The 72,089-nt window shown below is 39.0% G+C and overlaps 2 protein-coding genes and 1 pseudogene across 2 annotated transcripts; all 3 read right to left on the bottom strand.

The window, feature by feature from the left end:
- Positions 1 to 12,948: 12,948 nt before the first annotated feature.
- Positions 12,949 to 24,203, bottom strand: LOC113306655 (annotated as a pseudogene).
- Positions 24,204 to 24,311: 108 nt separating this feature from the next.
- LOC113306636 (endonuclease MutS2) lies at positions 24,312 to 28,008 on the bottom strand. The gene is made up of 5 exons (XM_026555552.1): positions 27,409 to 28,008; positions 26,205 to 27,075; positions 25,578 to 26,102; positions 24,988 to 25,443; positions 24,312 to 24,657 (listed from the first exon to the last, which is right to left on the bottom strand). The coding sequence occupies exons 1-5, from the start codon at positions 27,888 to 27,890 to the stop codon at positions 24,349 to 24,351; spliced, it is 2,643 nt and encodes an 880-aa protein (XP_026411337.1). The 5' UTR covers positions 27,891 to 28,008; the 3' UTR covers positions 24,312 to 24,348.
- Positions 28,009 to 29,392: 1,384 nt separating this feature from the next.
- On the bottom strand, positions 29,393 to 34,493 carry LOC113306645 (allantoinase). Its single transcript, XM_026555562.1, has 16 exons — positions 34,174 to 34,493; positions 33,781 to 33,874; positions 33,549 to 33,666; positions 33,211 to 33,284; positions 32,914 to 32,990; positions 32,708 to 32,744; positions 32,539 to 32,624; positions 32,232 to 32,291; positions 31,876 to 32,024; positions 31,401 to 31,527; positions 31,088 to 31,243; positions 30,897 to 31,007; positions 30,644 to 30,754; positions 30,283 to 30,381; positions 29,890 to 30,034; positions 29,393 to 29,769 (listed from the first exon to the last, which is right to left on the bottom strand). The coding sequence occupies exons 1-15, from the start codon at positions 34,261 to 34,263 to the stop codon at positions 29,906 to 29,908; spliced, it is 1,518 nt and encodes a 505-aa protein (XP_026411347.1). The 5' UTR covers positions 34,264 to 34,493; the 3' UTR covers positions 29,393 to 29,769; positions 29,890 to 29,905.
- Between the last annotated feature and the right edge of the window lie 37,596 nt (positions 34,494 to 72,089).

Below are 72,089 nucleotides of genomic sequence, written 5' to 3'. Positions count from 1 at the left end.
ACGATGAAGCTGACAATTCGGATGAGTCCGACGAGTAGTTTTACTTCCATCTTCTTTAGACGTTAGAGCATTCCCTTTTAGTCTTCATAGTGGATATCTTTCTTTTGACTGTTTAAACGACTTTACTTCAATTAGACTTTTCTTCTGAATGATGAACATTTTGTTAACGTCGATTTCTTCTAATCCATGACATGGACCAATGTCCATATATCCAAATTCATCATGACTTGTCGATTTTCATGAGAAGTAACAACACGGCTGAGAATTCATGACGTGTACAAGGCCGCGTGGCCTATCCTTTGACCCGTGATGTTCAGTCCCCAGTGTGTTATTTTCCTCCGCGTCTTCGTATCGATCTTTGAAGCCTAGGGTTTCAGTGAAACTCGTAACTGAGTTGACTATATGACTATCGCCTGATATATATATCTTCAAGACTCCAAATCTATGATCCACGCAAATATTTCTTCCATTCCTGAGTCAGTTTCATCGTGCAGAGAAGTTTTGATCCTACCCCTTGCCGTCATGTCGAGCAATAGCATTTCTTCTCAAGATGATCTTCAGTCGAAGCGTGAAATAGCAACGTCTATCTCAGTAAGTTGTACACTTCTTCTTCTTCCTCTTTTTCTTGTTCAATCGAGATTGTTGATCACAAGAGAATGATTTGTCGTAGGACTGTAAGAAGAATGCTACTCCTCATAATGCAAGGCCTAAGCGGACTGTTAGAGCTCCTGCCCGGTATGGATCGGCTCGTGCTGAAGCTGGATCGTCTGTAAGTAAACCTATGACTCTTGAGATTGTACTGAGTCCCGGGATTAACACTTTCGTTTCATCGTAGGCGGATGTCCGTGTCGTCGTCGATGCTAGACGAAGAAAGAGTGGAAAGTCCGTGACCGTGGTTGAGGTTGAGGAAAGCAGTAACCAGGCATGTGAAGATTCTGCAGGATCCGTGGAGACTGGAGACGGTGTCCATGCTCGTGAATACCCAACCGCTGGACTTTTATTCGAAGCCCCATTGATTAATACCTTCCCAGACAATGAAATGGTCGGCGGATTCGTGATTCCCAAATGTCATGCTCTCTGTACACCAAGATCTGGAAGAAGTATGGTCACATTGCTACCACAGAAGTGTGGAAAGGTTTTCTTCCAACCCTTTTAACCACGGTAGCGGGGCTATTGCCGATCATCGAGGAAATGAATCAGATGCACTTGCGAGACGTCAAAAACCATGAACTGCACAATGGGATGAAATGATCTCGAATTGTGAGATATTGCGATTCAATGTAAGCTGGCTCCGTCGTCGTCTTGAGATAATCAAGGTTCATAAGGCGGCAGAGGCTGCTGATGCAATTTCCATGAATGCAGCTTTACTGGAGATGAGAGGATACTGGCTCTGGAGTCAGCAAGGGTTGAGAAAGCGGTCGAAGACTTGAAGGCAAAGACCAAGATTTTTCAGAAGAAGCTTGACGAGGCTTCTTACAGGGATTATCCGTTGCTGGATGGTTTGCTCTGAGTGAGCATTTGTGGTTGTTTTTTTTGTAAATCTGAGTTTCTAGTTAGGTGAAACAGTTGATCATGGTATGAACGAATTTTGCTCATTTATGAAATGTTTAATGAACAAAGGAGCATTCGCATGCTCTTTGGAGGAATGAAATTACATTTTGAAAATGCTTGAAATGATGAAGAGGTAGTTTGTTTCATGGATCAGGCATAATAAGCTTTGAGCCATTTGCCATTGATGATGTTTCCTTCCTTTCCTCCATTGATTGCTAAAATTTTGTAGTATCCGCTAGACACTGCTTTGATAACAACATATGGCCCTTCCCATTTAGGAGAGAACTTAGGAGCAGACATGTCTTGTTGAATGTGCTTTGCCGTCTTTAATACCAAATCTCCTACTTGAAATGTTCGAGGTCTTACCATTTTGTTGTAGGCTCTGGAGATCCTCTGTTTGTAAGCTTCCACATATTTTTCCACCTTGGTTCTCCTTGATTCAGCATATCTAGCTCAGCGATTCTTGATCTGGAGATTTCGGCCTCATCCCATTGTACACCACTGGATGCTGCAATCCTGGCTGAGGGAACTTTGATTTCTGCTGGAAGTATGGCGTCGCTCCATAGACAAGGGAATATGGCGAAGTACCGATCGAGCTCCTTGGTGCAGTTCTGTAAGCCCATAGAGCCATGGGTAATTGCTCATGCCATGATCGAGGATTGTCATGAATCGTCCGACTGATAATCCTGACCAAAGTCTTGTTGGTACTTTCTGCTTGACCATTTCCTTGTGGATAGTAAGGCGTGGAGAAGATTTGTTTGATCCCATATTTATTGAGCAGCTTCTCAACATCTTGATTGGCAAAAGGAGTTCCGTTATCTGTGATGATATGCTTAGGAACTCCGAATCTGCATATTATGTGCTCTTTGATGAAGGCGGCAATCGAAACTCCAGTGGTGCTTCGAAGAGGAATAGCTTCGACCCACTTGGTGAAGTACTCTGTCGCAGTGATGATGTATTCATGTTGTTTTGAAGATGCTGGATTGATCTTCCCAATGATATCTAGTCCCCAGCTGTAGAAAGGCCACGGACTATTCACAGAATTCAATGGGAGACAAGGAGTGTGGATGAGATTACCATGGTTTGGCATTGGTGACACCTCTGAACGTGTGCGGCTGCATCATCTTCCATGGTTGGCCAATAATATTTCTCATGAATTTGAAGAAATAGTTTCCTCTTTCCTTGATGTTCTCCATCATGTACTTCCTTCAGGATTGTAGGGATTTCATGTTCGGCTAAGCACCTCAGTAAATTTCCACCAAAGCTTTTGCGGTATAAGATCCCATCGAGATAGACGAATCTCTTAGCTTTCTGAATGAGTTTGACTGCTTGCTTCTTTTCCAGTGGTAGTTCGTTGTCCCGGAGGTATTTGATGTAAGGCTCCCTCCAGTCCCCAGTGTGGTGGACCGTCAAAACCTCAAGTGATGAGGAGGTGTTTGGCAATCAGGACAAGATCCTTGTAAAGCTCTTGACTGAGTCTCCATGGATGGCCAGTAGTACCCCATTCTTTGAAGCTTTCTGTAAAGTGTTACCACTAACGTTTGCCCACAGACTTCCTCATGTATGCGCTTGAGCTGTTCTTCCGCTTCGTCGCTCCCAAGACATCGTGATAGAGATCCATCAGGGTTTCGATAGTATAGCCCTCCATGAAGCAAGAAGTAGTTCTTCAATTCCTTGAGGCTGACTTGGCCTTCTGAAATAGAGCTGCTCAATTCATGAATGATGGGTGCTCGCCAATCGTTCGCTGGAATGTCTTCGATCTGAGTGAGCCAAGTTGAGATACGTACGCCTCTGTACAGTGATCGTTTTCTGTGCTCCTTCGAATTGCAGCTTGGAGGCGAGAGTTGCTAGGCAATCAGCATGCCTATTGTTAGTCCGTCCAGTATGGACGATCGTTGCGTCAGCAAAATAGGTCAACAGTCGCTGAGCTTCGGTTCTGAATGGAGCAAGTGTGATTTCTTTGAGAGAATACGTTCCATTCATCTGGTTGACCAATAATTTTGAATCTCCCCTTATCTCGAGGTGTGTTGCTCCTGCTTGCTTGGCCAAGGATAATCCTAATAGGAAGGCTTCATATTCCGCTGAGTTGTTGGTGCAGTGGAAATCCAACTTGAACGAATGTGAGAAAACTTCACCAGATGGAGACACCAGCACTATGCCCGCTCCTCCGGTGTCACTACTAGGGGTGGCAGATCCATCAAAGTATAGAAGCCATGTTTCTTCCTTGATGACCAAGATGTCTGGGAATTCGCCGGGCACTTCTTCATGTAGTGTTGTTGTGTCTTCCCCTGGAAAAGCGGCGAGCAAGTCTGCGACCGCTTGACCTTTGATGGCTTTAGGTGGCGTGCAAGCTATGTCAAATTCTGACATCTGGAGTAGCCACTTCGCTGGTCTCCTATCAAGGCTGGCTTTGATAGCAAGAACTTTATGGGATCAGCTTTGGAGATGAGTACGACCCTGTTAGATAGTAAGTAATGTCTGAACTTCTGGATTGCATGTACCAATGCCAGGCATGCCCTTTCGGCCTTTGGATATCGGAGTTGAGCATCTCTCATTGTGCGGCTGAAGTAGTAAATCGGTCGTTCGACGCCTTCGTCGTCTTCCTGAGCGAGGAGTGCGCCGATGGCGACGTCACTGGAGGCTGTGTAAAGAATCAGAGTCGTCCCTGCACTGGAGACCTCATGACGGCCGGTGACAATAATATCTGTTGTATTTTATGGAAAGCTTCTTGTTGAACAGCTGTCCAGGTGAAGCTTGCTCCTTTCTTCAGCAGAGGTGTGAACGAAGCAATGAGTTGAGCTAATCCAGGAATGAAGCGTCGAATATAATTTACCTTGCCCATAAAGCTCTGTAGTTCCTTCACGGTACGTGGAGGAGGCATGGTGGTAATAGCTTTTGCCTTGTCTGGGTCGACTTTGATCCCTTCAGCCGTGACCAGGAATCCTAAGAATTTTCCGGAAGAAACTCCGAATGCGCACTTTAAAGGATTCATTTTTAATTTGTATTCTCTGCACCTTTCAAACACCTGCCTTAGAACTTCGAGATGAGATGCTCGAGTCTTCGATTTTACCACCACATCATCAACATAGTCTTCTACTTGCTTGTGCATCATGTCGTGGAATATGGCAGTCATGGCTCGTTGATAGGTGGCACCAGCATTCTTTAATCCAAAGGGCATCACAGTGTAGTGAAAATTCCCAATGGGAGTACGGAACGCAGTCTTGTTGGCGTCATGTTCATACATCTTGATCTGGTTGTACCCACTATAGCCGTCCATGAATGAGAACATACCGTGACCACTGGTTGCATCGACGAGCATGTCAATGTTGGGTAGAGGAAAATCATCCTTTGGACAACATTTATTCAAGTTCCTGAAGTCGACACAACATCTGATTTGACCATTTTTCTTCTTAACAGGTACCACATTTGCTAGCCACGTTGGATGAAGAATAGGTTTGATGAACCCTGCTGCCAACAGTTTCTGGATTTCGACCTTGATTTGCTCCTCGACTTCGTGTCTAAATTGTCTGGGGTTGTTTGACAGCTTTGGAACCAGGGACGATGTGCAGGTGATGGGTGACGAGTTTGTCATCCAGACCCGGCATTTCTTCGTACGTCCAGGCGAAGACATCTTGATATTCTTTCAATAATTTTACCAGCTCGGTCCGCTCCTCTGGTGATAGCGCTGAACTGATCAGGATTGGCCTTGGATCGTCTTCAGTCCCAATGTTGATTGTTTTCAGTGGTAGAGTCAGTGCCGTCCTGTAGTTGTCGTGGGGCATCTTGGACTTCTTCTTCAAGTGATTGCTCACTCTGACACGATTCTTCATGGTGGGGAGACTTTTCATCGTTCTCCCCGATTAATTGCTAATCTTTCCGTCGGCGATAAATGACTCTCCCTTCTACGTCTCGATCGGTCGTGAAGTTTGTCCCTGGAGTTGAGACTTGATCATTATGGCGTTTAGTCGGTAGTAGTGTAGTAGGTGACTTGATCATTTTAGCAGCTGAGGATGACGGATCGTTATCAGCCTTCTCGATAGTCTTCCAGCTTGGAAGTGGAGTACTGTGAATCCTGCTTGGAGGTTCCGGGACGCCTTTTTGAGATTCAAGGAACTCAGTATCATAGACGGGAGCATAAGGAGATGATGAAGCCGGAATGCGAACGATCTTGTTGTCGAGCAGGGCCTTCATGCATTGATGGTATGTTGAAGGAACCACCTTGTTATCATGGAGCCATGGGCGTCCCAGTATTATATGGTAGTCAGGTTCTTGCTCGATCACATGAAACTTTGCTTTCGATCGAATCGGCCCCACCCTCAAATCTATGTATGCATATCCATATGTATGGCTTTGACTTCCTTCAAATCCTGTCATTAGGATGGGATAGCGAACGATTTTACCTTGTGGGAACTGGCCATCCTGAGAGTCTTCATAGTGACAATGTTGGTAGAAGCACCGGTGTCAACAAGATCTTCTAAATTCGGTGCCTTTGATGAAACCAGTGACATACAATGCTCGGTTGTGTCCTTCATCCTTCATGCGATCTTCTTCTCCAAAAGAGATGTTTTCAATCGAATGCCCAGGAACTAGGGAGACTTCTTCAACTGATGGTGTTGGTGGCGTTATTTGCACGCTGGATGATATCTTGTTGAGTGTTGAAAATGTGTCTGTGCGCTGATCCATGGAGAAGTGCAGGAGTTCACATAGATTTTCAATCAAATGTGTGACCTCTTGTTCCACCGGCTTCTCGTATATGGTGAAGCTGTTGATTTGAGGGTCAGATGACGTCTCAGTCCCCGGTGTTGGGGCTTCCGGAGCGGAGATACTTCCTAACTCGGATGTTAATCTGATGACAAAGTCGAGGATGTGGTTTATCGTCTCCTTCATCAAGTCCATATTCCTGGTATGGACCTCTAGGATTTGAGCCAACTCTGCCAAAGTCGGGATCCCTCTGCCCTCCATGCCGCCAGGTGTAACATGAGGAATGTTCCGGTTTGAAATATTCTGATCTGAATTAGTTGAATTAGTCCTAAGACCAACCATCTTGTGAGATTGTTAGATTGCAACCGAGATAATGATCTCCCACTGTGGTCGCCAATCTGTAGATGGGGAAAAACGATTTGCTGGTTTTTAAGGAATTGAGGAGACGACCGTACGGAGGAGACTCCTCGAACCGAGCGAAATGTTAAACCTCACACAGATGCACCGCTGCAAAGGGGGTGCTTTAGATTCGAGAGATCAATCTGTAGTACTCCGGCCTAAATCAAGACAATGACCGTTCCAGAGTAAATTCGGTCACAAGAGAGGATGGGTTGATCTGTAGGAGGGAAGCTGAGAAATGTGTGGAATCAATGGTAATCAAAGATTGTGGGTGTGTGAATTCTGAATACGATAAGCTCTGAGTGATTGAAATTGCTCAATTGAGAGTAGTTGCTCAATTGATGAGTTGATGATCTCGTGTTGTCGATGACGTGAGATTGATGATACTGATGATGATTCAATCATGATTCAGAGACTTATTTATATTGCTGGAATTGTAGACACCATGATTCCATGAAGTGTGACAGTTGATGGAATCAAGGAGTGGGGAAGTGGAGATCGTGTTTGAAACCAGTTGCTCAACGTGTGGAGACTTGGTCGATTTTCCACCCACTACCTCGTGAATTCCTTCAACTGATTGCACGACTTGCTCACATTCCATCATGTGTTTGAACACACGTGTCGTAGACCGCCAGACCAAAACCCTAAGTGATACCCCCCCAAGTGACACGATTGACATCTCGTGGTTTGTTAGTCAATTGATGACTTCGTGGTTTGATGGGACGATGAGTCCATGTAGTCGTTGAGTTGAACATGATTTTCTGAAACTCGTGAATTGAACATGTCATGAGACAGAGGTATAGATCTTACGATGAAGTGAGCAAGTATTGCTCATTCGATGGATCGTTGAATATTGATTGTTGAACCAATATTCCTTGGTTTGAACAAATATTTACATCTGAGCAAGTGTTGCTCATGTGATGAATTGTTGAATATTTGATCGTCTGAGCATGTGTTGCTCGTCTGATGAATTATTGGCAGCGTACCAAAAATATTAATTAGAATACTGGTCGTTGAACCGAGCATAATTAATAAAATTAACGACCATGAGGTCGTCATAAATTTAGTAAGGTTAGAATCTGGAATGATGATCCTTGGATTCAGAAACCCTAATTTGATCAATTGATGATCAATTCATGGTTCGTCAGAATTTCAACCATGGGACGAAGGAGGGAGATTACATGGGACCGTGGATCAACCATGTAGTGTCCATATGCTCGCGTGAGCAAATACGAAGAACTCCTGAAGAGTTGACGATTTGTTGGTGAAAGAATGATTAAATGCTGGTTTAATCATTTATTCGAAAATGCTCGTCTGAGCCTTAGGTGAGAAAACCTAATTAATTATGACGAGGCGAGGGCCCGACCATGGAGTCATGAAACCGGCCATGTGTTGTCCCGTGACCGCCTGACGATCACTTCATGAAAATCCAAAGTGTTTGGGAGAGTTTTGGACCTAATACGAGCAATTGTGCAAATTAGGTCAGAACTGTGAAAATTGATGGGACCGGCTTCCGTGAGCCAAAGAGCCAATCTTGGTCGGTCAAGATAGTGTTCTCGTGTCCCCAAGGCGTCTGCGTCTCAGTCCTGAGAATTTTGATATTTTCTGGCGTGCAATTGAGCATCCATTCGAGAAAATGTGCCAAAATTAGGGTTTCAACGAAACTGAGGAAAACACCATGAGATGATGAAAAATAATTATAAAATAAGGAATGAGGAGGCATGGGACCGCCATGGTCAAGGCATGGTCGTCTGGTTGTGACCACGGTCCCGTGGTGCCTTTTCCTTAATTTTATGATATTTTGATGATTTTATGAAAAATTCATGAATTTTGAGAAATTTGATGAATTTTGGGAGTTTCCATGAATTGAAGGAGTTTTCATGAGTTCAAGGAAGCAAAAAATATTAAAATAATAAAACAAGGGCGTGCGGGACCGTGGAAGGCATGGCCGGCCGGCTAGGGCCCGGTCCCACGAGTTTCCCTATTTTTTAATATTTTTAAGTATTTTGATGATTTGAGGGAATTTTTCCTAATTTGAGAGAAATACCATGAAATCAAGGAATTTGATGAATTCAAAGAAAACTAATAATAATAAAATAATAAAACAAAGGGGCATGTGGGACCGGCTAGGGCATGGCCGGCCGGCCAAGGCCTGGTCCCACAAGTTTTCATAATTTATTTTATTTTATTATTATTTGATGATTTGTGCAAAAATACCATGAAATCAAGGAGTTTTTTCATGAAATTAGAGAAATAATAATAATAATAATAATAAAATAATAAGGAATCGTGGGTGTGGGGCCGGTTGGCCAATGGTCACGCCCCACACTCCTTTCCTTAATTTTATATTATTTTTTATGGATTTATGGAAGTACCATGAAACCGAGGAGTTTCCTCGAGACGAAGGAAATTTGATAAAATGAGAGAATTTTCATCAAATCATGAAAAATAATAAAAATGCATTAAAAATATAAAAATGGCGTGGGATTGACCATGACACGGGTCGGTTGTTCGTGTGTCCGTGCTCCCAGCATCCTGGTCAATATTTTTAATTATTTATTATTTTCTTCTCTATTTTGCATAGGTTCATCGTTTCATTGTATTTTTGAAATACTCGTTCGTGCAGTGACTGTTAGTGTATCGTCATTGGATACACCTTCACCATTTGAATCGGGGCTACTTAGAGGTAGCTCAGACGCCCGGTTGTTGATTATTTATTACTAATTGTGGAATCCAGTGGAGAATAATTCATAAAACTGAGTAATAAAATGTTTATTATTGATTGATAGGATCAGCTGATGATTCGACTATGAATTCAGAATAATAAAGTGAGCATTACCATTCCATGGGATCGTAGATTCGACCATAGAATCGGAGTAATTAAGATTTATCTATTACCATTTATGAGACCAGTTGCGGATTCGATCATGAAATCAGAGTAATGAGATAATATAGTTATTGTTATTCTATGAGATCAAGTCGTGGATTCGATCATAGAATCAGAACAATTGTTATTGTCATTCCATGGGACCAGTCGTGGATTCGACCATGGAATAGGAGCGATTGTAATTAGGAATAATTAACTTTGTGGCTCTATACTAGCAGAGCAAGTTGTCTAGGAGCATTAATTATCCTGATACGAGCTTGCTGGTAAGTCATATCCTTTATATAGTCAGGATAAACTTGTTGTTTGTTCCTGAAGACGTTATCGCTCTATACTAGCAGAGCAAGCTGTCTAGGAGCCGTCCATCTCGTGATGCTATATAGAAATAATCACTGAAAGTATTCAGTATTCATGAGATATGCCGTTGTCCAGTCGTGAGACTACATATCTACATGTCCTCTGAGAGAAAGTACTCTCCGTTGAGAATTCGATGAGAGACCCGTGTCTCGATACTCACGTCTGATTGCTGAATCATACCTTCGTATAATTATGAGTTTACGAATTTATCCTTTGTCGAAAATCCACCATCTACACTAATCCACTTGATAGGAACTTGTTCAACACGGGCTTTTCCATCACCTGTTTTCATAAATATAAGCATGACCATCTCAATTAGAGAGAGGCTTGATCTACAACACTGGAAAAAGTCAACCGTATATGAAATCGACTAACCTGGGTGTCAATCAATGTGTCTGCAAGATATGGATTGAGCACAACAAACAAGAGGAGAACCCCAAAACCTAAAAATCTTGCATAAATCCTGTTCCTCTCAGATAATTTGGAGATTTGGAATATGTACACAAGCTTATCGTCTGCTTTCATAGTGTACTTCAACAACGCTAAAACTCTAAACAGAGCTAAAATCTCGATAACTAGTACTGACAGCACCTAAAGGCCTTGCACATGAAGATAGAATTCAAGGAAAAAAATCTCTAGAGGTATCAAAAAGGATCTGAAAAAAATAAGTTTGTGTACCTTAGTCTGTGGATCCAGCTCCAGTTGATGTATAATATGAGGAACAATAGATAATCCTCCCATGATTAGAGAAATGTGTGAACTTACATACAGACCTATGGTGATCCATATACATTTCCATCCCATGGAGTTTTTTATGACAACGCTGAGAACTCCTGTTTGATTCCCTATATTTTCAAAAAATAAATAAAATGAAATCGGATAAGCAGATTGATCATCTAGCTGAATAACCAAATGGATTGCATACAAATAGAAGAGTGCATGTATACAAGTATTCTTTTACTTGTAACCGCTAAAAACCCAGGTGATGGATTTAGCAGGGTTTGCAGTATGCATCATCGAAATCGATACACAAGATTAATCTAACCTAACGGTGTTGTCGAATTCTAATAGTAAATCATGTTATCATAACTAACGTAAATGTGCAGGAAATGTAAGTGCGATATAAATAAATGACACAAGGGATTTTTAAGTGGTTCAGCCGTAGCCTACATCCACGGAGGTAAATGAGTTTGAGATCTTACTATGTATGTTTGAATATTACAAGGTTCTATGAACCGATGAGTATGGGAAAATACAAGTATTGGATATCTTCCTCACTCTATGCCTACCTCTCCTCCGAAAAGTCCAACCCTTTCTCAAGCAACTGAGTTTGCTATTTATAGACAAATGATGAGTCCCCACCAGACTCTTCATTGGTCGCTCATTGCTTATCGCTGTCATCGTATTTTGTAGTGTGCGACGACTCGCGATTTTCTGGGTTATCGTCCTCCATCCTTATCTTGACACGTCGCAGATAAGGTTAGGCGGGGTGGTTGAATGCTTTAAATGCTGAGTAGACTGCTCTTGGACGCGTGTAACGACTCTTTACAGCTGGCTCGCCACCTCGATGATACGTGGAAGCTCCCTGACCGTTCATTCGAACTCGCCTCGTGATATGTGAAAGTAACTTTTAAGGATGATCTCATACTTCTGTTATAGCGTAACCATCATGCTCCTGTCCTGAAATCATGCCACATGTATGGTGGATATTTTGCAGATACATTACTTTTTCACCGAGACCCTCGAGTATTGTTAAAGTAAGCTGAAGGGTTTGCGTGAGTGATAGGAACAAATGAACAATAGTTAAATGGGAACATTATTTAAATGCCAACAACTAGTATAAGTTGCTTCCAAAAAAGTGAAAGCAACTTTCTCAAGTTGGCTCCAAAATTGGAAGCAACTTTCTCAAATTGACTTCAAAAAATATTATTTTTTATCCCTCAATAGGATTTCTGTAAAGTCGACCAAAATGGAGGGTATTTATAACATTCTCACTAGTTAAATAGTATAAACTTACCGATTCATTAAAAAAGTCAAACACAAAACTAATAGTAAAGTTGATGAAATAGTCGATGACTCTTTTTCCATGTCTTTGGAAAATTTTGAGGGGAGAAGAAATTTTGCTGCTTTTCACCCATTTTTAACACAAGAAAAAAAAAAAAAATTCCTATCGTGTTCAAGGTGGATGTACCTATGCAGCTATGCTCATTCCTGGCATCTAATTCCCATATGATCCCATCAAGGCGTGTAATTCAATGTTTCGAGCAACAATAATCAAACGTATAAAAAGGCAACTCCGAATTAACTAATGGTGGGTTTGGTTGTAGAAGGGAGGAATTTATGGGTCCAGGAGATTTGATAGAATTATGTTTCCCTCTGTATGTTTGGTTGTCCGAATCCTTAGAATCACGTTTCCTACGGGATTTAGTTTTCCAGCAAATCCTCCATATGGAGTCCGGCCCCTTCCCCTAAGATTTGCTGGGAAACTTGTCAAAGGGATTTATGGACCCACTTTTTTTTAACTCTAAATCCCATGTATAGACAATTTTAAGATTTGGGGATAATGCCAAACCGTACAAAGACTTTAATACAAGAAAACTCTATAAATCCTAGGAATTTTAATTGAGTTACCAAACACATAAGAAATTTATATGAATCCCAGAATTTATAATCCCATGAAATTATAAATTCCGGAAAACGGTAAATTCCGCAAACAAACCCACCATAAGGTTTTCAAGAACCCATTAGCACTCACTGCTGGTATAAGAGAGAGGCCAACTTTTATTTTATTGATGAGCTAAGAAAAGAAAAACGATTCAAAAACCTGTCCATTCAAAACTTGCTTAATTTTTTTGCTTTTGTTTTGGGAATCCTGCTGTTGAGTGTTGATGTCCGAACTCCGGATGATTTAATGGCATCAAAAATCTTATAATATTCAGTTTTCCCTGCTGTACGTACTGATCTGTGAATAGTTTATTTTTGATTCTCTATAGCCACTTAAAACTTGAAGGCATCATACAACAATTACTTTGAATTATTGAATATCTACTGCACCTATGAACTAACGATGATAGTACTATCGGATTTTTCCGCAATTAACTCTCTAGAATCTAGGCAGAACAACTCAACAAAATTGAAATATCCTACTGAAATGCTGTCTGTTACACTGATCCTCTTCTTTGATGTGGCATTGACGGGGACCTTGAAATTTCTTCATTTGGCATCTCAGAGTAAGATGGAGAACAAATAGATGTTGAGGTTCTAAGAAGAGGTGTACCAACTCTGCTTGAACCTTCATCAACAAATGCAGAATGCTTGATTCTAACAGTAGTAGAGATAGGTTTTAACTCGATAGTGTGATGTCTTCCAGGGGAAGGACTCTGAAACTCACTATCAACATCGTCAATGGAAATTACTGTGCTAGTATCTGCGTGCACAGTACTGTCATCGTTGAGGATACCACGCCGCCTTCTCTTCTTTGTTTCCTTGTTCCATCCATGTATTGTCTCTCTTACTTTATCCGGAATCAATGCTGCCCCTTGTAATTTGTTCCCATCTGGGAAAAAAAAAAAAAAAAAAAAGGACAAATAGAAATAACGAACGTGACTGAAGATATCACTTTTGCATAAATTTTGAAGGACGCAAATGGTTAAAATAACATGTTGAAAAGAAAGGATACCTGAGTTACTAGTGCATATAGTGGCAAAGTGCTGTAGCTACAAAAGATCTGTCCAACGAACCTAACCAGATGCCAACGAGAAGAGTAAGTGAACAATACGTTCCAGTAAATTCTTACAAAATAAAAGACCTATAAAAGCAAGGTTATAACAGTGGTAAATGCATACCCCAAAACGAGGCGTGTGTATACAAACCCTTGATTTTCAGTGAAGCATGAGTGATATCCAAATTGCCACTGTACAATCAATCAGGCAACAAAAATATCAGCACAAATCACTCCTACATTATGTTTGTTTACTCCTGACTCATCTGAGTTATCTAGATCTGAGTGAAATCACCTGACTCATCTGGATCTGTCTCATCTGACTCAAAAAACGTGAGTCAGTGGTTTGGTCCCGTTAGTCAGGGGTATTTTGTTACCTGACTCAAATGGGTCCGAGTCAGGGGTTATGTCTGAGTCATAGGTCGAGTCAGATCTGACTCAAAATGCAAAACAAACGGTCTGACTGCTGACTCGGTCCGAGTCAGAAATTGACTCAGATCCAGACGCCGAGTCAGCTGCAAACAAACAAGATGCTAGTCTCACACAGGAATGTAACTCACTTAACAGCGAAAAGAAAGTACCCAGAACCACAAAAATGTAGCCAGGTCAAACGCATTCTGCGTTTAAAAAGAGAAGGATCGAGCCAGTCAAATTTTGCCAATTTATTATATTTGAATGACTTATAATAATAAAGTCAAGTTGTGGATTCTGAAAAAGCCAACCTGGAATAGAACAAAATGGATCAAGGACAAGATAAACCTTGGTTTCTTAAACCAAAAAAGTTCATCCCCAGGCCTCAACCGTGTTTCTGAGAAGAATCCAGTTACACCAGCATTTTCCCATACCAAGGTTGCAATAATCTGCTGAAGCTTTGTACCCAACACCAGAACAAGCTGCACAAGACTAAACCTTCAGTACTGTGTATTTAGTTACATGTAGTGTATGTTGCCGTACACCGCCAAGCTTTGGAGGGGAATAAGTTCTTACAGCTATGGGTATGATGGCTAACCAGAAATAAAGATCAGCCCCTGCATAGAAGATGTAAAAATAGATGGATTGTTCGTCAACTATAACTTTTATCTATCTTGGAATACATAAAAGCCACTAACAAATCAGCCAAGGTTTGTAATAGTGGTAGTAAGAAAACCACAAAAAACTGCCGTACCATCGACATCAAAAAGCATGAAATCAACAACAAATCCCCATAGCGGTACACTGCCATAAAATCAAGAAGAGGTTAGCTAGCTAGAAGTTTATAAGGACTACAAATGGGCATGAAGTACAAGTGCCCTGTACGTTGGACTTAAAGCGGCTATGGATCTTGCACCCAAACTGGCAGGTTGCAGGTGCATTAGGGTTTTGTTGTATTTGGGTGGCTCAACCTGTGTGGTCCAGCGTTATCAGAAGAACAAACTACTAGCTTTGACCTGACAGGAAAACGAATAACCGATACTACTCCAAAATACAATGTTGAATCATCCAACTGGAGCAGAACAGTTTCTACAATTTTTCCAAGTGAGTTCATATCCCATCATGTCATACGGATGCACTTGAGTTATTGTCAGATACTTCCAAGAAATAGTATGGAATTGTAGCTCACCTTACACCAACTATCCTTTGGAATTCTTCTTCCATGGAACGAACCATATAGCTGTGAAAGTCATATCTCGATGCAAGATTGTGATTCTGCAATTACAGAAACCAGAGTAAATGAGAAAAGGATACAGTCTATTGCATTAAATAATATAGTAATAGAAATGCGCTAGGGTGGAATGAAATTCTACCCATCCGACTACCTAAAAAGTGCTTAACATGCAACCAAGTCATCTGCAAAGAACCCATGGTCTAGATAGGTGACATAAATCTACCAGCAAAAAGGTATTTCGTACCACGATGAATCCTGAACGAAGAGTAAGGTAATCAGTCCGACGAACGGATTGGCCAAATAGTCGGAAAAAACAAACCTGCACCATAATCAACGACAAATAAGAAGTTGTAGAACACTATAACTTTAATTATGACATACTACTGCCATCTCTAAAGGTTGTGCTTACAGGTGGGACTGAAATGAGCAAAATCAGAATCAACAGGCCCTAGCTGAACTTGGAAATGTGAACACTAGCGCAGCTAAATATCAGGATTGAAGTATTCAACTAAAGGCTTACTCACCAACCAAACAAGAAGTCCATTTATACTCCAAGGGTTTGACGAATGAAATTTCACAAGATTTGATTGCCTTCTCATTGTTGATTCTGTAGCAGTTTCTGTAAAGAAACAGGAACAGAAAATGCTTGTCATTTATAACCCCACTCACCAATGAAGCCTAATTTATGGATTCCCCATTCACTTTATGCGCATAAACATAAATTGGAAGAAAACAAAAACTACTAGCTAACAGAGTGCTGCAAATTCGCAATGTTATCAAACTATAGAAACAGAAGGAAATATTAACCAGTAATTATATATAAATTAAAACAAGATATATTGAATTGTATGATTCACCAAATTTCACATTAATTTTCCTAATTAAAGTTTGCATAACTGGAAAGTGCATTGTAATATCACATGATCTTCATTATTTCTGTATAAATAAAGCATGAAGTAGACAAGAGATTGTGGGATTAGCTGAGTTAATGAGTTTCGGGCGATAATCTACGCCAGCTATGTACAATAAGTAGTTATGCTTTACCGAAGCAATTGTTTTACTCTTAACATACCTAAAGAGCTTACCAGGAAATGCATCAGTGTCTAACTGATGAGCCTCATCCTCCCATGTCCTCCAGCTATGTATCTGGTACAGATTACAAAAGCAAAACCGTATATTATTAATCAGATAACCATTTTATCAGTATAATGCACTTGACCACATTGAAAATATTCATATCTGTTAAGTGCAGGACCCAAGTACTCTAAGCCAAGCAAAACATAAAAACAGTTCCTATAAATCCAAAGCAGGGTTATGAAGTAGATAGCTTTACTTGACGTTAAGAGTTCACCTTTACAATTGCTAACAACATCGTTAAGCAACTATATAATATATGCATTACTGCCATGATAAAGATAAAGCGGTGCAGCTGCTCCAAACCTTCGTATGAAACAAAGGGCTCATAGTTCTGGACAGAAGATGACATTCCAAAATAGTAAACAAAGGTTAAAGAAGAACTGAGAAGAAAGCTTACTGAGAGAAATAGTTTTCAACAAGTCGAAATACACTGAGATGACCAAAGAATTTCAATAAAATAACTTTTAAGGGGCCTAATGACATGCCTTTTCACAGGTATTTCCATTCGACTCACTCAACCCTCTCCGAAGGGAGTGGTGAAGAACAGAACCCATAAATAGCTTATGGCCTTCATGAGAATCTCCATCCGCTTTTTCAATTTCAGCTCTGCTGCATGGAGAGAAGGTGCCCTCATAGTACTTAGTATGAATGCAAATACTTGAAATCAATCTCGAGGTCGCTGTAAGGAGGAGTGACATAAATCCGAGCAACATCAACTCTGTAGGGAAGAACCTGAAAAAATGAGGCTAGCAGAAAGCTAGGATGAAAAGCACCCCTATCTACAGAAATTACACATGAATGGTATCTATTTGCACTTGTAATACATAAAACAGCATCACTGAGGGATGCCTCAAGATAAAGTGTCTCGAGAATGATGCATTTCCACACTGGATAACTTACCTTCTTTCATTTTCTCTAAAGCCTCGTATAAAGGTTTCCTGTTGGTTTTCTGCAGCCACTGAAATCATGAACATTGGTTAAGGATGGCAAATACTAAAAAAGCATCCTAGAGTTTCAAAGATGAAAACATTAAGGATCAATGACATTGAACTCAGAAAACCTAAGAAAGTGCAGCAGTAGAGGTTCATTACAACTAAATGTTGTTGGAAAACGATTAATAAAAAAATAATTTTTTAAAGTTTTAATAAAAAATTATAATTTATTGTTTTATTTTGTGAATGAAACTTTTTAGTCCCACATCGTGGAGTTTCCAATTTTTAGTAGTTTTAAGAAACTATATAAACCTTTTAGTCCCACATCGGGGAATTTTTCTTCTTAAGTTGTATTTGTCAATTATATAAAGAAATCCACTACTTTTGTAAAATCTATGGGAAAGGGGTTGCTCTATATTTTAGAGGGACCCCTAAGGGAAAATATTTTATAGCGGTTTTTAAGCATTCGCGATTTTCCTTAACGGTTTTTTCGGAGTTGCCAAGTTCAAGTTGAGCATCTACTACATATGCTAGTAGTGGGTGTATTAGGGTGTTTTATCTTGGAGATATCCGTCCTGTGAGGGCTATAGCATCACTCTTGAGTGTAGCCGGGCGCTAATGTCTTAAGGACAGCGTGTTGAACACGTGACTCACTCTATTTTCCAAAGTTTTGCCTTGTTGCTGTTGCGGAGATACGGGGAGCTTGTTCGTTTCGTCAAAGCAATCACTTCCATTATAAAGGAGCTAAGTATCAATAACTTTTGCTTATTTGATTTTTCTTTGTTTTTGATTATTGCACCCAACAATCTTAAGACATTAGCATTTGTAATAATCGAAAACGATTGATTGGTTTGTGAATCATGGATGTTAATTGTGGAGTGAAAAACAAAAACGAATTTCTGGTCAGATGTAGAGTTTCAATTTTATCTTTTAATCTAGAAGGAATTTCGATGAACCCTTTTGACACAACGTAGTAGACATTCTGATAGTTACCCACGTAAAATTTCAGAATTTTTAGAGTTGTAAAAGTATTTTTTTGATATTTTACAAAACAGAAAAACGTTTCTGAAAAATTCTGACGAGCAAAAAATTGTTGTTAACTAAATTAATTTTTGTGGGGTAACCATGAGTTTTTTGAAACGCTGATTCAAACGAAGTTTGTATATATAGATGTTATCTTCAAAACTCATATTTTACTTTCTGATTTGGAATTGTGATTTGTGAATAAAGGTGTCATCTCCGAGGGACATGGCTAATAGCCGCATGTGGTTGGAAACAAATCTTCCAAAGATGGCAAAGGTGAGAACATCGAACGCAACTCTAAGCATGGTCTTCATGATAAAGGTATATTTCGTAAACCTGAATCCGGAATTACTTTAGTTAAGGGTGAGTGTTATGTTTGTAAAATTTTTGGCCACGCGGCAGTAAATTGTAGACAACATAAAAACCTTAATAAGTAGAAAGTTAATGCTAATTTAGTTGAAACAAACTAGAACGAGTTTGGTGGCATGATGTCGGAAGTTATTTTAATAACCAATGTGAGAGACCAGTAGGTGGACTCTGGAGCCACCAAGAATGTTTGTTGAAACAGAGACCTATTCACCTCCTATCATAGGATAGGGGATGTCGAGAAACTCTTATTGAGTAACTCATATGCAATAGAGGTTGCATAAAAGGAAAAGGTCGAGCAGAAGCTCATATCTGTAATATTCTCACATTGAATGAAGTTTTCATGTTCCGAGCATATGCGAAAATCTTGTATCTTGTTCTGTTGTAGATGGAAAAATATTTAAGATCTTAATTGAATCTGGAAAACTTGTTGTAACTAGGCAGTGATTTTTTAAGCAAGAGTTATAGGACTTTGGGTCTATATAAGCTTAACGGAAAAACTGATGATGTGAACGTAGTTGATTCTTGTGATATCTTTGTGTGATTGATTGTTTTACGTGGTAGACTTGGAACCGTAAACTTATAAGTCAATGCTTAACTGGCTAGCATAGGCTTCGTACCCAAATTTAGTTTGGATTTTGAACACAAAAGTGAAATCTGTGAAGAATCAAAATATGCTATAAAATCTTTTAGCACAAATGTTCAGAGTAATTCTAAGCCTTTAGAATTAATTCAGTTAGGCCTAGTTGACATGAGTTCAACCCAAAACCACTGTGGTAAAAGATGGTTATAACTTCCGTAGATGATTGTACGAGGTACTATCTTGTATACTTGCTTAGGATAAGGATGACGCCTTAGAAGCCTTAAGATGTATAAACTTGAAGTTGGAAACCAATTAGAAGCCTTGAACATAACAACCGTATCCTTAAGGAGATGATAATTTCCATGTTGATTAGTTCAGGATTACCTGCGGCCTTGTGGGGGGAGGCAGTCCTCTTAACTAGTATATCCTGAATAAAGTACCCTTTTAAGAATCAGATGAAACTCCATATGGTTTATGGAACGGTAGATGACCTTCTTATGAATGTGTCAAAGTGTGGGGGCGTTTGACTAAGATTGTAATTCCTCTTCCTAAAAGAACTAGATTGAAACCAAAAATGTTGATTGTGTTTTCGTATAGGGTATATTGAGTATACTTCTACAAATAGATTTTTGGTTGTGTGTTCTGATTTTTTCTGACATTGGTGTGAATATTATTACGGAATCTAGGGATGCTGAGTTCTTTGAACATGTTTATTCTAAACCTGTACCTCATTAGAGATGTGTTGTTGATCCCCTAGATTTATCTTCAAATAGTCAGAACTTATTTTAAAGGAAGATGAAGTTGATGTTGAGCCTAAGAGAAGTAAAATAATTAGACTTGAGACTTCTTATGAAACCGACTTCATAACATGCCTAGCTTAGTCTGAGCCACAGACTTGTAAAGAAGCCTTAATATCTACTGAAACCCCATTCTGGTAAGAATCTTCATTTAGTGAAATGGACTCAGTCCGTTGGAACCAAACTTGGGAGCTTGCTAGTTTACCTCCAGGTTGTAAGACCATGGGATGTAACTGAGTCTTTAAGAGGAAACGATAGGTAGATGAAACTGTGGAAAAAATATTAAGCTAAGTTGGTAGCTAAAGGCTATAAACTAAAAGAAAGTGTAGATTTCCTTGATTCTAATTCAATTGTGACGGAAATTACTTCCGTTGAGATACTAATTGTTATTGCTGCCATAAAGAACGTAGAGATACATCAGATGGATGTTAAGACAGCTTTTTCTAAAACCGTGAATTAGGTAAAGAAATTTACATAGATCAACCTGAAGACCTTGTAGTGAAAGGTTGTGAATACAAAGTTTGTAATTTGAAAAATCTTTGTATGGTTTTCAAATAAGCACGTAAACAGTGACATGGAAAATTTAATCATGTGATAATGGATAGTGGATTTAAATTAATGAATCTGACAAGTATGTCTACAAGTAACTTGTTAAGGATGTCTGTGTAATTGTATGTTGATGATATGCTTGATACAAACATAGATGTGATCAATTCCACTAAAAACATGCACTGAATGAGAACATTGACTTGAAAGACTTGGGCCCTTTTGATGTAATCTTAGGGATGAGAATTAGAAGATAATCAAACATTTATAAGTCTTAGTCGTTCTCATTATGTTGAGTTGTGCTTAAGAGATACAATCAGACTGATTGTAAACCTGCTTGTACTTCGTACGATTCTTATTGTAGTCTCAAGAAAAATAAGGGTAGTGGAGTATCTTAACTTTAATACTCAAAAGTTATAGGATGTCTGATGAATTTAATGAACTGTAAGAGTCCAGACATTGCCTATATTGTGAGTAAGTTAAGTGGATATAATTGTAGTCCAGAGCAAGAGAATTCAGATGCACTGAGTAGAGTATTATGGTACCTAAAATACTCTTTTGATTTATGAAAGGTATCTTGTTGTCCTTGGGACTTTATGATGCAAACTGGATAGTTGACTCAGAGGAGTCTAAGTCTACGAGTGGATATGGTTTCACTCTAACATGTGGGTTTGTTGTTGGAAGATTTCCAAACAAACATATCGCTCAATTCATTATGGAATCTGAGAGTATTGCGTTAGATAAAGCATGAGAGGGGGCCGAGTGCCTAAGATGCTTTTTAGAAGACATTCCTCTTTGGCATAGGCCTGTGCCAGCTATATCTATACATTGTGTTAGCCAAGCTATAATAGTTAAAGCTAAGAAATAACTAATCTCAATCGACGTTATTTCCATTGATTGGATAAAGTCCAAGGAGAATATCGCGCAATCTTTGACGAAAGGTTTGTACAAAGAGATAGTTAAAAATGCATCGAGGGGGTTGGGGCTTAAGCTCATATATTAAACTTGCCATGAAGGATACTCAACCTTGCTGACTGGAGATCCCATGATCAAGGTTTCGAATGAGACAACTAATTTGTGGTGGGTAAAGGTAAACAGTATCAGAGATTTTCATTTTATGTCCCTTCCCTATGGTGTAGACGTGATAGTGTGACTGCATGTGGAGGATGACTTTTTAATAAGTCTTAATGAGTTCTATAGTTTCAATTTAAGATTGAAGTAGGGTGTAGCAGTAACACTCTTTATGGAAACTCACCTATCTGAATGAGGAAGTGGGTCGCTTCCTGTGAGAATATGAGCTGATTCTCTAGAGCATTCTGAGAAACAGGATACGTCCAGGGCCAAAACGGACAAAACGGCACGAGCTTGGCAGCAATCTTGGAGATATCACCCGTGGTTGTTATCACGAATTACATCAAATGCTAGTAGTTCAAGACATAGTTCACTGTCTCTAGCAAGTAATTCTGGTAATATCTCACTAAGCAAAGGTTCAAGACCTCATGGACACCTCTGCCTAAAATGGTATTTCCTGCGTTTTTTTATGTGATTTTCATTTTGATGCTTTTGGTATTACTGGAACTTAGGACCTAAAGGTCACTAAGGGTTCACTAGTTCATGCTTTTTCACTTTGGTGAAAGATACCTATAGTCTCACCATGTGAGAACTAAAGATGAAAGCTCTCAATACTATTATGATTTATGCAATCCATAGTATGACCCTGGGGTCAACACACTTTTGTGTGAGGGAGAGGACGTAGAAATGACTAGTATGATTTCAACACTTGCACGATCAGTCTGTTTGGATCGCGAGGTTGGGATGTTTATTTACCAAGATCTATCTGTGTTTTCATGTTTTATTGAGTTTTCATTCATGTGGGGGATTGTTGGAAAACGATTAATAAAAAAATAATTTTTTAAAGTTTTAATAAAAAATTATAATTTATTGTTTTATTTTGTGAATGAAACTTTTTAGTCCCACATCGTGGAGTTTCCAATTTTTAGTAGTTTTAAGAAACTATATAAACCTTTTAGTCCCACATCGGGGAGTTTTTCTTCTTAAGTTGTATTTGTCAATTATATAAAGAAATTCACTACTTTTGTAAAATCTATGGGAAAGGGGTTGCTCTATATTTTAGAGGGACCCCTAAGGAAAAATATTTTATAGCGGTTTTTAAGCATTCGCGATTTTCCTTAACGGTTTTTTCGGAGTTGTCAAGCTCAAGTTGAGCATCTACTACATATGCTAGTAGTAGGTGTATTAGGGTGTTTTATCCTGGAGATATCCGTCCTGTGAGGGCTATAGCATCATTCTTGAATGTAGCCGGGCGCTAATGTCTTAAGGACAGCGTGTTGAACACGTGACTCACTCTATATAGCATCACTGAAGAAATAGAAACTAAGCACACGATGATGCTAAAAGCAAATTTTTACTTACAGAACTTAAATGGTGAATTGCCCGCTCCAAAAGCAATGAAACAGCTATAAAAACCGTCAAAACAGTGGCGACAGACCAAGTTGGTGTAAAATACAAGGATCGCATCTCCTCGTTGTCTTCCGCCATCGTGAACTGACAATTTTCGCAATCCCAATTGGATGTAGTATCTCTATTACTCTAAGAATCAACCAGAAATACCTTTGAAACACCACTAGCAGATATAAAGCTTCTGCTTAACAACAGAAAAACCCTTCAAATCGTTACTTAAACCATATTTTACGACATGGCCACAATGACGCTCACAAAACCTGTACAGAACTAAGTACCAGTTTTCAGTCATTGAACATTGTATCCATCATTTACTCTGAAATTTTCAATATCCAAAGTAATGAGGCTTTCCAGAACAAATCCGAGAAACTTTAAAAAGAAATCTCCATTTAAAAGACGACCTTGCTGCAGATTCTTGGCCTTGGTGATACAGATCATTTTTCAACCAGTAAATTTTTCTATCTAAATGAGCAAATTCTAGAGTTTAGACCTTCAAGAAACATAAAAACAAAATAAATAACTTGGAAATTGTCATCACGTGCAAACATGTCTACTATTTTACATTTAACCTAAGAAACCAAAACAGAGATATAAACACAAATTGCATATAATAATAAGAAAAATGATTTTCAAATAAAAACTCAATAGTATCTAGATCTCTGCCTCTGGATATAATAAAAAATTTGGGGTTTTGATTGTTGTCGTTGAAGATTCTCTTTTCTTCATCTCAAAGACAGAGTCACCTGGCAGGACAAAAATTCAATGTTGCCTTCCTCAGTTCTTTCCTTTTAGCAACATTTCTTTTGTCTTGATGTTTCATTTCCCGGGAAAATCTCAGATTTATATAGTTGTCTAGTTTCTATTTCTTCAGAATGTTTTTACTTCCACCCAGTTTCTTCTCAATACACCCCTGCCTAATTTTTCTTACACTTCTTTCACACCCGGAAAATGAAAGGTCAAATTGCTTACAGTCTGCTTCAAATCACCACCTACTAAGCAGCTGAGCATAAACCAGAGAAAAGGTGGTTGCTCTAGTATTGCCCTTGTAGACAGTATTGCCTACAATGGTAACTGCAGGATGCAATCTTTCCTGATAGCAAACTACTTGATGGACTCAACAGCCAAAGTGAAACTGCAGGATGCAATCTTTTCCAACAGCAACCTAGTTCGTGGACTCAACAGCCAAAGTTCGTAAGCATAAAGAAACAATATTTTATTTTATTTTTCATTTTATATAAGCAACTGTACAGCCATAATTCATAGGATTTTCCTGTTCAAATTTAGCTACACGAGGATGTTTACTCATCAACTCGAGCGCCCGTTCCTTAACGACCCCAGTCCCCATCCCATGAATAACAAAGAGTACCTCCTTTGACCTAGTTGCTGATAATGCCATGCTGAGTTCTCTCAAAGCTTCCTCAACTGTCATACCACGTAGGTCCACAGTGTTCTTCGACGTCTGTATTGCCGGTCCATAAGGTACCTCCCCATTTTGGTTGATTTTGATTGGAGCAGATTTTCTATGCAACTGTCCCTGCAAATTGCATTAGAATTCAAATGGATTATAATCTATGCAGCATATACTAATTTGAAGATAAGAGGTTTCTGCTTGGGTAATGGTACTTCGATATACCACCTTTTCCCGAGTATAGGGCCTTACAACCCTAACACTTGTAAATTCACTTATAAAACAGCAAAACAGCAAAACTATATGCTCTACAATGGTGGTGCTAAAAAAATACTGGTCACATTGTAAACCCTTTGGACAATGAGAGAAGTTAAAGTACGAACTAAGATACTAAAACTAGAAAATGAGAAGCCGGTGAGAACAGGAAAGTTCATCAAGAACAATTTTAAAACTTACTAGTCTTTTCGGAAGTGCAACAGTTGCCGTTTCACTCTTATCAGATGGAAGAGCTCTTATATTGCTTTTTTTCACACGAACTCTAATTTTCCCATACTGCACTAAAGCCATCCCATCATGTCCGGGTGCCTCAACTATAGTAGCCAACTTATTTCCTAGTCCCTTTACATGGACTTGCTCTCCAACTTGAGGTACATAAGAAGTATCCTCAATTTCAGTGATTGAGTAATCCCCAGTGGGACGGTGAGCTTCAGCAATTGATGCAATTGCAGCTTCTGATTTGCGGATCATTAAGTTAAACTCATCAGGTTCGCCAGCACTTAGTTGGTTGTCGAAGTCCCTAACAACAGCTTCTATCTGAGACATAGCTGCTTTTAGCTCGTGCTGCGCTTTTTTTATTTCGTTTGCTTTTAGAGTTGCCTCACGCCTAACAAGATCTCGTGCTTCTTCTTGGATCTTCACCAATAAAGGAATAAAATAAAGATAAGAATTCACAAAGGGAGGGCGAAACTGATTGTAGGTACAGTTATAGACTTGTGAATCTAAAGTGACGAAATACTAGGGGTGTGGTCAACAGTTTTAAAGCATACCTCGTGATAAATTTTCATTACTTCTGAATGAAGAGATGCAGCTTTTGTGGCCTCGGCTTCCAATATATTTCTCTCTTCCGCCAATGACTGGTATAACAAACCTTTCCTTTTCTTCTGCTTGTCCGGCATTAATTTATCAACCCATATATTTGCACGTTCAAGCACTTTCCGGTCAAAACCAATAGATTTAGCAATACTCAAGGCATTGGAATTTCCAATGCTTCCCCAAAGTACACGATAAGTTGGTTTTAAAGTCTCCAAACAAAATTCCATTGCAGCATTCTCAAACCGAGCATCCTTATCTTTTAGATTACTTAAGTCTGCATAATGTGTAGTCACTACAGCCAGATTCACTCGATCTTTGATATACATCAAGATGCTAGCAGAAAGAGCAACTCCTTCAGAAGGATCAGTGCCACAACCAATTTCATCAATAAGAACCAGTGATTCTTTTGAGGCCACTTCCAAAATATTACTGATACGTGAAATGTGTCCGCTGAAGGTGGAGAGGCTTTGTTCTAATGACTTCAATCCAAAAAAGAAGAGTTTCAGAATAATACCAAATTAGACTCAGAAATCCAAAATATGTTATATATGTTCTCTTCCTCAAACAATATAATTTACTACCTGTTGATCTCCGATATCTGCAAGAACAAGATCAAACCAAGGAAGCTTCGGCTCGTTCCTAGCTGGCAAATACATTCCAGCCTTGGACATGAGAGACGCTAATCCCAGAGTCTTCATGGAAGCTGTTTTACCTCCAGTATTGGGTCCTGAGATCACAACCACCTTCCTCGTACACCCAATCTTGATGTCTATTGGCACGGGGAAATTAGATGCTTCCGAAGAAGAACCTCTAAGAGAAGATTCGAGGAACACAGGATGATGTATACCTTCGATATCTACTGAAAACGAATCACCTGTTTTATCCGATTCTCTCGTCTGGCCTAATATTGGGCAGACCCCATTTATCCATCGAGCATATGCTGCTCTAGCAGAAGCAAGATCTAATTCAAGAACTCTATCCAATAAATACATGATATCTGATTCTGATTCCGCTATTTCTAAAGTAAGAAAGCTCAATATGGCAAGCTCCTCGTATCTCTCGGAATTTGAGAGACGCACTTCCATGTTGTTTAACTCCACTGCATCTCTGGGTTCCACAAAGTAAGTTGCTCCAGTGCTACTAGTGTTCAAAACTAACCCCTCTGGAAGCATGAACTTGTAGGCTGCCCTAATACCAACACACATTCTTGATCTTCTCTTAGTAACCAAGGGACTATCAATAGCCCCAGCACGATAAATCATATTTGATACATCCTTCAACAAAGATTCCAGGTTGTCCATATTCCTCTTCCTTTCTGACCTAACGTTTCCCAAATCTTCACTAGCTCGATCAAGGATCACTGACCGATTACAATCTATACAGTATTCAATTTTCTGCTCCAATTCATTCAGGAAATTACAGTTCTCAAGTATATTAAAAAGCGGAGAGTACCTGACAGAAAATTACACATTGTCACTAACAATTCAAATCCCTATACCAAGAAAGAAGCAAATACCTCTTGGTTTAAGAAATAGCTAAGAATATATAAACTACTAGTCATTGCAAATCAAACCGACAATGCATTTCACTACAAACTCTAGCCAAGACATGATAACCGATCATTATAACAAGATTAAAATCTTAATCCATTTAATCCATCCACTAATTCTACTGACAAAAAAACCCATTGTGAATAATTACATGAAAAAATGAAAAATAAATTCAAGAACCACCTAATACAAAACCATCATTAAAATCCAATATATAAATTAAGTTGCCAATTACCTAATAGAAGAATCCTCATCGCATGAATTCTCCAACTGTCCCAATAGCTCTCTGGCAGAACGAAGAGTTCGTTTCACGGAACAAAGTTCACTGATAGTTCTCCGTTCACGTTCAACAGAAGACTTCACAATTCCAGTTATATCTTCAATTCCAGAGAAATCCAATGGCTGAGGAAGAAGAATTGCAGCTGTTGTTTGATTCAATAGTTTTTGGCTCTCTTCTAAACTTTTACCAAAACGAATATCTCCTTTAAGAGCAACGGATTTACCCATACTTGTTGAAGTGAAAGTAGAAACTTGAGAACAAACAGATATCCATCCTAGAATTTTCTCTGATTCTTTCTGTAAATCCTCTGATATCTTCTTGACTCCAATTTTTGTGGTAGCATTTGAAGCTGAAATTGAGTTTCTGAGAGTAATTTGACTCGAGTGGAAGAAATTTAATGATGGTTTGAAAGAAATGAAGCAATTGCAGATTTCCATTAGCAAAATATGAATATTAGGGTTTGATATGCATTCCGTGATATTGAATTTCGCTCTGTTTACTTTGTTTCTGATTTTTCAATCATTATCCGGTCCATTGGAGGGAAGAAAAAGAGCTGCCACTATTTTTACAGCGTATGTGTACACCAACCAAAGCGTACAGTGTTGTTGGATTTACTACCGGACCGCATCGGTGGGCGTAACATCGGTGGGCATGGTTTGCCGTATCTGCCCGGAAATCGGTCCCCGAGGTAAATTAATAGCGTGAAAAACTATTTGGACCTTCCCGGATGGTCTGATCCTATTCGGATCGTATTCGGATGTGTGTAGATTATCCTGTCTGAGGGATTTACTGTTTAGTCCATAAAATCTGATCCGGGTTACTGGTTAGTCCAGCGCCAAAAAATATTTACTCCCTAATCCAAAAAGGTTTTGAAAATAGTAAAATTACTCTACTAATCCTAGTATATAACATTACATATAATAATACATATGTTACTACATATTACATATGTAGTATACTAGTAGTAATTAGTAGTAACTAGTATATAGTATGTGGTAATAATATATGTAGTATGTAATATACTAGTAGTAATTAGTATGTAGTAATAACATATGTAGTATGTAGTATACTAGTAGTAATATGTTATGTATTGATACTACATATTGACATGTAGTATGTTATATATTGATATGTAGTATGTTTGATATGTAATATGTTATGTATTGATACTACATATTGATATGTAGTATGTTATATATTGATACTACATATTGATATGTAGTATGTTATATATTGATATGTAGTATGTTATGTATTGATACTACATATCAAAAAAAATTGTTATGTATTGATACTACGTATTTTACTACTAGTACTAGTATAGTACTAGTATACTATACTACAGTAATTACATAATTTACTAGTAACAATAAGATATTTTTGTTACTACTAGTACCATACATATTAATATGTAGTATCACCGTATTGATACTACTAGTATGTAGTAACATACTACTAGTAACATTTACATGTGTTGATACTAATTAGACCTGGAAGGGTGTTTTAGAAATTTATAAAATACATTTTATAGTCTCCTCGAAGTTTTTGGACTAGAGAGTAAATCTTTTCCACGAGTGGACTAGCCATTAACTGGGTCTGCTAGAACTGGACTAGCCAGTAATTCCTATATCCTGTCATGATTCATGAACTATTTAGCGACAAGTTCAGTCGCAAAGCAACTATAGTGTATGTTGTACAACATCATTTTGTCGTTCTTTCCATTTTCCTTTTACAAACGGTTTACATACCTGGGTGAATCCTAGACCTCGTTACCAGTACTCAAACTCAACATCCAAGTATTACCAGGAGTCGGACACTTAACTAAACTCGGTACACCACCAAGCTTAGTATTCAAAACTAATACATACATTCCTAACACTTTCTATAAACTTGATATGATTGTTTGAGAATCCCAGCATTTTTAGGGTCTACTATCAACTGGACAACAGAAATCATTTCCAATACAGTGTGAAGCAATTCAAGAATAGCGATAACTATTCACTTACATTTATCTTTTGAAATCGGTAATATAAGTTTTCACAATAACACCTGAGAAGCCAGTTGTAAATTCTTTCTGGAGGCAATGAATTATATGATACAGACCCAGATGTCAACTGCTCCTCATGCCCTAGTTTTATGCACATTCCAGTACTACAATCATAATACTAGTTTACAAGTATTGGCCTATTGGTGTAATCCATATAGTGCTACAGAAATCTGTGAAATCTAGTTACCAATATGCATAGACACGGCAACATCATTTGGAGAAAGGAGGCATACTTAGCACACATTCCATCCATGCAAACTTCGGCACACCTATTTGTTTGCAGAACAAAACAAACAATACATCTCAATTACAATCTTGTTATTAAACACAAAGATAAATCCCAAAACCCACAATAGAAATGTTTTACCAATTAAAGTGTTCTGACTCACCTAATGAAACTTTTATTTATTTTGCTAATATTGGAACACCACATGCAACAGGAGCATGTTGCCCTTCTTTATACACAAGGTTTCCTCTCACAAAAGTTGCCAAAACTTTTCCTGATAATCTCTTCCCCATATAAGCCGAGATACTCTACTCACAAAAACACGAATTTGTCAACAAAAAGAGGTTCGGTAAAGGAAGATAAGTATGATCTTTGAGATAAACTAGCAAAACCAAAGTAGTTCCATTTTAGTGTACAGGCGGGTGGGCTTTTGAAGCACTGTATATGTGTTTTCAGAATCCAGATAAAATGAGAAAGATAAGATAGTGCCAAAGCTACTCCAAGAACCATATCAAATTCAAAGTTTAAGGAAAGCTTAGCAAGTACAAACACATACTGGATTCTTATGGTATGCAGTATGGTTGTCATCGAGCTCAAATTCTGTATCTGGTTCCCACACGACAATGTCTGCATGACTTCCACTTACAATAGACCCCTGCATCGAACCCACCTCAATAAGTTTGGGGTGATAAAACTGGTACAAAATATATGGCTTTCCACATGATTTTCAATTATATGGTGGTGAATTAGCATGCAAAAATCTTTTTATGTCAACACAAAAAGAAGATATTGTCAAGGTTTGCAACAACAGTGTTGCATATTCATTTTTCTGGTGCAATTGTTCGAAAACTTTCCTCTATGTTTTACATTGATCAAATCAGTTTGTAACAGTTAATAAACCTAACCGACAATATTACCTTCAAGTCCTGGCCTGCAAGTTTAGCAGGTCGTTCACTCCACCATGAAGCTAGCTGATTCAAAGTGATTCCATATTTTCTCCCATACGACCATGTCACTGGAAGAACATACTGCATTCACTCCAACAGTAAAAGAATTAGTATTATTAGTGACTGTTCTAGTCGGACTTACCTAATAAAATTGCATATGAAAGTTCATTGTGCAACAAATCCAATAAATGAAGATTATATGTATATACTGCTTATTCCTTACCTGCAAAGATGATATGCCACCCCATGCTTTCAAAAAGTCACCTTCGTCGAAACGTTTCAGTTCAGGAACTGTTGGTGAGTGATCAGAGCTTAACATGTCAATATGCCCTTCCTGAAATAACATCCATCAGTATTAGTAGGCTTTACTAAGTAAAATTTTTATCAGTTAACATATCCAACTAAAAAGTGTACCGTTAAAGCATCCCATAATCTTTCTCTGTTGGCCGAATCGCGAATAGGAGGAGAACATTTCATACGGGTATCTCCATCTTGAATCTCTTCAGAAGAAAATGCTAAATAATGAGGGCAAGTTTCTACACTTAAGCTATCACCACTGCTTTTTGCCCCCTGCATTAAATTGTAGATTGAAGAAGAAAAATTAATGGCCACATCTAATACTATGGGATTAATGTCATTTTACAGAGAGTAATAGTTTCGGATTAATGTCTTCTTTCTATAGGTGAATAGAATCAAGAGCTAAATTCTTAAGGGATGCGGCATATACCTTAATCATATCTAAAGAAGCTCTTGTATCTGAGAGATGAACAATGTGAACATGAGACCCTTCTGAAGGACCTCCAGTCCTTGTGTCCTTTGTCACTGCTAATAGTTCCCTAATTGCTGCCGCTTCCCTGATCAGAAAAATAATAAATGCTTAATTAACTGAAGATAAGTGCTGACAGTAAGGTAAAGTTGGAAAAGTATAATCCTTATACGCCCGAAGTTTGCTTAAATTAGAGTCACTTTTCTGAAAGATAATAGAGGATGGTGGTAAAACCCTTGTTTTGTAAAACACGAGATAATAATAATAAACGGGCTTCTCTGTTATGTGGTTAAACTAATGTGATGACCAGCTCGTTCAAGGGGGTAATTGAGCTACTTTACCTCTGATGTGAACCTAAATCCTTTTTATTCTTTTATTTGTATTGAGTATCTAGATGTTTGTCATAGTGAACTTTGAAATTTGAGCAGTATCTCACCATGATGGGGGCCTAGTCTTAAGATATGTGGAATAAGATCGAACATCATTGATACCATCACTTGCTTCGGAATCACTTTCAGAATCCAGCTCAACCTCAGCATGTACAAGTAAAGGTCTTTTGTACTTTGCCAGAACATTCAATCCCTCCTATAGTTACAATTAAGTAAAGCATAAAAAGAAGGGAATGAAAAAAGATCACTTCGATATACATCAAAAATTGAAAGGAAGAAAAACGGCAGGAAGTAATAGGATCAAGAATGGGTTTGATTATGATTATTAGGGGAAGAATACAACACCAACAAGTCGCTTTAAGTTTAAGATACTAAAATTGAATCCGGTGTAAAAATGGTTTACCTTGATATGGCTTGCATTTGTCATGGGGAAGTCATTTATTCCTGATGGGCACATGAATGACTGCACACAAACAGCAACAGAGAAGAAAAAAAAGATCAGTGACATATCTGGAAAAATTCTGAAATGAAAGTAAAAGAACAATTCTTTTCAGAATCCAGTCAGTAATATGAAATGCAGGTTATCTATGAGCCTTATCATGCCAATACGAAATCTGCAATCTCTGTGCCAAAGGGAACAGCAATCTGAAATTACAGTCAAAGCATATGATTTAAGTTTAACAATGTCGATAACTCTTTAGCATAGTTACCTTTAAGCCGAGAACACCAGCCTTCAAAAGTCCCTCAAGAGCACTTCTATTAAATGCATTGTCGGGAACTAGACCACCCCAGAAACCTGCTTATACCAAATTAAAACTAGTTACCACTATTGCATGCCACATTAGTATGATGCATAAATTTCACTTTTGAAGAGCTTACCAACATCAACGTAAATTTTGTCTTCTGCAGCATCCACCTAATCCAATGAGACGGAAGAAAATGAAAATATGACTTGATTTAAAATTGTCCAAAATAACAAGAAAAGTACATTAGAATCAATTTCAAAGATGAGGAAAGCTCAGAAAGATACGGATTAGAAAAGAGGAATAAAATGGTGATTAATAAGCTAAATTAAGCATCCAAACCTTGAGTTTTAGAGTTTCTTCGGACACGGTTGAGGGATAACTATTGAGAGGCATGTCAATCAAAGTTGTGACACCTCCTGTGCAAGCAAAAATCACAGTCAATTTTTATTCAGATTGAAAATTAGTTACGGTGAACAGAGAAGAGACACTGCATACATAAGAGTAACTTCTTAAGACTCCGTATTCCCCGACATTAAAAATATTACTTAATCAGTTTCTGCCTCCATCTTAAGGAATTATCCACATTCCAAGTTGGACTTTCAAAGCAAAATATGGATAAAATGGCTCAACATTTACCAGCAGCAGCTGCTTTAGTCCCTGAAGAAAATCCTTCCCATTCAGTCCTTCCCGGCTCATCAATATGTGCATGCCTGCCATGGATAAATACTTTTAATCAGTATAAATCAATACATAAATCCGATTTTGTCCATACAGTGAGAAGTTGAGTTGTTTTTGAAGGTACAACCATGCACCTCTTTCAGTGTCCTTTTTTATTTAGAGATATAGTTCATTCATGAGACTTCAATATAGAAAATACTCTCAGTGAAGTCATTAATTCAAACAAACAACAAGTCCTGGTGTATGAATTTATCATTTACAAGTGAAACATAACGGATTAGGTTTTTCATTCTCACACATCTATTAAGCCTGGCATGACAACGGCATCCCCATAATCGACCACATTGCTTTTGATTTTCCATTGTTGATTTTCTTTATTAACTACAGATATAATGTTTCCACCCCTAACTTCAACTGTCAATTGCCAAAACAATGAATATTATTACTAATCCGAATGAAGAAGAAAAAGTTTAAATCTTCAATTAGTACTCTTTTCCATATAAGATTGATTTCTTATTTTGGACTAACCTGCTCCAGAAATTACACCAGTCGGTGTGACTATGTTATTACTTAATATCCAGAACCGATCATGAGGGAGAAGACTACACTCACTGTTTGAGGGCTGCAAAACAACAGAAGATAACAAAATTTAGAACACAAACGCATATGATGTGAGCACTGTGCACATGCATGAATCATGCAAACATAATAGATACATAGAAAAACATATCAAAAATCTAAAACACTTTATAAATATTTGAATTTTTACCAAAAAAAAAATTTAACAGAAATTCAGAAAATTTTAAAATTAAACTAAGAAAAATAGAACTTAAAACAAAAATAGTTTCACCAGATCAAAAGAAAAATATAAAAAATTGAATTGGGAACTAATAACACAACAGAGTCAAGATTGGGAGAAACCTTAGAAGATGTTTTCATGTAGAAGAAGAATAAGAAAGATGCGAGAAGTGTTAGAAGAGGAAATACTCTCCAACCCAGCAGGAAGTCCATATCTCTTGAAACTCACTCACTCCCTCTCCCTCTCTCTATCTCTATCACACACACACTAGTACCCTCTCTGCTCTGAGTGCTATCTCTCTAGTACTCTCTATACATTGTGGAATGTCTCTTATCTCTCTCCTGTTTCTGATTTACCGGAATAAGCGGGGAAAATAACAAGCCAATAGGAATACGGCAGTCCCTAGTAAGTTACTGGGTGGGGGTTCAATTTCTTTATTAACCACCTAAGGTCGGATGGTACTCCTCTGCACGTACTCCAGTTTCCAGAATGTTCAGTCTCCGCACGATGTATCCGATGTATTACAGATCTAACGGTATTGAGTTAGGGTTTATGGTGTACATGAAGAAATCATAATGTCTTTTCATTTCCAGCTCATGAAAAATTGTCTTTATATTCAAGTTGGAGTTGCAGGAATGAGATTCCCAATCAGATTCTTTCAACCAATTGGGTCTTTTTACCAGACCGGTTTGTTTTTGCCATTAAAGAGTCTTAATAACTTTTGGGGGTATTTTCGTCTTATTATTTGTCGCTATTGGAAATATTCTGAAAACGTTATATGAGCTGTGGCCTGTGAGCTGCGACTAGGTGTAAACATTGAGTACTTACTAATGGCATTAGGCAGCCAACACGCAATGAGCCAATGAGGCCAATATAGGGACCTGGGGTTCAGCCTCCCATGTAATTGGATTGGCTGGTGACTGGAAATCTCTTTGGGAACTGGGGATATAGAAAGTTAAGCATTCCAATTGCGGTGGAAAGTTGGGGGAAATAACACAATCTGTTTCTTGTTCATGAACCTCACGTGAATACAGATAGATTATGATGTACCGCACAAAGTGAATTAGGGCATGTAATATCTTTGGAAATTTTATAATTCATCTGATGGAAATCCCATGTAAGCCACGATCTGAAAATGTTTTATACTGTATCTTGAAAAGAATAAAAAACGAAAGAGAAACTTAATGTGCGCCTAGTCAGACACATAGGATAAGATAAATATTTCCATGCTTTCTGAACGTGACATGCATGATATGGGGTACGTGAGGTCTTAGACATGGTCACTTGGTGCATAAAATCATTTATATTAGAAGAAGGTTATTATTGGGACGTCATATTCCATTAGAAGGCGTCAGTTAATAGGACAAAAACGGGTCACTTATAAGTAATATTAAAAACCCCTTATCTAAAATAATTTTGTAATGAACTAAACAACCCTTATTTAGTTAATTTTAATTTTATTTAATTAGATAAAAATTGAATTAATGAATTTGTTGTATACTTGGTACCCACAAAAACTGGTCGTAAAATAAACTTCTACGGTTGGAAATAATCCAAACCTGGACGTAAAATCACTTTTATGGTTGGAAATAATCCAAACCTGGACGTAAAATCACTTCTACGGTTGGAATTAAAAGAAAGCTAGACATAAAATCAGATTCTACGGTTGGAACTAAAATGAACCCGGACGTAAATTGAGCTTCTACGGTTGGAACTAATTCAAACCTGGACGTAAAACTACATGCAAATAAAATTGTACGGTTGGAATTAATCCAAACCGGGACGTAAAATCACTTCTACGGTTGGAAATAATTTAAACCTGGACGTAAAATCACTTTTACAGTTGGAATTAAAAAAGAACTAGACGTAAAATCGGATTCTACGGTTGGAATTAAAAGAAACCTGGACGTAAAATGAGCTTCTACGGTTGGAACTAATCCAAACCTGGACGTAAAAGTACATGAAAATAAAATTCTACGGTTGGAATTAATCCAAACGTGGACGTGAAATCACCAACGGTTTTTAAGTTTTTATTTTAGTTAAAGGGTAATCTAGACACTTTTTATATGTGTTAGGATATCTCATAACCACTTTTTTGGACATTAAGAAACCAATTGAAGCCCCTCTATTGGAGTGTGACGCCCCAATAATAGCCTTCTATTAGAAATGAAACGCACAGGGCTGTCCCAAACTATTTAAGGGTCCTAAGAAAAATCAATAAAAGGAGCCGTAGAAAAAGTTTGCCGATTATTAAAAATAAAATGATAACATAAATAGAATAAAATAAAATTGGCAAATAGAAACTACAAAAAAGTAGCAAATTTACTAAACATTGGTGTTCCTCGCATCCTCGATGCAAACTCATCAATTATAGCATTGTAATCAACATTGTTCATCATATCTACCTCGATAGATAGCATTGCTAAGTCATTCAATCTTTATTGTGATATTGTTGACCGGAGATAAGACTTGATCAACTTTAATTTTGAAAAACTTATTTCTACAGAGGCAATTGTAACTAGAATTGTCAATAAAATCCTATATCCGATTTCTGCATTTTGGTAGCAACCTTCCATATTTTTCAAGAAATTCAACACTTCAATTTCCCTTTCAGTTTCTTCCGTCAATTGTTGGAACTTTTATTTCGGCATACAAGTCATGCCCATCAATATCAGAACCCACACAATGCTTCACATAATTTTGAAGCTTGATACAAGATGTCTTTAACGTGCTATCATCAAGAGAATATAACTTCTTTACATGAAACAAGAACCCGAAAATTTCATCGAACTCTTGGAATTGTTCGAACCTACTAGTCAGTGAGGATTTAGCTTGGTCTATTATATAATGAAAATAGTTAACTTCAAAAGATCGTTTACCTGATAATAGTACTTCTTCTTCGATCACAATCTCGTCAAAATGTTTTTTCCTTTTGATGATCTGTGACTCATAGAAAGTAGGTTATATTCCAATTGTTGCTGCCAAATCGGTAGCCTCTTCCAATAACTCTTTAAATCTAGTATCCCTGCACTTTTCAAAAAAAGAAAGAAGATCTTTTACTCAAGTCCATGGCAACATCAATATGCATATCCTCTTTTTGTAACAATTTGCTGATGGAGTTAACTGCAAGCAGAAAACGATGCCAAATAACTATCCCAAATATAAATTCAAAATTATCTATCTCGCGTGTCGATAAGGAATCACCTTCTGGCCTTGTTTTCACACTGAAGTCAATGGATTCCGACAACTCTAGCAAAGCCTCCCATATTTCAGGAAGTTGTAATCGTATTGCTCTTACACTCTCTATGTCGGCTTCCTATGTCGCCTAAGCATTAGGTACGTGCCTGGAAACATACAAAAAAGTGTTGTACGAAACCCAAGTACAAGTTACAACCCCATTAATGGCATTTCAAAGTAATACTCGGAAAGACCAAGCTCAAACAAATACTAATTAGAAACACCGTGAAAAACCCAAATATTCCATGAACATAAGTCCATAAGTAAATCCGGTTAAGAAGCCCACGAGAGATAAACCCTAACAAAAATTTAGATTTCAAAATTTTCAATTACAGTTTGCTATCAATTTCACCTCCTCCACTGTTGTTGCTGCCGCTTTTGTCGATCATCGCCACTTGCTTCGAAACCATCTTAACTTTCACATCTACTACTATAATCACCACCAGAAAAGTCCATATACTAATGGAAACCACCAGTTATATTCGTAAAAAGAATACCACAATGACTAAATATTTTGATGACCAAACATTTAATTGATTTACACCATTTTTACTACTGGAACCCTCGTGAGAACATTAACTGTAGATATCATTTAACTTCCCTACATGTGTAGCCATCCAAATGGGCGTGGGCAAGTTAACTCAATGCTCCCAGCGACGCTTGGGTGCCTGAGAAGTAGGGGATCTCTCCTCTAATTGCTTTATCTCATCATGAGGAAGTCGAAATCAATAGTGGAGATGAAGGACTAGGCCATAGCCTACGGAAATGGATGTTGTCAGTAAGTCAGAGACAGTTGAGGAGTCCACTCAGCATTAAATGCAAAGATTATCTATCAAGGCGCGTGGTCTCCAAGCACATGGAATAAAGGTGGCATAGTCTGACTGGGGAAGGTCCATGGACGACGAAAGTACATTATGTACAGAGGCGTAGCAGATCTCGAGGGACCAGAAGATAACATGGAGCAAGCCAAGGTGGCATGGTCTGACTTGGGAAGGTCCGCGGTCGATGAAGGTACTAATATGTACGGAGGAGTATCAGATCTCAATAAACCTAAAGATGTCAAAGATGTCCCTGATGTGGAAGGCACTATAAATACTGAGCTTCACTTCCAAATAAGGAGTACACAATTACTGAGATAGATGTAGGGAGAGCTTATACTTATTGAATGCAAGGAGTTAGAGTTCAAGTTCTTAAATTCTAGTTCTATTTAATACCTTTGAGAGCATTGAATACCTTGTAACCTCACTCAAAACTTAATAAACTCAACTACTCATTACCCCGTGGACGTAGACGAATCTTGAACCACGTAAATCTCTTGTGTTCATGATAATTTAGTTGTACGTACTTTCAGATCGTATTTATCATTATTGCAACTTAATTCTTGAATACCTTTTATTTACTAAGCAATATCCGTTCAGTTGAGGTATATTTACTATTTAGTATATGATCCCCTGAGCTGTACATATTACGTAGACTAAAGAAAAATTGTTAGTCACGGTTTGACGTTAGAAATGGGCTTCGTAGCTTGAGTTTTCAGTATTTTATCACTTCACTTTATTAGAAATCTTCTTTAAAAGTTCAGATCTAAGTTCAAGAAGGGCGAATCTCACTTTCTAATGACAAGTTCATCATTCCTTTCCCAAGCTTTTAGAGTTCTAAATATCAAGATGCTCGTAAAACCATAGATCTATAAGAATCTTTGAAAACGTTTTCACAAAAGCATAAATATTCATTTTTCAGGTATCCTCTGGATCTCAGTATCTGTGACTACTAGGGAATTCAGTGAAAAGTAAAGAAGATTAAACCTTGGACTCATTTATGTACCAAGAGTCTTTATTAAAACTGACATGTTCTCTTTTAAGACCAATAACGACATCTTCTGTTGCCTTTTTCACCTCAGGGTTATTTAAGAACTAAGTTCTAACTAATGGACAACTCCATTAAAATTGACCTCATAAAAAACAGTTCACAGCCGCCTTTGTGAACATGGCATTAACTGATGTTTTAAAGAATGTGCTTACAGAACATACCCTACCAATTTATTCTCTGATTTCATGACCAAAACGAAGGTACGGAGAAGCTAAGTGATGTGTCATCCAGCTCGAGATCTGCCCTCACACGGGAAAGATCTCAAAACATGACACAAATGAACTAGATGAATGAAGCCGGGGATGTTCAAAGCGAAACAACAAGAAAGTTAGCGGGAGACCGACCACCTGTTCGTGTCAAAGGAGCGGGCAAACATTAGGAGCAAAACCACCTCATGGAATACCGCTGCATGAACCAGTTCATGTTACGCATCCTCCTGTTCGCAACAAAGGGCGGAATTTTGCCTTGGCCCATCCCTTAAGAGGGCTAGGAAATCTCACGTATCTACCTGTAGATCCGGACTCTCCCATCATAGAGGACGAGGTTGATGATTCGCAGAACCCAACAGATATCACACCACAGGGAGGGAGGCCTCTAATAAAGATCAAATGATAGCTCAAGTAATGGCTTTGTTGAAATAAAACAATGAGCACGAGGATGAAATGCACGTCGAACTCACCTATTTGGATAACACGCCTGCCTTATTGCCCGAAGACATCTTCGAGTTGTCCCGCAACCGGAGTGTTAGAGCATTTCTCGGTCGAACTCACAACTGTTTCTATATCAAGCTTATTGTCAAATTTAGTTGTCAAAATTATATCTTGATTTCTAGTTTACAATTAGTTAAGTCTCGGTATAGGATAGAGGTAGTTGAGAAACGATCCAGTCATCATTTGCGTTCTACCGTTTGAAGGTGAAGATCAACCGAAGCTTTTGGAGAACTTCATCAACAAAAGGTAAGTGAAGACTGGACCACCTATTTCTCAAGTTATATTCACCTTTTTATCCTTGAGACGATTTTTTCATAACTAATTAGACTAGCATGCATAGACAAGAATTTAGAGTCGAGAAATAATTATTTAGTTTACGAATTTCTCGAAATATAATGACTAAGCTTAATGAACATTTGTTCGTACTTGATTAAATTTCGGTGGAGAACAATTTATTGTTCGGAACCAAATCATGATTCAAGTTTATCATTCAAAAATAGCCTGGAACAGTGATATGTGTCATTGATGATATTCAAGAATGTTTCGAATTGATTTAGAGAAACATAAAATTACTATATTTGGAATACAAGACAGTGCTATTAGTCTTACAAACTGAGAAAAATGTTATATGTATGAAGCTGTAATACATGTACTTGTATACGTAGTGGAGTAGCTATAAATCGATTTTCAGATTTGTGTGATAAGGATATTCGTATGCGTATCATGGAAATATGATTGTTTCGTGATCCGGATAGGTACGTATATTCGTATACAAACCATTTTGGAACTGTGGTAAGAAAACTGGGTTAAAGTATCAAACCGATATACGAGCCAATACAATTCTACGTTCTAGAACCAGTTTAGTACCCAAAACTGGTACGCAAAATGAAACGTTTTATGAATTTCATAACCGAGAAAGGTCTTAAGTTTGCAAACCGGTACGTGATCTAAAAAGTTCTGTAGACTCCGGAACTTTGAGTTGGTTCAAAGTTTGCAAACCGGTACGTGAACTGAAAAGTTCTATAGAGTCCGGAAATCGGTAATTGCATAAGTTTTGCAAACAGGTACGTGAACTGAAAAGTTTTGTAGAATCCGGAACTCGGTAATTGCATATGGCTTTGCAAACCGGTCCGCGTACTGTGACTCAGCCGACTCACGAAGGGTTCAAGTATTTGTATCTTATACATTTACAAACTATGTCAATTTTGATCCAATTACGATTAAATTATTTCTATGAAGTAATTTGCATTTGATCAATTCTCTAATTAACGCTAGACTCATTTGATCACATAATTGTGACCCAAGATTAATGTCTTAGTGAACATGAAAATGATTGTTAAGGGTTTAAGTTCAAACTTGCTAGTTCGGCTAACCATGTTGAACATAGTCTTTATCCACGGTTAGGTTACGGTTTACCTAACCAGAGTATATATCTTGTATCTTGTATATGTGAACAAGATTCAAAGCTTTCATCTAACGGTGGATATTGTTTGCTTAGTTCCAAAGCTATCTTAGCTTAAACCTAAAGCAACCCAGGCTTTGAAGTCTATATAAAGGGAACTCTTGACAACTGGGATTCTTGAATCTCGACACTATTTTTTAGTGTGTCCTATCCTAGTTGTATCTAGAGTCGTCCTCTCCATAAACCCTTTTAGGGTTTAGCGGTACTGGGATTCGTGAATCAATGATTAGTTATCTTTTATCTTGATAACTCAAGTATACTGATCTTGATTTTTTGTAGAGCCTTGATCCAACGATCAAGATAGAAAGTAATCAACAAAGTCTCTTCGTCTCATACTTTGTTGATTCCACAAGTTTTATACTTGTGAGGTGAATAATAATCTAGGCTGCACTTCGGGTTGCATAAGTACGGATTTTGAGGATAGCCAAACTTTTGTCAAGTTGTTATCGATTTCCATCACCTTGATCTATCTTTTGATCTCATCATCCGTTCAGATCGTAAATCAGGAAATCAATCATAGGCTTAATTTGTGGGAGGAAAATTTGGTTTAAAGTCTTCAATTGAGTTGAAGGGACTCTTAGTTGGTGTGAGACCGTCTAGGGGAATCAATTGCACAGAGTCCTGCTGGGATTCAAGAGGCGAAAGGAGCGCGACTATACCTGAATCAGTGAGAGACTGAGTTCGGGCTCTATATTCCAGACCAAAGTTAATTGGTAGTAGGCTGGTGTCTGTAGCGGCTTAATACAGTTTGGTGTTCAATCTGGACTAGGTCCCAGGGTTTTTCTGCATTTGCAGTTTCCTCATTAACAAAATTTCTGGTATTTGTGTTATTTCTTTTTCCGCATTATATTATTATCTTTATAATTGAAATATCACAGGCTGTGTGTTGATCAATCATAGTAGATAGATCCGACCTTGTTTGTTGGATAATACTTGATTGATCCTTGGACATTGGTCTTTGGTACCGTCCAAGAACTCTCTTTGTAGTTAGGTTCACGGATTCGGTTTTGTAAACGTTCAAACAACGAGAGAGAGAGATAGAACTATATACACTTTCATTGATTGAGTTTTGACTCTCGGAGTTGTGTTAAGTTAGTCCATACAGATTTCCTACAAAAAAAGTTGGTGGTGTATTTTGGTACCCACGGTATTTTCACGGAGGAATATTGAGTCTCATGAAATCTTCAAGTTAATTGGCCCACCTACTAGCCCTTAGGAGGATTGGATGATAACTCTTTTGACGTTCTCGACAAAAGACATCAATCAAGAGATTGAAATGCATAACAACCCTCTTGTGATAACCCTTCATATTCATGGTTGTAATGTCATGAAGGTTCTCATAGACGGGAAAGTTCTCTGAATGTACTTTTTTGCATACCCATTCGAAGGATGTGGTTGAAGGATAAATATATGGATTTATCCACCTGTACTATCTACGGATTCAATGGCATAGTCTCTACACTAAAGGGGGATATTTTTTTAGAATTACGTGCAGGACCTATGATTACGAACACAAGGTTTTCTGTCGTGGATGCACCTTCGCCTTACAGTGTGATAATGGGAAGGCTATGTGTTCATCGGTCAAGAGGAACAACTTCGACGTACCACCAATACATATTGTTCCTAACACCCATGGGTGAGATGGAAATCAAAGGAGATCAACATGATGCTAGGATGTGCAACTTGGCTAACTAAGGCTAAATGGAGAAAGAATTGTTGCGCACCAAAATGCGAGAAAAAGAAAGAGTATGGACGCAAAATAAAAGTGCGAGTCAGACAACGGAACGGAGGTCCCTCCGGCAAACAAGTCCAGAACCCCAGCTGGCCCAGTCCCCGAAGCTTCCGTCGAATAGAAATCAGTCCCCGAAGCTTCCGCCGAATAGAAATTAAAGAAGGTCACTCCTCTACAACCTCCAACACCAACCTTCACACCAGTAGAGCCAACATAAATGGTCAGCATAGTATCCGAAGCAGAACCAAATCTATTAAGCATTGGTACATTAATATAAGAGGAAGATGAACTGAATCTACAACATCTACTCAAGGAATACGTGGATATCTTCGCATGGTCTATGGAAGATATGATAGGAATTGATCCTGGGTGGTCTCCCATCACCTTCGCATAAAACCAGAAACAACACCCTTCAAGCAACGCATAAGGAAAGTCGTAGATATCTACCACGATACGGTAGTAAAGGAGCTGCAAAAAAATTTAAAAGCAGGATTCATCAAGGAAGCGAAGTACCCTACTTGGGTGGCTAACATGGTCATAGTAACCCAAAAAAATTGAGGGGTACGTATCTTCATCGACTTCATCAATCTGAACAAGGCATGTCCCAAGGATAGCTATCCATTACCCAGCATCGACCAACTTGTCAACGTTACTGAATGGCATGAGAGGTTATCTTCCATGGATGACTACTCCGTCTATAACCAAATTGGGTTAACAGACGAAGATCATGAGCATACTACGTTCTTCACCCCATGCGGCCTTTATTGCTACACCAAAATGCCATTTGGGTTGAAGAACGTGGGGGCAACATACCAACTACTAGTCGACAAAATATTCAAGCAATGGGCAAAATCTTAAAGGTTTACATAGACGGCATGCTCGTAAAAAGCAAAAAAGCAAAGAACCACCTATCAGATCTATGGGAAATTTTTTAAGCAATAAAAAGTTTCCATATGAAAGTCAAACCTTAGAAATACACATTCGGGGTAACCTCTCAAAAGTTCTCAGGGTACCTGGTAACTAAGAGAGGGATAAAAGTGGATCCAGAGAAGGTCGTAGCAGCAATGGAGATGCCTTCTCCGACAACTTTGAAAGGAGCGCAAAAGTTAAATATTAGCTTCCATGGGAAAATTCATTGCAAGATCATCCAAAAAATGCAATGCTTTCTTCGACATACTTAGAAAAGTGAGTTGATTCCTGTGGACCACGGAATGCAAACATTCCTTCCAGAAAATCAAAGAATGCCTTGCCTTTGTACCCATCTGTTGATGGTGGATTTTAGTTCAGGGCTAAAATTATAAAACCAAATTTAATGCGCTGACATCCTGTAAAGGGTAAAGCCGTTTGATAAGTGATGAGTGTAGAAAACCTCTTCACTTTATTTATTCGAAGCAATTCAATAAATACACAAAATTCACCCAGAATGGTGCATGCAACAACAATCCCAAATATTCCGTGAATTTTATTAGCATTATTAATTAATGCATAATTTGCCTAGTATTTTCAGTACTATGTTCTCAGTTGAACTCTCTTTATTGACATGACATGACGACTGAGTGTTCACTCTCAGCAGAGTAGCATGAATCTCCGCGCCAATATTGAGACATGCTTGAAATACCCACACAGGATGCATCACTCTCTGAAAAAGAGAATTTCGAATCGACGCGCTTTGTTTAAAGACAACTCGATCGAACGTATTTAATTCCCTTAAGGAAAATCTGGACTGTCCATATCAGTCTCAGAAACGATCGTGGCCACGCAAGTTGGCCGCAAAATTTAACAATCCTAGCCAAACCCTGGAAAAAATAGGCAATTGTTGTGATGACCACCGACGGGCCCACTTATGCCCTAGCCGGTCGAGCAATCACCATACTCCCCCAGCGCCATCAAATGCCAACCCAAAGTTAAGTGATCACGTTATTTTGGGAGAAGCTCGACGAGCATAGACTGTTCAGGGCAGTCTTAAAACCATCACAACCGTCCAACTTCGCCATCCTGGTTGGACGGATTAGATCATCCCATGAATGATCAGGGAAGCGCTAACGCACACGTTGGCGGTCTCACTTCTCCTTCACCCGATCGGTTTTCTCACGGCGAGGCCATGGAGCAATGAAACGTTTGCTCAAACCATGGAAAGCGTGATGCTTCTAAGGGTCGCGAAATTCCACTAGTGTCTTAAATCGATCACAACCATCCAACTTAGCCAGCCTATTTGGATGGATCACATTTAGGACCATCAGGAAGGTGCACATGCATTCACCGTCAGCCCGACATGGGCCTCACGCGATCGATCTCTCCAAAGGAGGTCACAGCTTGCCAAACCGTTTGGCCAAAGTCACGTGTGCGTGACTGATTCAAAACCCTAATTAGAGTTTGCGGCAATGCACATCTGTCGTAGTTCGATCATGACCATCCATCTTCGCCAGCCTAAACGGAGGGTGTAGATATAGACTCAAGATATCCCAAGGATGCCAACATGATCACCATGGGCCCACCTTTGCATGTGACCGGCTTGCCTATGCAGACTAGGGCCCGGTGCCTCGAAATACACGCCCAAAAGGTGGAATGCCACATGGATTTTAAACCTTTGCGACAATGTATTTCTATCGCAAATCGATCACGACCACTCATCTTTTCCAGTCAAATTGAGTGGCCTAGATCGAATCTTTGTAGGACCGAGAGGTATAGGCATGCATGCCGGCGGACCGTCTCCACGCATGCTTAGATTCGGTCAAGACAAAGAGGGGATGTTGCGCACCTCTAAATCCATCAACGACAGCAAATATGTGTCGTAAATCATCTCGTCCGTCCAACTTTGCCAGCTTGGTCGGACGGCTTGGATTAAACATTAGGCGATCAATGAAGCGCCTTAATGATCACCGTCCGCCACTCTATCACAGGGAGTGTTCGACCAAATGGTGGCCCGCCCATGCGGCCTCCAGGCGATCACTCGAAGATGGTTGGACGCCATTTTAAGACGCTTAATCCGCGACTTATTCAATCAAGCTTTAAAACAGCGATGCTTTATGCGTATCGATTGTTTGGAGCTGCTTGCTTTAAAGCGATGCATTATGTGCATTGAGCATACACGATATTTCATGAATATCAATTCCATAAATAACTCAGTTATTTAACTTAATAGCACCGTATGCTATTTCCTGCGGCGGATCCCACGATCTGACCCACTCATTCGAGACATCAAACATGTCACAAACTGGGGGATACTTACTGGGGTATTGGTCTGGCGGTTTACAGCGTGCAGCGTGCAACGCGCCCATTACTAGAACGTGTTAGGAGGCATGAACGGTTAACGATGATGAGGGAAGTGGGCAAAGGCGTGATCGTGTGACAATCACCTACACGACCCCACTATTCCATCACTCAACTTCCTCCACTTCCTATGAGATGAGGATTGCGCTCAAATGACTTGTATAAATAGGTTCTTTCGACCCATCTTCCAACAACACAGAGAAATCAAGTGTTGTCACAGTATCCAGAAAATACCCAGAACTGGTAGCTTCCATTATGCAAGCCAGTTCATCATTCTGATACAAGTCATAAACAACCAACACCTTCATAATCTCAACACCTTCTTCGCTTCCCTCCCTAAGATCAACCCTATCTCCTTCACTTTGTGACCGAAGCAAGTCTGGAATGGCCATTTCTAGGTATGGGCCAAAATTGTATAAATTGATCTCTCGAATCAAAAGCGCTCCCGTGCAGTGCATTTGTTTAGGTTTTAAATTCATTTCTCATCCACACACCCAAATATACCAAAACCAGTAGAAACAGTTTTCACCCATAAACAATTGGCTACCACAGTAAGAGATTAATCTCTCGGTTGTGAAGTCAATTTCTTCAATACCCAGTTCAATTTTACCGATTTCAAAATGGTGGATCTTAGGTCTGGATCAGCAATCAATCCCGACGGAACTAGCGCTGACAGCACTCTCGGCGTCGATATCTCGGTCAGTGGCGTTACCGTACAAACCGTCAATGCGATTAATGCATCTCGTGGAATTACGTCCTCTACCGCCAACACCAGCAGAGCAGGAGATATTCCATTGGGCGTGACAACTCCTATCACCAGAGCCAGAGTAGCTGCAAACCCCGACATTTCTTCAAGTGTAACGCCTCCATTCGTCACCAGAGAAACTGCCACTCCTCCGTCAGGACGAGGAGCTGGGGGAGCCAGAGGAGGACAACCCCTATTACAATGGTGGATTTGATGGAAAGACAAGAAGTTCTTTCTAGAGCCCAAACGGACATGGCTACGACTCAGAAAGAGGTACTTACTTTTCTCAAGACATTAACCGAGCGATTACTACGAGAGTCATGACAACCCCTGGAGCCAACAAGGAGTGCAGTCAATACACACAGAGCAGGCACTTCAACGACGCGGGCCTACATGGATGAAGAAGCTCGTGGTTCTCCTGAACGTCCAAGGGAAAGGGGCCAACCATCCGACTTCATTACGCGTGAGGACCTGGAGCGACTCCTCCAAAACCGGGGCAAAGGAAATCCAATGGACATGCACCAACATCAACCTCCATACCCTCAGGATGTGCAACGGATTCCCCTTCCAAGAGGATACACCTCTCCTCAGTTATCCCTTTATGATGGTACTGGTAACGCTCGTGAACACATCTCTCGGTTTTTGGAATCTTTAGGGGAACACGAATATAATCATGTTCTCCGCCTGAAAGAGTTCTCAAAGTCACTTACTGGAAGAGCGTACACTTGGTACAACAACATCGCACCTAACATCATATAAAATTAGAGTGAGATGGTCAGTGCCTTCTACAGGAAGTATTTCTTCATGTCTGAGCAGATCACCTTTTCAGACTTGGGGAGAATGTTTCAACGAAACAACGAGCATCCAAACGACTTCGTTAAGAGATTCAAGATTCAAGCGTTGGATTGTCATGATCCGAATGTCACCGAACGCCGGTTAGTGGAGTCATGCATTAACGGAGTGGTGCCCATATACTTCAAACATATTCTGATCTCCATGAAGCCGCTAAGCGTTCAGCCACAACGGCCCCAACATTGTTGCAAAGAACCAGAATTGTTCGAAACGAAGATGCACGTGAGAGTCGAGGAAGCAAGCGTATCATTAACAAGCAATATAATATCGGTCCTTCTGTGAGTGTGGTGCGCGAAGGAGGAAAAGGGAAAGCTCTGGCAGCACAACAACAACCCAAGCGTGCAGCACCAGCGCAGACAACCCCGTCCCGAAAGAGTGCAGACAAAACTCCTGTGCAAGAAGTTGGAGACAATGTCCCAGACTTCCCCTTTCCCATGAATGAAGTCATAGATCTCTTGGAAGCATGGATTCAATACAACGTGATCAAGCTACCTCCTCTCAGACGTCCGCCGACTGAGGAAGAAATGGCAAATCCCAGGTACTGCCGTTATCATAGGTTCGTTCATCACTCAACCAGTGATTGCAACAAATTGAAGCGCATATTCAGAGAAAAAGTAGAAGCAGGAGAACTCAAATTAGGAAACGAAGGTGTTCATAGAGATCCTCTTCCTATTAGGAGCTGCATGATTTCCGGGGATTCTGTTTGCAAGACTGTACAATCTATGATGGAGCATTTATGTGAAATCTTGTATTTCTCCAAGGCACAGCGTCAAGATATATTTACATCCCTCAATCGCTTTGTGTCAGGCAGGCGTTTGTATCCAGACAAGGAAACGATTTCGGAACCTCAATCTTTCCTGGAAGACGCAACCAGCAAGGGGAACTGGGGAATCTTGACCGTCAATCATTTGAAGGATGTCGAGTTCGACAACACATTGATTGATGCAGCCTCCAAATTCAACATCATCACTGTCAAGACTCTGAGCTGCAAAGATTTCAAAACAGAAAGCTGTTCACAGCCCAACCATAATCAAGGATTCAGAAGGAGAAGCCCGAGATGCTTACAGATACATCAATCTTGAGGTTAAGGTGGGAGACGACATAACGCACGCTAAATTTCACATAGTTAAAGAATATCTGAGCTATGATCTGGTCCTAGGGCGCTCATGGATACACGACAATAAGGCGAAGCTAGGAGTATGTCCTTTACCGATGTCTGTACCTGAGAGGATCACCAATAAGTCGTCCGATCCTGATGACTACTTGCTTCCATATCAACCACTCACGAATATGACGCGGCTTCTAGGAGAGAGCTTATCATCATATCTCCGAAGATTCCAAGCCCAAGTAAGTCTTATTCAACAACCCTTTTTGCAATCAGTCACTCCTCCTTCCGCTAAGGCTTGGGGACTCGCTTCGATCAACAACCCTATCACCGTTAGGAGATGTGAGTGGGAGGCTGGTCCTTTTAAATGATTTATCAAAAATATAGAAGCTTCCCCGGTCAAAGACAACCGGAATCAAGTAGTTGTGCAAAGCCCGAACCCATTTCAAATTGGAAATTTGGTAGTGAAGACGACCACGTTTCGAGTTGGAGACATGACAATGAAGATGACCGCTCATACTGACTTGCCTACAGAAAAGGAAGACGAGCCATACCTGGTGGCAGATGTTATCTTGTGCGGTTACTGCAAGCTCATCAACGCCGACAAGCTTGAGGGCGTGACGATTCACTCACGATGGCTCGAGCCCTACAATACTTAAAAGCGCTATACTACCCTTTTCCTCCAGTGTTCTCCGTAGTAGTTAATCCAACAATTTCCCTTTAATGCAATGTTTGTAATTCCTCCAAAATGATTGCACTATTTGCATTCATAATTATTAGGGTTCCAATTTTCAATTAATCAAAGCATTATTTCCTTTTAGGAATTTCTTTACCCCTTGAACATGACACAAAATCCTGAGTCAGCCTAAATCATCATTATCCACCAGATTAAACCAGAAAGAAAACCCTAAAAGAAACATTTTGTATCCTTTGAAAAACGTTGGAGGAATAAAATATGTGCAGGGGAAAGAGGGAAAGCATTTTAAACAGTCTACTCCAACAGAATCAGGCGGACCTCATGTCAGGAGCACAGACAGGTTCGTGATGTTTCATTATGGCATTACTTTTTCTCCATAAGAATAACGTGTGATCATATGAAGGCGCATCACTGCCTGAAAATATTATGATATAGCAATATTGGAAGATTTATTTCAAAAAACAATATGAAACCCTTGTTCAAACAAGCAAGCAAATAAAGGAATACCTTAAACTCAGCCGCCACTGAGTACAAGGAGGAAGCGTTCACAAAAAAAAAATACTCGTCCCAAAAAAAAAGAAAAAAAAGAAACAGGGATATCTAGTCATCAAGGAGATTAACCATGCCTTCACCACCGCCATAGCCTGCTCCAGCATCGTCGTGATAGGCTACTACCACTTCCTCCTTTAGGTCCGCCTCAACTTCTCTCTCGGATATTTCTGCATCAGCGACGTTCACCGCTTCAACATCGTCAGTAGGAACGGCGTCCACATCCTCCTCAAGGGCCACTGCAACATTGGAGATTGTGCTGATAACCTTCGGATGCTCGGGTTCGTCTGTATCAGAGTCGAGGATTATCACACCATCGTGGATCGTGTAACCACACTCATCTTCATTTGGGGACAGTTTGTGTTCAACCCTTTGCCTTTTTAGTCGTGTGGTGAATCTTTCAGCGCTTACCGGTGGTTGCGACGCTTCATCACACCTCAATTTCTCCTCCATGTCGATTGAAGTCAAGAGAGTTTGAATACGTTCTCGGGCAATGTGCAAGTGCAGAATAGACATGCCCTGTATAGCATGACCAATCTCACGAAGCGGAGGATCGATTTTAGCCATTACCTCATCGAACGCATCAGTGGGTTTGTCGACTTCGAAACTCCTTTCCGGAGAGATAACAGAGTAGTCATCACCAACAGCCTCCATGAGGTACTGCAAGAAGAAGCTATGATTATATATATAAAAAAAAGGATCATCATCAATCAGAAGATCAGGTCATGTAGTAAACATGGAGCAATACCGGGGATAGAGAAGGGAGAAATTATGTGACGGGAAGAAGAATCTCAGAGCTTTCTTTATATTTCACAAGCTTACAAGATCCCGAGAAGAAAATGAGTCTCTACTTGCGGTGTATAAAGGCTACAGATGCGGGAAAACAATCAGCGGATACTTATCAAATCTGAAAATTTGAGGAGGCTACCATGCAATAAGAAGAAGCACATCTAGTCCAAGAAACATGCCAGACTCTATCCTGGTAGCACGCACAGAAACTTTTCCTGTGGATTTATTTTTACTGTCACCATCTAATGCCTACCCTACAATAGTGCAACCATTATGTGCTAAGCAGGGGACTTAATGTTGATGGTGGATTTTAGTTCACGGCTAAAATTGTAAAACCAAATTTAATGCGCTGACATCCTGCAAAGGATAAAGACGTTTGATAAGTGATTAGTGCAGAGAACCTCTTCACTTTATTTATTCGAATCAATTCAATAAATACACAAAATTCACCCAGAATGGTGCGTGCAACAGCAATCTCAAATATTCCGTGAATTTCATTAGCATTATTAATTAATGCACAATTTGCCTAGTATTTCCCGTACTATGTTCTCAGCTGAACTCTCTTTATTGACATGACATGACGACTGAGTGTTCACTCTCAGCAGAGTAGCATGAATGTCCGTGCCAATATTGAGACATGCCTGAAATACCCACACATGCTGCATCTCTCTGTAACAAAAAGAATTTCGAATCGACGCGCTTTGATTAAAGACAGCTCGATCGAACGTATTTAATTCCCTTAAGGAAAATCTGGATTGTCCATATCAGTCTCAGAAATGATCGTGGCCACGCAAGTTGGCCGCACAATTTAACAAGCCTAGCCAAACCCTGGCAAAAATAGACAATTGTTGTGATGACCACCGACGGGCCCACTTATGCCCTAGTCGGTCGAACAATCACCATACTCCCCCAGCGCCATCAAACGCCAACCCAAAGTTGAGTGATCGCGCTGTTTTGGGAGAAGCTCGACGAGCATAGACTTTTCAGGGCAGTCTTAAAACCATCACAACCGTCCAACTTCGCCATCCTGGTTGGACGGATTAGATCATCCCATGAATGATCAGGGAATCGCTAACGCACACGTTGGCGGGACCACTTCTCCTTCACCCGGTCGGTTTTCTCACGGCGAGGCCATGAAGCAATGAAAGGATTTCCCAAACCATGGCAAGCGTGATGCTTCTAAGGGTCGCGGAATTCCACTAGTGTCTTAAATCGATCACAACCATCCAACTTAGCCAACCTATTTGGATGGCTTAGATCGCATTTAAGACCATCAGGAAGGTGAACATGCATTCACCGTCATCCTAACATGGGCACCACGCGATCGATCTCTCCAAAGGAGGTCACGGCTTGCCAAACCGTTTGGCCAAAGTCACGTGTGCGTGACTGATTCAAAACCCTAATTAGGGTTTGCGGCAATGCACATCTGTCGTAGTTCGATCATGACCATCCATCTTCGCCAGCCTAAACGGAGGGTGTAGATATAGACTCAAGAGATCCCAAGGATGTCAACGTGATCACCATGGGCCCAACTTTGCGTGTGACCAACTGGCCTATGCAGACTAGGGCCCGGTGCCTCGAAACGCACGCCCAAAGGTTGCATGCCACACGGCTTTTAAACCTTTGCGGCAATGTATTTCTATCGCAAATCGATCACGACCACTCATCTTTGTCGGTCAAATTGAGTGGCCTAGATCGAATCTTTGTGGGACCGAGAGGTATAGGCATGCACGCCGGCGGACCGTCTCTACGCATGCTTAGATTCGGTCAAGCCAAAGAGGGGATGTTGCGCACCTCTAAATCCATCAACGGCAGCAAATATGTGCCTTAAATCATCTCGTCAGTCCAACTTTTCCAGCTTGGTCGGACGGCTTGGATTAAAAATTAGGCGATCAATGAAGCGCCTTAATGATCACCGTCCGCCACTCTATCACAGAGAGTGATCGACCAAATGGTGGCCCGCCCATGCGGCCTCCGGGCGATCACTCGAAGATGGTTGGACGTGCTGCCATTTTAAGATGTTTAATCCGCGACTTATTCAATCAAGCTTTAAAACAGCGATGCTTTATGCATATCGATTGTTTTGAGCTGCTTGATTTAAAGCGATGCATTACGTGCATCGAGCATACACGATATTTCATGAATATCAATTCCATAAATAACTCAGTTATTTAACTTAATAGCACCGTATGTTATTTCCTGCGGCGGGTCCCACGACCTGACCCACTCATTCGAGACATCAAAGATGTCATCACAAACTGGGGGGATACTTACTGGGGTATTGGTCTGGCGGTTTATAGCGTGCGGCGTGCAACACGCCCATTACAAGAACGTGTTATGAGGCATGGACGATTAACAATGATGAGGGAAGTTGGAAAAGGCGTGATCGTGTGACAATCACCTACACAACCCCACTACTCCATCACTCAACTTCCTCCACTTCCTACGAGATGAGGATTGCGCTCAAATGACTTGTATAAATAGGTTCTTTCGACCTATCTTCAAACAACACAGAGAAATCAAGTGTTGTCACAGTATCCAGAAAACACCCAGAACTGATAACTTCCATTGTGCAAGCCAGTTCATCATTCTGATACAAGTCATAAACAACCAACACCTTCATAATCTCAACACCTTCTTCGCTTCCCTCCCTAAGATCAACCCCATCTCCTTCACTTTGTGACCGAAGTAAGTCTGGAACGACCATTTCTTGGTTTAGGCCAGAATTTTATAGATTGATCTCTCGAATCAAAAGCGCTCCTGTGCAGTGCATTTGTTTAGGGTTTAGATTCGTTTCTCATCCACACACCCATATTTACCAAAACTAGTAGAAACAGTTTGCACCCATAAACACCATCATACAAAAACCGCAGCCAGGGGAGATATTGACCTTATATCTCGCAGCAACCAGCAACGCCGTAAGTGCAGTCTTAGTACGGACTCATGAGCAGGAGGAAAAACCCATCTATTACATAAGAAAATATCTCAGCTCAGCTAAACGCAATTATACTAAGGTGGAGTGATGTGGTTGTAAAAAGTGATAATAACAGATTCGTTTCCTAGACTTGTGAAGGATGATCTTTAGACTTAAATTCTAAAACTAAAATAGAAAACTCACAAAAAATTATAGCAAACTCGGACAAAGATGATATCAATATTAGAAGAACACTGAGGCCAAGATTCAACTATTTTCCGAGTTCAAAGTGGTTAAATCCAATATTTATATTTATGCAATTTTTGCGTTTAATTTGATTCTAAAAGTTTTGCAACATGTAAATTTTCAAAATAACAAGTGTAAATCCAACGCACAGAACATCAAAAACCTAGGACTAAGTATTCTCTATCAAAAGAAATCACAATTGCTTAACAAAAAACATTCAATCAATTTTCAATCAAGGCAAATAACCATAAAAATAATTGCAATAATTAAATAAATAAGAATATACCACTTTTTGTTGAAAATATAGCTTCCTTTGTCGCCTCAGCAATGGGGTTTATCTCCTCATATTAATCACTTGCTCAAAATACATGTTTATCGCTCAAAAGTTGATTAAAACGAAGAAAATATATAAAGCAGTGTGTTTATAACTGATATAATTGTTACAGAACGCATTGTTACAAAATCACTGTCATAGAGAAACCTCACAAAAATAATTGTTGCAAAACTGTTGGAAGTTTGAAAGAAAAGGTGACGGTTCTGGTCTTCTTCTTCCTCTCGACTGTAGCTTAGCTTTTCTTCTCTAAAAATTTTCTCTCTGCTCTGTTGTGTTCCTAAGCTCTCTGCAATTACCCCAAAGCATACATGATACCCTTTGTGACTCCTAGCAACCCTTTTATAGCCAGCAGGGTCTAAAATATCTCGAGAAATCCTCTTATTTTCTTCGCTGCCACGGTACTGGATTTTCTCTTCCAAATCTTGTTTGCTCCTTCTGCAATTTAAATCTAACGTCCCAGACATTCTCAAGGATAGTATGGAAACGAACAACTACCACGCTTCCCTAATCTCCATCCCAAAATTTCCAAATATTCAACCAAAATCTCATGATACTCTCCAAGTCCCTGTTTTGTCTAAACTCGACGGAAACTCCATATTCTTTTTCGAATCTAAGTGAAATAACTTTCCTATTTTATCAAAACAGGCGTATCCCAAACCAAATCCAAGAAGGAATCACTGGACATATGGACCAAATCTTCTGTAGAAAATCTCGTCGGTGTTCTCCCCTGTTTTTCTCGTACATGATTATTAAGCCCAATCTGATTGATCGAAACGCACACAACAACCCTGTTATGCTCTAATAGGTTCATCCCAATAAAATCTGTTGTTGAATCTCTCTAAATCTCCCTTAAATCTCGAACTCTAATATTTCAGCGAAAGGTCAGATTTGCCCACTAAAAATTAAATTCAAAGCGTGAAGAAGAAGAGGCGCCCCTATCCTGAGTAGGGGTGTCGATATCAGTTGTCTTGGGGTGCCACGTATCCAGAATGTGGGTGCCAATAACAAATCTTTTGGGTGCCTTTAACAACTTTTCGAGTCGATTTTTTCAAAAATGTTTATTGGCCAAAAATACCTACATGCATAAAACACCATAATAAATACAAAAATGAGCATTATCAATATATATGATCGAGACAAATCAGACACAAAAATGTGTCTATCAAATACCACCAAACTTAGTATTTGCTAGTCCTCGAGCAAATCTAATCTAGAAAATAAAATCCTAACTCATTGTCGTAGGCATCGCGATTGCACCTTAGCGTGTTCAACAAGTCTTTGAACCCCTAGGTGTCCCTAGTGGCCGAGTTATAGTCTCAAGGGGGGTTTACAAGAGGTGTACCCACAATATCTTTACTCCAGACCCTAGCTACCTATGCAGAACCTTGAAAGGCACGTAAAGAACCTCATTGGTTGGCATGCTCTCATTGATTACAAAAGGAAGTACCTTGATTCGAGTGACATATCTCTAATCAGGTAGTCGCACTATGGACATGAATATCTGGAGTCAACAAACCACAATCACATGTGAATGGATTAAGAAGATGGATATGGAAATAATAGATGGTTTGCAATGATGTTGACCACCTCCTCACCATCACTTGTAGGAAAAGGCTCTAAAAAGGGTTTCAATCTCTGACCGTTAACCTTTGAAGAACTAGTACCATCTGGATTCTCAATATCAACATCGCTATGAGGAAAAACAGTGCATACAACAAAAGGACCGGTACACCGAGAGTGCAACTTCCCGGGAAATAGATGCAAACGAGTGTCATACAGAAGAACTTTTTGACCTAGAGAAAATTACTTTCTTAAAATATTTTCATCATGCACAAGTTTCATTTTGTTCTGATACTCCTTAGCACTATCGTATGCATCTCTACGAATCTCGTCCAACTCATTGAGCTGGAGCTTTCTATGAGCTCCTTCCTTGTCAAGTGAAAACTTTAGCTTCTTAATATCCCAATAGGCTCTACTCAACAGGTAGGTGACATTCCTTGCCAAATACTAAACAATAAGGTGACATTCTAATGGGTGACTTAAACGCAGTACGGTAAGCCCATAAGGCATCATTAAGCCTCGACGACCTGTCCTTCCTATTGGTATTAACTGTTTTCTCTAAGATGCGCTTAATTTCCCTATTGGAACCTCTACCTGACCACTAATTTTTGGGTTATATGGGGTAGCTACTTTGTGGGTGATACCATATTGTTTCATTAAAAGAGAAAACGGTTTATTACAAAAGTATGAACCTCTATAGGTATAATTATAGCTCGCGGTGTACCAAAACGTGTAAGTATATTCTCTTTCAAAAACTGGACTACAACCTTATGGTCATTTGTTTTACACGGAACCGCCTCAACCCACTTAGACACATAGTCTACAGCGACAAGTATGTAAAGATAACCCAAAGAATTAGGAAATGGACCCATAAAATCAATGCCCCACACATCAAAGACCCCAATCACTAAAATAGGGTTCAAAGGAATCACATTTCTACGGGAAATGGTTTCTAACTTCTGAAAACACTCACAAGAAACACAGTAACTATGAGTGTCTTTAAACAACGAAGGGAAATCGAATCCGCACTGAAATATCTTAGCAGCAGTCTTCTTAGCACTAAAATGACCCCCATAAGCACGATCATGACAAAAGGAAATAATACTGAACTGGTCACTCTCAGGTATACATCTCCTAATATATGGACAATACTTAAACAGATAAGGATCGTCCCAAAAGAATGCTTAACCTAAGCTAAAAACCTAGAACAATCTTGTTTACCCGAATGTTGAAGCATTCGAACAGTAACATGATAATTCACTATTTTCACATACCAAGGTGATTGGGAAACAAAGAATAATTGTTCATCAGGAAATCTATCCCTTACCGGAAGGGAAGTATCAAGGGAATCAACAACTAGCCTAGACAAGTTGTCTGCTACTATATTTTTTGCATCCTTTTTGTATATAATATCTATAGAAAATTCTTGCAATAAAACGATTCATATAATCAATCTAGGTTTCATGTCCTTCTTAGACAAAAGGTATTTCAAAGCAGCATGATCAATATAGATTACGACCTTAGAACCTAATAGGTAGGATCTAAACTTATCCAAGGCAAACACGATGGCTAACAGTTCCTTCTCGGGAGTTTTATAGTTCAGTTGGGCATCATTCAGAGTTTTTATAGCATAGTAAATCACATGAAGTAATTTGTTTTCTCGTTGTCCTAACACAACGCCTATAACATAATTTAAAGCATCGCACATAATCTCAAAGGGTAGGTTCCAGTTAGGTGCCTGGACTATAGTAGCGGTAGTGAATAAAGTCTAAAACTTCTCAAAAGCCTCTAAATAAGCATCATCAAAGATAAACTTAACATCTTTTGCAATCAAATTGCAAAGAGGTCTAGAAATCAAGCTAAAATCCTTAATGAATCGACGATAAAAACCTGCATGCCCTAGAAATGACTTAAAAATCTTTTACGGTTTTTGGGACCTGTAAAGTCTTAATAAGGTCAAATTTTGTTTGTATATATACCTTTATACCCTTTGAAGATACGGCGTGTCCTAACACAATTCCTGATTTAACCATGAAATGACATATTTCCCAATTAAGCACTAAATTCTTTTATTTACACCTAGTCAACATTAATGTCAAATGATGCAAGCACTCATCAAAAGATGAACCAAACACTGACAAATCATCCATAAAGACCTCTAAAAACCGTTCTACCATTTCAGAAAATATGCTCATCAGACGACGCTGAAAAGTCGCAGGGGCATTACATAACTAGAAAAGCATGCGTCTATATGCAAAGGTACCAACGGGACAGGTAAAAGTGGTTTTCTCTTGTGGGGCAATAACGATCTGATTATATTCAGAGTAGCCATCTAAGAAGCAATAATGGCTATGTCCAGCTAATCGCTCTAGCATTTGGTCAATAAAAGGAAGGGGAAAGTGATCCTTCCTTATGACCTTGTTCAAAATCCTATAGTCAATACAGACACACCATCCCGTGGTCACTCGGGTTGGGATTAACTCATTGTTTTAATTATGGACTACAGTGATACCTGATTTCTTAGGAACAACCTGAACGGGGCTGACCCACTTACTTTCTGAAGTTGGGTAGACAATACCCACATCTAACAACTTAAGCACCTCTTTTCGAACCACCTCTTTCATGTTACGATTTAGTCGACATTGCATCTCCCTAGAAGGTTTGGAGTCTTCCTCTAAATGAATCTGATGCATACAAACAATCGCATTAATACCCTTAATGTTATAGTCCACCCTAAAGCTTCCTTATTGTCTTGAAGTACTTTTACTAGCCTACTTTCCTAATCACGATCCAAGTCGGAAGCAACAATCACATGTAAAGTCTCAGATTGTCATAAAAACACATACTTCAGGGTATCTGGAAGTGCTTTAAGGTCCAACTTGGGAGGCTCTTCTAAAGAAGCAATTCAGGTAGTCTCAGAAGCTAGTAATGATTCGAACCTAGCTTTCCATCTATCAGTGTCTAACATAGGCAGAATCTAATAGAGTATTCACTTGTTCAATAGTGCTATCGTCGTTAAAGTCTAAACAAAAATGTAATATACAACTTTCTAATTGGTCTTCAGACAAGATGTTTGGTAATGACTCATTAACTAAGGATTATATCATATTCACCTCTTCAACGCACGTGTCATCTAGCTCATAAGGTAGCTTACTGACATTAAAAATGTTCATCTCGATAGTTATTGTTAGAGTACTGCTCGGTCGAACTCGCATGCGTTGATATCTCAAGAATGTTTGTCAAGTTTAGGCGTCAAAACTATATGTCTTGATTTCTAAACGACTTATAGCTAATCTCGGTTTAGGACAGATTAGTGTAGTTGAGCTCCAGACTCCATGGTGATCATCTTACGAAGACGAAGAACTACTCGAGGAACTAGTGGAACTTCATCCGACTAAAAGGTATATGGAGACTTGAACTTATCTATCACTAAAAAGTCTATCTCTCTATCTCCTACTCTTGAGACAAAGTCGTATAAGTATGATAGTTTCATACATACACATTTTCTATTTCGAGCCGAGTTTACTCGCCTATATTTTTCTCGAAATACGTGTTGGTAAGCTTTCGCTTTAACCACTTTTCATTTATCTGTGACGAAAGTCATGATGACGTTTCGATCTTGAAAATAGCTTTGATGACGATAGTCGTGAATAACGATTGTTATGACATTATATAAGAATGTTTCAATGATTGAAATGTAGAGTTGAGATTATCTAACCAACTATGGATATAAGCATATATAGTGTGTTCACATACTAGTGTATAAGTCCATATGTCGGAAACCAATTGTGTGCATTTGTGCATGCGACATTGGTAAAGGAGACAGGTTGGGTACGCGTACTGGCGAAAGTTTTCGTTCACCTTAGGTGGTTTACAAAAAACCAGTCACCTTAGGTACGCGTACTCATGGAAGTTTTCGAACCGAAAATTTCTGCTGAGTTTCCAAACTCAAATCCGGTAGCTAAGGTACACGTACCCGTACGCGTACCCAAGCTGGTTATATCTCAAATCGGAAGTTCATGAACTTAAAACAATAAATTATAAGGAATGCAATCTTTGTAAACCGTGGATATAGTGTTCATGAATTGATTCAAGTGAATCAAACCGATTTTGTTTCAATTGTGTCTATGAATAAAGACCTATGCAATTGAACAACTCTATCAACTAGTTCTTATGAGTCATTTGAACTAGTTATGAGAAAGATGAATATGGTTGATATGAAAGTACTCGAATGGCTAACCTCTGTTAACTATTTGTGAACCAACCAAGTGTACACGTTTAGGTACGGTTACTCAAACCTAAATGAAACACATTTCATTTGTGTATGACAAGCTAAGTTTCGATCTAACGGTGGAAAGATATTAGCTTGGAGAAATCAGGTTTCTCATCTAACTGTGAATATTGAATGCTTTGTTACCAAGGTAACTTGGATTACAAACCCTGATTTGAAAACTATATAAAGGAGACATCTAGCAACTGGAAAAACCAATCCCCACACCTCTTGTGTGATACTAGTTAGTTTGGTAGAGTCGATTCTCCTTTAACCTTAGGTATCTTACCGAGACCCTGTAGGTTAACGACTGAAAGATTTAATTGGGATTGTAAAGCCAGACGAAACCACTTCTCTTGTAGTTGAGCGATCTGATCTTGCCATTTTCTATCGTACGAGTTCAATTGAATAATTGACTTGAGATTATATCTTCGATAGGGCAAGATAAAAATAAATCACAAACATCTTCGTCTCATCGTTTGTGATTCCGTAACATCTTGTTTCACTACCATACGATTAAGATTGTTGTGAGGTGATTGATAATACTAGGTTGTTTTTCGAGAATATAAGTCCAGATTATCAATTAGTTCATGTTCACCTTGATTTATCAAAAAATGGAACAAAAACTCTTAGGTTTATCTGTGGGAGACAGATTTACCTATCATAGACTTTTCTGTGTGATACAGATTTTTTTATTAAAGTCTTCGACTCTGGGTCGTAGCAACTCTTGGTTATGGGTGAGATCAGCTAAGGGAATCAAGTGCGTAGTATCCTGCTGGGATCAGAGACGTAAGGAGCGCAACTGTACCTTGAATCAGTGTGAGATTGATTAGGGTTCAACTACAGTCCAGACCGAAGTTAGTTTTTAGTAGGCTAGTGTCTGTAGTGGCTTAATACAGTGTGGTGTTTAATCTGGACTAGGTCCCGGGGTTTTTCTGCATTTGAGGTTTCCTCGTTAACAAAATTTATGATGTCTGTGTTATTTATATTCCGCATTATATTTCGTTATATAATTGAAATATCGCAGGTTGTGCGTTAAGATCAATCAATTAGAATATCCAACCTTTGGTTGTTGATTTAAATTGAATGACACTTGGATATTGGTCTTTGGTACCATCCAAGTTATTATCCTTGTATTTGATAAAGACTCGCAGATTTCTATTTGCTTGATTAAAGATCAAATCAAGTGAGAGAGATATTAACTCCTCGATATACTTTTCTCTAGATTGAGTATGACTGTCTAGTTGATTCTCTAGAAAGTATATTGGAGTTAGTCCATACAGATTGCTAATCGAAATATTGGGTGTGGTTGTTATACCCCCGCCTTTTCAATTGGTATCAGAGTAGGAAAACACGTTCAAGACCTCAAAAGTCTGTGTTTGTAGCAATCTGATTCTGTGGAAAAAGTAGTATCTCCTATCCACGCGTAGTCTATGTATTCCCATACTTTTGACTATGTCAAGTGTCTTGGGTATTCCTCAAAGGATAATTCCTTAGCTGATTTTTCCGAATCCAAAGAAATAAACGAGACAAGTGACAGGATGTCATAAGTAGAAAGGAATAACACCCAGAATCACAGAAAATCCAACTGAGACAATTAATTTTCACAATCATTTTCAACTCTTGGATGAATTTGAGAAGTCTCTTAGTCGAGAACGTGAACTCATAAAATCATTGAATCCTTCTCCAACAATATTAAAAGACTCACTCAAGAAAATCTGCTACAACAAGAAAAGATTAGTATTCTTGAGGATATTGTTAAAGAGGGAACAATTAGAGAAAAACGTTTGATTGAGACACACTTCTATGATCTGAACAACCTTCGTGTTGAAACAGAGAATATTGCTGCATCTGTTCACCTAGCCCAAAAACAGTCTATCTCCTTGATAAAGGAAAACACTGTAATGAGAAATTCTTCTGTGTCACGTGCCGAGTCTCAAAATGAGTTACCTGACATGAAGAAATACTCACCAAAGGAAGTCCCTGCAAAATATAAACGGCAAACTTCCAAACGGGACATGGGTTTGAAACAGATACCTTTCAATAATTCTCTTCCACGAACTTGTTCCTTCTGTGGGAAAAGGAATCATAGTGCTAAATGTTGTTTTGCTAGGAAGAAACAGATCTCCGATCTTCAAAATCTTCTTCTATTTACCGTCAACCGATTTAATCATCTGACGAAATCAACAATGGATTTCACTCCCACAGAAAACCAGAACTCTCATAAAAAGATTTTTAATGATCACTCATTTCAGAATCTTTACAGGGATCGTTTTTATTCTCATGGTGCACACTACACCACATAAACATAGTTTCCCAATGTCTATGAGAATAAGACTGGTAGATCTAAGTCCTGAAGGTGGAGGCCTATCTCCATAAATCCTCTAGAACCAATCTCTAGAGGTCCTAGACTTAGTTATAAAAAGTCTCCATTTAATGGTCTCTCAAGAAGGACTGTAAGAAATTCCTATGGAGTTGAAAACAATCAAAGAGATGTAAGAAATACAAAAATCATACTGTCAGGAGGTATTCCAAAATCGTCTCTCAACACTCATGGTGAGATTATATCTCATCCTACTACCTAGCTTTAGGTATTGTCATCCTTGTGTCTAACTTGAGAGTCACAAGGATGTATGTTTATGAGATTCTCAAGTCTTAGGTCGATTAACATTTGTTCTAAGTCTGATGTCTGTTTTACAGGTTGAGATTCCTGTTTATTATTCTCTCTGTATCCAATGTATCTTTTTCTTACTCTATCTATTCTGGTTAGATATTGAGCCCAGTTTGAAAGAAACATTGTGAAAAACAGTATGTATTTACTCTTGGGCCCTTCTTGATCTTCTGGTATCAATTTCAATCTCATGAACGTCCAAGTCTTCTTTGGGAAACTCTAGGGTTTTCACCTAAAAGTGTTTCTCTCTTGATTGTTAACACATATATATACTTCTAGTATGTGTTCATCCCCTTCCCAGAAAATTATTTTTATGGGAACCCCTGTTGAGCCTCAAGTAGAAGTGAACACTGTGATGGAAGAAGACTTCAAACGATGTGATTCAGCTCAAGATCTGATTCTGAAAAAGATGCTTGAAAGAAAAAAGTATAACTCTTGGATAGGAGAATCTGTCAAAGATTTAATCTTCGTTCAGAATGAGGTTAAGAACGAGCTTGCTAACCTTCAATTGCAGATAAACCAACTCATTGATGGACAAGCAAAAATCCTTGATAATCAAGACATCTTGATCAGGAACCAGAATAAGGTCATCCTTGATTTCGTCAAAGCCAGGCATCTTGCTCGCATCATTGACCGAAAAACAAATGTTCTAACACATGAACATGGTGTCTCTACGGTCAAGAAGATCAAGGATATCAGTGACTCCTATTTTGATGGACCTTTTCAAAGGTATGAAATCATCAAAGAAAATTGATTTTCTTCTTGTCTAGTAAAACTTCTTAAGAGAATTTTTATTCTTGTTTTTGTTTAAGAAGGACAACTAGGGTTTGGAATAGCCATTATTGTGAGTACACATAGCTATGTCCAACGTTTTCATCTTAATGTTTTTAGATTTATTGGTTAAATTCTAAAGTTGGTTTGGAAGATGATTTTTGCAGTATTAATCTTTATGGTTTTATATATTGCAATATGTTATGGGATATGTGTGTTTGCATTTGTGAACTATTATTGTCCCATACAATGTCAAAAGTTATCTCGATTATATGTCGATATGCATGTATTGATACAAGATCGATGAACTTTCTGACAAGCCAAAGTTAAGCCTATTATGTCAATTCACTGATGGAAGATAGGTTAAAATCTTTTGTTTACGAGGATTATGTCTATTGTATGTCGTTATGCAAATAGTGATAAAGATAGAATGAATCCTTGTATATTTCGCAGTATTGATCTTTCCCTAATCCATATTTTATGTATATACTGTGCGTCTCCATAAGTTCTCTTATGTGAGCATTTCAAACTAAACAAATCATAAATTCTTTTGTGATTAATTTGGTTGTGTATTCCAATTAAATTAATCATGGGTTCTCTTGTGATTAGTTTAATTGAGAATTTTTGGATACAAAATCATTTCCTTATGGATTTTGGTGTCCAAAGAAATCCTTATTTTCTTGTAAAAGTAAGGTCGCTCTTGTTGTTCTTTCGGGAATGACATCAAATGTGGGAGAGTTCTTTTGAACTTGTGCTTAATTTCCATATCTTTGTGGGGAGTGCGGCTGTGGAATTTTGAGAAGTTATCTTGTATCTTTATAAACTCCATGATGAATGCATTTAGCTTCGGCTATATGATTGCATCAAAACAAGTTGATATGTGCTTTTCTTTGGTCTTGAAGTGTCTCCATGAAAATTTCATTAGGATCCCATTTTCGTACCTTTGCCAATTTTATTGAAAAAAGGGGGAGAATTAATATGTAGTTCATACTACAAATACATATGGTTTTCGGATCATTATGTAAGGGGGAGTGGTTTTCGTGTTGAGACGAAGTATTGACTAAGGGGAAGTGATACATATCACCATAGTATTTTTGTCGAAGTTGTGATATAAGAACTTTGATACTGTGTAATAATACTATGACACTGTATAACAATGATCGAGAGATTTTGTTTTCTCATTGTTATGGCTACAGAACTTCAACAACTATGATGCTGAATGGAACATCTATGGAATCATGTGAGTACTTGGAAAAGACAAAGTTTTCGAGTAATGTTGAAGCACCAAGGAGATCAATCATGTGGACGAGAAGCTACAAAGTCTTATTTATTTTGTAATCCATATGTATTGATAGTTTTGCCGCTAAAATTGACAAAGGGGGAGATTGTTAGAGTAATGCTCGGTCGAACTCTCATGCGTTGTTATCTCAAGCATGTTTGTCAAGTTTAGGTGTCAAAACTATATGTCTTGATTTCTAGACTACTTATAGCTAAGTCTCGGTTTAGGGCAAATTAGTGTAGTTGAGCTCCAGACTCCATGGCGATCATCTTACGAAGACGAAGAACTACTCGAGGAACTAGTGGAACTTCATCCGACTAAAAGGTATGTGGAGACTTGAACTTATCTATCACTCAAAAGTCTATGTCTTTATCTCCTACTCTTGAGACAAAGTCGTATAAGTATGATAGTTTTCATACATACTGTAGATGGGGAAAAAAGATTTGCTGGTTTTTAAGGAATTGAGGAGATGACCGTATGGAGGAGACTCCTCGAACCGAGCGAAATGTTAAACCTCACACATATGCACCGCTGCAAAGGGGATGCTTTAGTTTCGAGAGATCAATCTGTAGTACTCCGGTCTAAATCAAGACAATGACTGTTCCAGAGTAAATTCGATCACAAGAGAGGATGGGTTGATCTGTAGGAGGGAAGCTAAGAAATGTGTGGAATCAATGGTAATCAAAGATTGTGGGTGTGTGAATTCTGAATATGATAAGCTCTGAGTGATTGAAATTTCTCAATTGAGAGTAGTCGCTCAATTGATGAGTTGATGATCTCGTGTTGTCAGTTTGACGTGAGATTGATGATACTGTTGATGCTTTAATCATGATTCAGAGACTTATTTATATTGCTGGAATTGTAGACACCATGATTCCATGATGTGTGACAGCTGACGGAATCAAGGAGTAGGGAAGTGGAGATCGTGTTTGAAACCAGTTGCTCAACGTGTGGAGACTTGGTCGATTTTCCACCCACTACCTCATGAATTCCTTCAACTGATTGCACGACTTGCTCATATTCCATCGTGTGTTTGAACACACGTGCCGTAGACCGCCATACCAAAACCCTAAGTGATATCCCCCTAAGTGACACGATTGACGTCTCGTGGTTTGTTAATCAATTGATGACTTCGTGGTTTGATGGGACGATGAGTCCATGTAGTCGTTGAGTTGAACATGATTTTCTGAAACTCGTGAATTGAACATGTCATGAGACAGAGGTACAGTTCTTACGATGAAGTGAGCAAGTATTTCTCATTCGATGGATCGTTGAATATTGATTGTTGAACCAATATTCCTTGGTTTGAACAAATATTTATCATCTGAGCAAGTGTTGCTCATGTGATGAATTGTTGAATATTTGGTTGTCTGAGCATGTGTTGCTCGTCTGATGGATTATTGGCAGCGTGCCAAAAATATTAGTTAGAATACTGGTCGTTGAACCGAGCATAATTAATAAAATTAATGACCATGAGGTCGTCATAAAATTATTAAGGTTAGAATCTGGAATGATGATCCTTGGATTCAGAAACCCTAATTTGATCAATTGATGATCAATTCATGGTTCGTCAGAATTTCAACCATGGGACGAAGGAGGGAGCGATTACATGGGACCGTGGATCAACCACGTAGTGTACATATGCTCACGTGAGCAAATACGAAGAACTCCTGAAGAGTTGACGATTTGTTGGTGAAAGAATGATTAAATGCTGGTTTAATCATTTATTCGAAAATGCTCGTCTGAGCCTTAGGTGAGAAAACCTAATTAATTATGAAGAGGCGAGGGACCGACCATGGAGTCATGAAATCGGCCCTGGATTGTCTCGTGACCGCCTGACGATCACTTCATGAAAATCCAAAGTGTTTGGGAGAGTTTTGGACCTAATACGAGCAATTGTGCAAATTAGGTCAAAACTGTGAAAATTGATGGGACCGGCTTCCGTGAGCCAAAGAGCCAATCTTGGTCAGTCAAGATAGCGTGTTCATGTCTCCAAGGCGTCCGCGTCTCAGTCCTGAGAATTTTGATATTTTCTGGCGTGCAATTGAGCATCCATTCGAGAAAATATGCCAAACTTAGGGTTTCGACGAAACTGAGGAAAACACCATGAAATGATGAAAAATAATTATAAAATAAGGAATGAAGAGGCATGGGACCGTCGTGGTCAAGGCATGGTATGCCGATCGTGACCACGGTCCCGTGGTGCCTTTTCCTTAATTTTATAATATTTTGATGATTTTATGAAAAATTCATGAATTCTGGGAAATTTGATGAATTTTGGGAGTTTCCATGAATTGAAGGAGTTTTCATGAGTTCAAGGAAGCAAAAAATATTAAAATAGTAAAACAAGGGCGTGTGGGACCATGGAAGGCATGACCGTCCGACTAGGGCCCGGTCCCACGAGTTTCCCTAATTTTATAATGATTTTGTGAAAAATTCATGAATTTTGAGAAATTTGATGAATTTAGGGAGTTTCCATGAATTGAAGGAGTTTTCATGAGTTCAAGGAAGCAAAAAATATTAAAATAATAAAAAACAAGGGCGCGTGGGACCGTGTAAGGCATGGTCGGCCGGCTAGGGCCCGGTCCCATGAGTTTTCCTAATTTTTTAATATTTTTAGGTATTTTGATGATTTGAAAGAATTTTTCCTAATTTGAGAGAAATACCATGAAATCAAGGAATTTGATGAATTCAAGGAAAACTAATATCAAAATAATAAAACAAAGGGGCGTGTGGGACCGGCTAGGGCATGGTCGGCCGGCCAAGGCCCGGTCCCACAAGTTTTCATATTTTATTTTATTATTATTTGATGATTTGTGCAAAAATACCATGAAATCAAGGAGTTTTTTCATGAAATTAGAGAAATAATAATAATAATAAAATAATAAGGAACCGTGGGTGTGGGGCTGGTTGGGACCAAGGCATGGCCGGTTGGCCAATGGTCACGCCCCAAACTCCTTTCCTTAATTTTTTATGGATTTATGGAAGTACCATGAAACCGAGGAGTTTCCTCAAGACGAAGGAGATTTGATAAAATGAGAGAATTTTCATCAAATCATGGAAAATAATAAAAATGTATTAAAAATATAAAACTGGCATGGGATTGACCACGACACGATCGGTCGGTCGTGTGTCCGTGCTCCCAGCACCCTGGTCAATATTTTTAATTATTTATTATTTTCTTCTCTATTTTGCATAGGTTCATCGTTTCGTTGTATTTTTGAAATACTCGTTCGTGCGGTGACTGTTAGTGTATTATCGTTGAATGCACCTTCACCATTTGAATCGGGGCTTACTTAGAGGTAGCTCAGACGCCCGGTTGTTGATTATTTATTACTAATTGTGGAATTCAGTGGAGAATAATTCACAAAACTGAGTAATAAGATGTTTATTATTAATTCATATGATCAGCTGAGGATTCGACTACGAATTCAGAATAATAAAGTGAGCATTACCATTCCATGGGATCGTAGATTCGACCATAGAATCAGAGTAATTAAGATTTATCTATTACCATTTATGAGACCAGTTGTGGATTCGATCATGAAATCGGAGTAATGAGATAATATAGCTATTGCTATTCTATGAGATCAAGCCGTGGATTCGATCATAGAATCAGAACAATTGTTTATTGCCATTCCGTGGGACCAGTCGCAGATTCGACCATGGAATAGGAGCAATTGTTATTTCCATTCCATGGGATCAGTCGTGGATTCGACCATGGAATAGGAGCAATTGTTATTGCCATTCCATGGGACCAGTCGTGGATTCGACCATGGAATAGGAGCAATTGTAATTGGGAATAATTAACTTTGTGGCTCTATACTAGCAGAGCAAGCTGTCTAGGAGAATAATTATCCTGATATGAGCTTTTCGGTAAGTCATATCCTTTATATAGTCAGAGTAAACTCGTTGTTTGTTCCTGAAGACGTTATCGCTCTATACTAGCAGAGCAAGCTGTCTAGGAGCCGTCCATTTCGTGATACTATATAGGAATAATCACTGAAAGTATTCAGTATTCATGAGATATGCCGTTGTCCAGTCGTGAGACTACATATCTACATGTACTCTGAGAGAAAGTACTCTCCGTTGAGAATTCGATGAGAGACTCGTGTCTCGATACTCACGTCTGATTTCTGGATCAGAGCTTCGTATAATTATGAGTTTACTATTTTAGCCCTTGTCGAAAATCCACCATCTACACATACACATTTGCTATTTGAGCTGAGTTTACTCGCCTATCTTTTTCTCGAAATACGTATTGGTAAGCTTTCGCTTTAACCAATTTTCATCTTTATCCCTAATGAAAGTCATGATGACGTTTCAATCTTGAAAATAGCTTTGATGATGATAGTCATGAATAACGATTGTTATAACATTATAGAAGAATGTTTCAATGATTGAAATGTAGAGTTGAGATTATGTAACCACCTATGGATATAAGCATATATAGTGTGTTCAAACATTAGTGTATAAGTCCATGTGTCGGAAACCAATTTGTGCACTTGTGCATGCGACATTGGTAAAGGAGACATGTTGGGTACGCGTACTGGCGGAAGTTTTCTGACCAAAAACTTCTGCTGGAGTTTGTAGTTTACAAACTGGAAAACCAGTCACTTTAGGTACGCGTACCCGTATGCGTACTCACGGAAGTTTTCGAACCGAAAATTTCTGCTGAGTTTCCAAACTCAAATCCGGTAGCTAAGGTACACGTACCCGTATGCGTACCCAAGCTGGTTATATCTCAAATCGTAAGTTCATGAACTTAAAACAATAAATTATAAGGAATGCAATCTTTCCAAACCGTGGCTATATTGTTCATGAATTGATTCAAGTGAATCAAACCGATTTTGTTTCAATTGTGTCTATGAATAAAGACCTAAGCAATTGAACAACTCTATCAACTAGTTCTTATGAGTCATTTGAACTAGTAATGAGAAAGATGAATATGGCTGATATGAAAGTACTCATATGGCTAACCTCGGTTAACTATTTGTGAACCAACCAAGTGTACACGTTTAGGTATGGTTACTCAAACCTAAATGAAACACATTTCATTTATGTATGACAAGCTAAGTTTCGATCTAACGGTTGAAAGATATTAGCTTGGAGAAATCAGGTTTTTCATCTAACGGTGAATATCGAATGCTTTGTTACCAAGGTAACTTGGATCGCAAACCCTGATTTGAAAACTATATAAAGGAGACATCTATAAACTGGAAAAACTAATCCCCACACCTCCTGTGTGATACTAGGTAGTTTGCTAGAGTCGATTCTTCTTTAACCTTAGGTTTCTTCCCGAAACCCTATAGGTTAACGACTCAAAGACTTCATTGGGATTTTGAAGCCAGACGAAACTACTTCTCTTGTAGTTGAGCGATCTGATCCTGCCATTTTCTATTGTATGAGTTCAATTGAATAATTGACTTGAGATTATATCTCCGATAAGGGAAAGATAAAAAGAAATCACAAACATCTTCGTCTCATTGTTTGTGATTCCGCAACATCTTGTTTCGCTACCATACGATTAAGATTGTTGTGAGGTGATTGATAATATTAGGATGTTCTTCGGGAATATAAGTCTGGATTATCAATTAGTTCTTGTTCACCTTGATTTATCAAAAAACGGAACAAAAACTCTTAGGTCTATCTGTGGGAGACAGATTTACCTATCATAGACTTTTCTGTGTGATACAGATTTGTTTATTAAAATCTTCGACTTTGGGTCGTAGCAACTCTTGGTTGTGGGTGAGATCAGCTAAGGGAATCAAGTGCGTAGTATCTTGCTGGGATCAGAGACGTAAGGAGCGCAACTGTACCTTGAATCAGTGTGAGATTGATTATGGTTCAACTACAGTCCAGACCGAAGTTAGTTTGTAGTAGGTGTTTGTGGGTGAAAATTGTTTCTGCCGGTTTTGGTAAATTCGTGTATGTGGATTAAAAACGAGTGTAGACCCTAAACAATGCGCTGTACGGGAGTAATTTTGATTCGAGAGATCAATCCGTACAATCCTGGCCCAAACCAAGAAATGGTCGTTCCAGGCTTGCTTCGGTCACAAAGTGAAGGAGAAGGGTTGGTCTTAGGGAGGGAAGCGAAGAAAGTGTTGAGACCAAAATCGTTGATTCCGAAGGTGTGGTTGTTTATGACTTGTATCAGAAAGTAGAACTGGCTAGCGGAATGTAAAGTTATCAGGTGATTTCTGGATACTGTGTTGTTCTCTGACCAAAACTTGTTGTTTGGTGAAAATAGGTGAAGCCTATTTATACAAGTCATATTGAAACGTACCCTGGTCTCGTAGGAAGTGGAGACGATTGAGTGGTGGAAGGATGGAGTAACGTATAACCGTCAGAAGCCCATGCTTCCATGATGAAGGAAGTGGATCCGTTTACACCCGTTATTTTTTGCCGCCATTAATTGTCCTACTTCATGACACTTTCTTATAACGGGCGTATTGCACGCCGCACGCTGTAAACCGTCAGACCAATATCCTGATGAGTATCCCCCAGTTTGTGACATATTTGATGTCTCGAGTGTTTTTGTGGAAAACATGTAGCATTTTTCTACGTGTGGCAAGTTAAAATCAAGAGGTTTACCGTAGGAAAATAACATGTGATGTTATTAGGCTCGTCTTGACCGGTTGCCTAAAACTTTCCACGAGTCTGTTAGTTCGGTGGCGAACTTCGATGCATGAGATCGCATCTCATGAGGAAGGGTAGCCGTTGATTATGGCTACCTTGTGTTGGCGCCTGATAATGGCGCAGTGGCGTTTTGGTGTACGCCATTGGCAATGTGGCATGGCTCGTGCATGCCAGTGGAAGGGTGGTGCAAGTGGCGCCTGACGTAGCCATGGCCACTAGATTTAGGCAGTTGGTCGCCTGAAGCTTTCCACAAGTGGTGCCATTGGCATAGTGGCGCCTGGCGTAGCGGCATGTCAGTGGCGTAGCCGTGGCAGCTGTTTTGTCATATTGGTGTTAT

The sequence above is a fragment of the Papaver somniferum genome, chromosome 1 (assembly GCF_003573695.1).
Source record: "Papaver somniferum cultivar HN1 chromosome 1, ASM357369v1, whole genome shotgun sequence".
NCBI lineage: Eukaryota > Viridiplantae > Streptophyta > Magnoliopsida > Ranunculales > Papaveraceae > Papaver > Papaver somniferum.
The sequence above is the reverse complement of the archived record's forward strand: the minus strand, read 5'-3'. Positions and strand labels throughout refer to the sequence as shown.

Excerpts from the sequence above, each read along its gene's own strand:
- LOC113306636 (XM_026555552.1), bottom strand. The coding sequence starts at position 27,890 with ATGGAAATCTGCAATTGCTTCATTTCTTTCAAACCATCATTAAATTTC. Across the intron at positions 27,076-27,408 it reads GATGAGGATTCTTCTATTAG|GTACTCTCCGCTTTTTAATA; the intron begins GTAATTGGCAAC and ends ATTTTCTGTCAG. Across the intron at positions 26,103-26,204 it reads CAGATATCGGAGATCAACAG|TCATTAGAACAAAGCCTCTC; the intron begins GTAGTAAATTAT and ends TTTGGATTGAAG.
- LOC113306645 (XM_026555562.1), bottom strand. The coding sequence starts at position 34,263 with ATGGACTTCCTGCTGGGTTGGAGAGTATTTCCTCTTCTAACACTTCTC. Across the intron at positions 32,625-32,707 it reads CAAAATTTACGTTGATGTTG|GTTTCTGGGGTGGTCTAGTT; the intron begins GTAAGCTCTTCA and ends TGGTATAAGCAG. Across the intron at positions 31,528-31,875 it reads AAGACTAGGCCCCCATCATG|GGAAGCGGCAGCAATTAGGG; the intron begins GTGAGATACTGC and ends TTTTCTGATCAG.